The sequence below is a fragment of the Phocoena phocoena genome, chromosome 15 (assembly GCF_963924675.1).
Source record: "Phocoena phocoena chromosome 15, mPhoPho1.1, whole genome shotgun sequence".
In the NCBI taxonomy this organism is placed as follows: domain Eukaryota; kingdom Metazoa; phylum Chordata; class Mammalia; order Artiodactyla; family Phocoenidae; genus Phocoena; species Phocoena phocoena.
In genome coordinates this window covers 86,172,162-86,240,591 of record NC_089233.1, presented here as the reverse complement: position 1 = coordinate 86,240,591, position 68,430 = coordinate 86,172,162, and the positions used below count along the sequence as shown (strand labels likewise).

General features: G+C 57.1%; 4 protein-coding genes across 5 annotated transcripts; 2 read left to right on the top strand and 2 right to left on the bottom strand.

The window, feature by feature from the left end:
* The first annotated feature begins 4,800 nt into the window (after positions 1–4,800).
* On the top strand, positions 4,801–8,230 carry HRH3 (histamine receptor H3). The gene is made up of 3 exons (XM_065892739.1): positions 4,801–5,047; positions 6,082–6,248; positions 7,295–8,230. The coding sequence occupies exons 1-3, from the start codon at positions 4,801–4,803 to the stop codon at positions 8,228–8,230; spliced, it is 1,350 nt and encodes a 449-aa protein (XP_065748811.1).
* Positions 8,231–18,670: 10,440 nt separating this feature from the next.
* On the bottom strand, positions 18,671–24,350 carry MTG2 (mitochondrial ribosome associated GTPase 2). The gene is made up of 6 exons (XM_065892674.1): positions 24,126–24,350; positions 22,136–22,283; positions 20,793–20,908; positions 20,112–20,330; positions 19,796–19,934; positions 18,671–19,065 (listed from the first exon to the last, which is right to left on the bottom strand). Exons 1-6 carry the CDS (start codon positions 24,327–24,329, stop codon positions 18,671–18,673), a joined length of 1,221 nt encoding a protein of 406 aa, XP_065748746.1. The 5' UTR covers positions 24,330–24,350.
* Positions 24,351–34,597: 10,247 nt separating this feature from the next.
* Positions 34,598–61,863, bottom strand: SS18L1 (SS18L1 subunit of BAF chromatin remodeling complex). Its single transcript, XM_065892378.1, has 11 exons — positions 61,795–61,863; positions 48,554–48,630; positions 47,945–48,029; positions 47,211–47,355; positions 46,504–46,701; positions 45,560–45,721; positions 45,295–45,399; positions 44,408–44,500; positions 38,020–38,139; positions 36,422–36,549; positions 34,598–34,624 (listed from the first exon to the last, which is right to left on the bottom strand). Exons 1-11 carry the CDS (start codon positions 61,861–61,863, stop codon positions 34,598–34,600), a joined length of 1,209 nt encoding a protein of 402 aa, XP_065748450.1.
* Positions 61,864–62,227: 364 nt separating this feature from the next.
* PSMA7 (proteasome 20S subunit alpha 7) lies at positions 62,228–68,050 on the top strand. Of its 2 annotated transcripts, none has more exons than XM_065891982.1 (7): positions 62,228–62,461; positions 64,481–64,607; positions 65,267–65,391; positions 66,052–66,174; positions 66,650–66,769; positions 67,419–67,481; positions 67,823–68,050. In XM_065891982.1, exons 1-7 carry the CDS (start codon positions 62,366–62,368, stop codon positions 67,913–67,915), a joined length of 747 nt encoding a protein of 248 aa, XP_065748054.1. In that variant the 5' UTR covers positions 62,228–62,365; the 3' UTR covers positions 67,916–68,050. The 2 variants fall into 2 exon arrangements, with proteins under 2 accessions (XP_065748054.1, XP_065748053.1); XM_065891981.1 differs by having other exon boundaries at positions 62,366–62,461; positions 65,246–65,391.
* The last annotated feature ends 380 nt before the right edge of the window (positions 68,051–68,430 follow it).

Sequence of the window (68,430 nt, the reverse complement as noted above, 5' to 3'; positions counted from 1 at the left end):
CCTTGTCTCTAAAGGCAGGGAAGTCAGACTCAGCTTTTATTCCAAAGCGGTGACCTTGGGAGACATGCTGATCACACCGGGCCCTGAGCTCATCAGGGCGCACCCGGAGCTGGCTCAGAATGTCACCAGGAAAAGAAAAAAAAGAGGACAAGGAACAAAAAAAGAAAAACCTGCATATCCCCATATTCCAGTGAGCTCTTGCAGAAAGGGAGAAGGCAAACAGAGGTTCCTCTAAAGAGGTGTCATGGCACCAGAGCCAGAATGCTGGCAAGCGCTCCAGCAAATGTGCCTTGGCCATAAGAGCAGGAGAGTCGCCGGGCAGAGGGCCACCGCGGCTCCACTCCACTCCCCTCGTTATTTCTCGTTAGGGGGCCGCGTCCTGTGCAGCAGGGTAGGGCTCCGTGGGCGCCGGCGCAGGGCAGGCGCTCCGAGGAAGGAGAGGTTTCCCAGCTCAGTGGGGCAGCTGGAGGCGGAGCCCGCTGCCCCATGACCGTGACCGTGACCACGGACGACCAGGACAGCTTCCTGCTGCTCAGACTCCGGCACGAACAGCTGTGTCTCCCCAGCCCAGGGCTCCTCTGGCCCCAGACCCAGAAGAGGTGAGCGGGCTGCTCCTGGGCCAGGCCTCGGACTCCAGGGCCGGGGCTGGGCCTGGGGGCCTGATGACCTCTCCCCCAGGAGGTCCAGTGGGCCATATCATCTATCTCAACACGCTCAAATCTGAGCACCCCCTTGTCCCCCAACCCGCTCCTCCCACAGACCCCCAGCTCATTCGTGTCAACGCCACCCTCGAGGCATTTGAGCCAAAACCCTGGAGTCAGCCCTGACCCCGTCGTCTTTCTCTCACACAGCTCCTGTCGGCTTCGACCCAGAATCTGCCCGGGTCTCCCCTCCCCCACGGCCACCGTCGTCCTCGCCTGGAGCCTAGCAGCAGCCTCCCCACTGGCCTCTCGGCTCTCCCCTCGCCCTGCTGGAGACTGTTCTGCCCTGAAGCAGGGAGGCCTGTCTCACTGCGTCTCAAAACCCTCCCGGGCCTCCCTCAGCGTCTGCACAGGGCGTGAGGCATCACATCTGCCCTCCCCGCGCCCCGCCCCCACGGCCGCCACAGACGAACGCGCGCCCCCACCCACCTTGTCCTTTGCTCCCGCGGTCCCCTCTGCCTGGAACGCTGCTCCCTCCAGATCTCCACCTGGCTGCCTCCTGGAGGTCTTGGCTCGACTCCCTGGCCATCCTTCCAGAACCGGAACGCAGCCTGTGTCAACTTGGGTCCCCCAGGAAGCAGACGCGGAGACAGGGTCCAAGGTCGAGAGGTTGGTGGGGACATCTGTGAAAGACAAAGGGAGCAGGTGACGAGCGTTCAGCCCGCAGTGTGGGCCTGGCATGTGCGCAGGGAGAAGGTAGGTAGGAAGGGGGAGCCCCCCGGGAAAGTCTCAGCCCCCCATGGGGGCCCCAGAGCAGACACTGCACACAGAGGAGTCCCACACGACAGCTGCCGACCAGATGCCTGGGAAGAGGCTGCTGTCAGCTGGGGCGGTCACCGGCCCTCCCGCCAGCAAGTTCCCTGTGGAGGGGCCTCTGAGCAGCACACGTCTGCTGCAGGTTCTCTGCTCCACACGGCAGGAGGGAGGTGGGTGAGGCGCCGCCGCTGCAGCGGGTCTCGGGGCCCCTCCACTCTCCAGCCTACAGCCCTCCTCAGCTGTCACCCCTGCAGATCTTGGGGGCTGAATGAACGAATCAACTGATCAATCAGTGGATGAGCTATTTCCTGTGTGAGGGGTGTGCAGGGGATCTGATTTCACTAATCTAGGGCTTACGTCATCTGGGACTGGACATTTTGAACCCCAAATGCTGGCTGTTTTGACAAATGGAGAAACTCGGCCCCCAGGCCACGCTCTTTGGGGGTGTCCAGGTGAGCTGAGAATAGGGGCCCATGTACCCCAACGCTCAGCCAGCCTTTCCTAGGGTCTTGGAGCGTTCCCTGCCATCCTGGGGCCTGAATACCCACTCCTTGAGACAGAGACCTCAGGGCAAGATGCCCTGTGGACAGTCACGTGGGGACCTGCCTCATTCACCCCAAACTGCCTTAGCCAAGTTGGGCCCAGCCCAGAGGACTCTAGGCTCCTGTCCCGACAAGGTCAAAGCCCCAAGAGTTAGTATACTATTTGCAAGGTCAGGGGCCTTGATCTCAGGGCTGCGCCAGGGGTGTAACCATCAAGAGAGGGGCCTCTGGCCTTGTGTGACCTTGGGCAGGTAGCTTTCTGGGCTCTGTGCAGGCCGCTGGTCCTACCCACATTGTATGCTGAATTCGGGGTGGGGGTGGCGGCTGATGAGTTCATGCGTGTTAAGTGCCAACAGGGGGCGCTCGCCACCCGTGGCCATGGCCATCCTCAGACCTCTGGGCCAGCTGTGGTTCTCCTCCTGATGGCCTCCATTTCAAGAGGAAGGTCTCCACACTCAGAGAAATTTGGTAACTCTCCCAAGTCACCCAAGTGCCAGGGTCTGAACTGAGTCCATCCCCTGAATCCCCCACTCTAGCTGCTGCGGGCTGATAGACTGCCAAGGAAAGCTCGCGAACACTAAAGGCCACAAGGACAACCGGGCCCCAGCTTGACTGAGACTATAAAGGGGCTGCCCTCTGCTCAGACTTCCCCCCACCCTGGACCGGAACTGAGGATGGGAGGGGGCTCCCAGCCAGTGAGGAGAGAGCCAGGCCCCCTCCCACGCCCCATCCAACTCCATCTCCGGAGGCCTGGGATGGGGCGCGGGTGCGCCCTTGAAGCACTGACTGGCCAGAGCCGGCCTTGGGGTGCCTGTGGAGGAGCAGGCTCTGGCGGGGTCCAGGCGTCAGGGAGCTGCTGGCGAGCGCGATGGGGTCCAGCGGCACCATGCTGGACTCCAGCAGCTCTCCACCTTGGCTCGTCTAACCACCAACTGGTGCCTAGTCCTGGCACAGCCCTGCCCACCATGCAAGTTGGGGAGCTGGGGGAGCCTGCACGAGGAGCAGGGCTTGCTGGTGGAAGGGGTACAGCCAGCTACTCAGAGAGGGCTTCTGGGAGGGGGAGCTGGAGCCCCACACCTCTCCCCCAGCGCAAGCTGCGAGAAGCCATAGAACTGTGGATCCCCTGGGGCTGGGGTGAGGGGCTGGGGTCTCCTCCCTGCAGTCAGCCCTGAGGAGGGGGTAGGGGAACCCAGCACCCCTCCCTCACTCCCCGAAGTTTCTAAAGCACGTCGGGGCTAGGGGGAGCGGTGGGTCCCAGCGTGACCAGGAAGCTGCTGGAAGTACGGGTGCCGGTGTGCCAGCGCCTGGGGTCCCCCTGCAGCCCCCACCCCCGCACGCAGACGCGCACTTTTCTCTCCTCTTTGAGGCTTCGGCAGATGTGCGCTGCTGGCGACAGAGCAGCGCCGCTGCTTCCCTCTCCCTCGGGCGCTGTTCCCTCGCTGTCTGGGTCTGATGCGTGCGCGTCAAACTGCCGTTCGTGGGTCCCCAGCCTGACGCTGGGCGGCTGTTTCCCTGGTCTGTGGGAGTCTGTGTGTCTGCATGTGGGCGTGTCTGTCTGTCTCGCTGCGTGTGTCTCGTCCTTGACCCAGTCTATCTGAGCGCTTGTGCCTGGGCGGAGGAGGCGCTCCCTCCCGCCGCCTCTCCTCCCCCCAAACCCTCCCGCAGGCGCTAACGCAGCGCGCCGCCCCGGCTGCGCCCCAAGCGCAGTGAGCTCGTCGGTCCCTGAAGCACTGACCGCCCCACTGCGTTGTCCACCGGGGGGGACCCGTGGCTGGGTTCCGAGCAGATGGTCGCTCTCCCTTCAAACTAGGGCCGCCTGAGCCCAGGGTGGGCACGCTCCCCTCCCAGCTGGGTCCGCTGGTTCCCCATTTTCCCTTATGTAACTCCACATCTGTCTGCGCCTTGCAGGTCACCCTGGACGCTGCGTTGGGTCCTGCCCACGGGGAGACTCAGATTCAGAGTCGAGTCCCACGCATACGGGGGTGCGGAGCGAACCCCTGGCTCGGGCACGGCTATCGGAGACCTCTCCTATCCTTTCTCCTCGGGAGGTTCCTTTCTCCGAGAACTGCTTGCCCGAAGCGTGAAACGAGGAGGGGTCCCGTGGGGCAAGTTCCCCCGAGCGCGGGCGCAGGTGTTTCCCCTCACCCGCACTCTAGATCCCCGCAGACGCCCCGGCTCCCGACGAGGGCCGGCCAGGGGTCACCGGGGCCGAGGGCACGGGGCAGGCCGCGCGGTCCAGAGGCTGGCTCCTGTGTGCGAGCGCAGGTTGAACGCAGGCGAGCCCCCAGCTCCGGCGCCCGCCGTGCCGGGCTCCCCGCCAGCCGCCGTGCACACTCGGGCCGGGGCTCCAGCTGCCCGGCGGGCACGCGGCGCTGTCCGTGGTGCTGCCGGCGCCGGGCGGGGCGGGGGCGGGGCGAGGGCGGCAGCCAATGGCGGGGGCGCTGAGCGGGGCGCGTAGGGCAGCGGGCTGGGCCCGGGGCTCACTCTGCTGCTCTCGGCACTCGGGGCGCACGGACGCTCCGCCAGCGGCTCGGGCTCCAGCTCCGCTCCGGGTCCGCTCGTGCTGCAGCGGTCGTGCCGCTGGCCCGATTCGACTCAGATTCCGGGCCGGGCCCCCTCGGCGCCGCCCGCCCCGGCTGCGGTCTCGGCGCCGGCGGACCATGCGCCGGGTACCCCCCGGGGAGCCCGGCCGGGCCGAAAGCCCGCGAAGACCAGGCTCCCGGGCCGGGATCCCTCCCGGCTGCCCGGCCGACGATCCGCGCCCTGCCCTGCGCCCCGGCGCCGCGTGAGCCGGCGGGGCCATGGAGCGCTCCCCGCCCGACGGACCGCTGAACGCGTCGGGGGCGCTGGCAGGCGAGGCGGCGGCGGGCGGAGCGCGCGGCTTCTCTGCCGCCTGGACCGCGGTGCTGGCGGCGCTCATGGCGCTGCTCATCGTGGCCACGGTGCTGGGCAACGCGCTGGTCATGCTCGCCTTCGTGGCCGATTCGAGCCTCCGCACGCAGAACAACTTCTTTCTGCTCAACCTCGCCATCTCCGACTTCCTCGTGGGTAAAGCCCCCAGCCCCCGCCCGAGCCCAGGGGCGCCCTGCCGGGTCGGGCCAGCGGGGATTGGAACGCGGACCTAGAGTGCCTTTGCCTCGGGGACACGCCCCGCTAAGGGGTCCGGCCTGGGGCGGGGGCATCCGGGACTCGTGGGGAGGTGGGCGCTGGCGAAGTTCCTTGCTTCCCCGGCCGCGGGACTCGGGCTGGGGAAGGATGTCCCCGGGGAAGGGGTCCTAGCCAGCGGGCGCTCGGCCAGGCGCAAGGCGCTGCGGTCGCGGTGCAGCGGGGGCTCTTGCGCCGTAGCTAAACAAAGGCTGCAGAGGACTCAGGACACGGGGACGGCGCTGGAGGGGAGGTTTGGGGAAGGGGACATGGAGGGGAGATTTTTAGAGCCACGTTGGGGGAGGAGGCCATGGGGAAGGCGGGCGGGGTTGGGGGGAGAGGCTCTGAGGAGTGCGCTCTCACGTGTCTGTGCGCTGCTGCAGGCTGTGGGGCGGGGCGCAAGGAGGGGGCCGGAGCACCAGACACCTGTTGGGGCTGAGACAGGCGTCTGCCAGACGCTCAGAGCGGCGTTGGCGGTGGGAGCCGCCCGCGCCCGCGTGGCAGCAGTCAAGTGCCCTTTGAGTCCGGAGAAAGGCTTTCTCGGTTTCTGAGCTGATGAGGAAGAGCCAGAATGGGAGCTTGGGATCCAGCGGGGCCAGAGAGGGAGGAAATGTTCTTTCTTCCTCTGGGCACTGGGAGGGCTGGGCAGAAGCCCAGGGATGACCAGACCAAGGCTCTGGGGCTCATCGCTCCCATTGGTCCCCACACCTGGATCTTCCTCCCGCCCCCAAGTCCAGGGGACCCAGTGGGACTGGGGGCCGGGCAAGGGTTGAAGGCCAGGTGCAGTGCGAAGAGTGTGCTTACGAATGAGGCAGAGGGAGGATTGCTGGTCCCAGAAGGGCCACCGAGTGACCCTAGGTCCTGCCTGTCTCTCGGCTGGCGGGGGGGGGTCTGACCCCCGCGCAGCCACGGCCCACCACGGCCCTCCTCTCCCACAGGGGCATTCTGCATCCCACTGTACGTGCCCTACGTGCTGACTGGCCGCTGGCCCTTTGGCCGGGGCCTCTGCAAGCTGTGGCTGGTGGTGGACTACCTGCTCTGCACCTCTTCTGTCTTCAATATCGTGCTCATCAGCTATGACCGCTTCCTGTCGGTCACCCGAGCCGTGAGTCTGGGACGTGGGTGCCCATGTTCACTCCTAGGGGGAGGGGTGGTCAGGAGCGGCCAGGAGACGCACCCGGCAGGGGGTATGGCCACTTCGGAGTGGGCAGTGCTGGATGGGCTTGATCCCCACTGGCCTCACACCTGACACATCGGGCACTCTATGGCCAGCCGCCCACTCGGTAGCCATGTGCTGCCAGTAGGACTGGTCCTGGTTCAGGCAGAAGGCACAGTGTGGACCCGAAGGAAGGGGGTCACTTCAGCCTCTGCCCTGGAGCAGGTCCAAAGTCCCTGGAACTAAGGGAGGATCTGGGCCAGGGGCCCTTGGTGGTACCTCCCCACAGGTGTGCGTGCCTCGGGAAGACAGGCTCCACGAGCTTCCCCGGGCGTGGTGGCCACCATGAGTTAGGGGCCCTGGGCTACCTGGACTTCCCATGTCGGTGTCCTGTGGGCACCGGGCTGGCGGCACGGAAGCAGAGGTCACTCCAGTGCAATCTCATTTTCTCCCTGATGGCTCCATCAGGCACCCCGGGGCCCTCCGCTGGGGACCACGTGTGTCCTAGTCCAGGGAGGCAGTGGAACAGAGTGCAGAGAGCATGGGTTTTGAGCCAGCTCTGCCCCTTGAGCCGACCCACCTGTGTTATTTCCTGCCCTGCCTGAGCCATCAAGAAAGTGGGGATCATGCTGGAGCAGTTGTGAAGATTAAATAAGATGGTATCGAAAGGTGCCGAGCAGAGAGCCTGGCACACGGCAGGTACTCAGTAGATCGGACAGTGACGTGGCCCCCCGGGGGAGTGCACAGCTGATGGGGCGACGGCAGACAGGCAGCCCGGCACAAAGTTAGGATTCTGGGGGAGGTTCCGAGGCCATAGGAGAGTGTGACAAGGCCTCAGCCTGCCCGGGATTCATGGGGTGAGGGGAGGAAAAGGGAAAAGCATCACTGCCGGGGAAGGCGTGCACAGAGGCCCAGAGGCTGCTGGGAGCTGCGAGCGGCAGCGGCCGACCTGGGCTCAGTCCCCTTGCCTCCTGACCCAGCGTGTCCCACCACAGGTCTCCTACCGGGCCCAGCAGGGCGACACGCGGCGGGCAGTGAGGAAGATGGTGCTGGTGTGGGTGCTGGCCTTCCTGCTCTACGGACCCGCCATCCTCAGCTGGGAGTACCTGTCGGGGGGCAGCTCCATCCCCGAGGGCCACTGCTACGCCGAGTTCTTCTACAACTGGTACTTCCTCATCACGGCCTCCACCCTCGAGTTCTTCACGCCCTTCCTCAGCGTCACCTTCTTCAACCTCAGCATCTACCTGAACATTCAGAGACGCACCCGTGTCCGGCTGGACGGGGCACGCGAGGCGGCAGCCTCGGAGCTTCCCTCCGAGGCCCAGCCCTCCCCGTCGCCGGCCGCGCCCAGCTGCTGGGATTGCTGGCAAAAGGGGTGTGGGGAGGCCGTGCGGCTGCACAGGCGCGGGGTGGGGGGCGGCGAGGCAGCCCCAGGCACCGGGGCCGAGGCTGGGGATGCGGCCCTCGGGGGCGGCAGCGGGGGAGGTGCCGCGGCCTCGCCCACCTCCAGTTCTGGCAGCTCCTCGAGGGGCGCCGAGCGGCCACGCTCACTCAAGCGGGGCTCCAAGCCATCCGTGTCCTCGGCATCCTTGGAGAAACGCACGAAGATGGTGTCCCAGAGCATCGCCCAGCGCTTCCGGCTCTCGCGGGACAAGAAGGTGGCCAAGTCGCTGGCCGTCATCGTGAGCACCTTTGGGCTCTGCTGGGCCCCGTACACGCTCCTCATGATCACCCGGGCCGCCTGCCATGGCCCCTGCATCCCCGACTACTGGTACGAGATGTCCTTCTGGCTGCTGTGGGCCAACTCGGCCGTCAACCCTGTCCTCTACCCGCTGTGCCACTACAGCTTCCGCCGGGCCTTTATCAAGCTGCTCTGCCCACAGAAGCTCAAGGTGCAGCCCCCCAGCTCCCTGGAGCACTGCTGGAAGTGAGCCGGCCTCCACAGGCACCTGGGATGCAGGGGCAGAGCCCTCCACTGCCACCAACCTCGAGGCCCTGGGTTCGAGGACAGCCAGGCCTCGCCACCCTCCACCCGGCCGCCCCACAGGCACGAGCCCTGGCTTGTCTTCGGCCCACCTCCACCCGGCCGCCCCGCAGGCACGAGCCCTGGCTTGTCTTCGGCCCACCCTAAACGCCACGGCAGCCTCTCAGAGCGTCCGCTGGCAGTTGATGCAGCCTGGTGGGCGGCTGGACAGGCCCCTGCTGCCCGAACCGGAATGTGGCCACCCAAATCTTGCTCTAGCCCGGGAGGGACAACCCAGGGGTCCCAGCCAGTCTGCCACCCCCAAGGACAGTGGGATGGCCGGTCGTGTCCACGCTTCACACAATTACTGCTTGGTGTCTTCCCAAAGCAAGTGCCTGGCGTGCGCTCCAGGCCTCCAGAGCCAGCGCGCTGCCCCTGCACGTGCACGCGTCTGCACACCCCTGCACACCCGCCCCGTCCCAGACAAGCCCCGGCCACTGGCTTTGCTGCTGTCTGTCCCCTGCTCTAGCCTGGGACCTGGCTCCTTCATCCCTCTTCCCTCCAACTTTCTCTGCTCCCCAAGTGCCGGGTACTCCCCAGAAACCTCGCGGCAGGTCTCCGCTTCTCCATTCTGGGTGTTTCAGGAAGGCGGAGAAGAAGAAAACACATCCGTGAACTCGCTGTTCCTTGGATGTTTAATGAAGCGAGACAAAACTGCCGAGGAGCTCGGGGCTGGATTGGCAGGTGTGGGCTCCCACTCCCTCCTGGCTCGTGCTGCCGTTTCCGGCTGAGCCGCGCCAGCGGCTTCTGCCCATCCCGCCCCCCAGCTCGCGGTGTTGGGCCCCCGACTGGCGGCTCTGCGAGCGGCCAGAGCCCCGGACGCCTGCTCGTCCAGCGGGCTGCCCTTCCTTCTCCATCTACTCAACCAGAGTTTTCTGGGATTGACGGGGACCCAGCAGCGCCCTGAGCGTCCTGGGGCTCCCAGGGGCAGTCGGAGGAGACCAGGGGCTGGGTGCCCGGCAGAGCGGCCGCTTCGCCATATCCCATGCACCTGGTTGGCACTCTGCATGCTTCGTTCCCCGCGCACCTGCTGCCCTGCCCCTGCAGACCCCAAAGTCCACAGTAAAGTGTATTTTTTTCATTGGTGCTGATTCCTGAGGACTTTGTGGGGGGTGGCTGAGCCCCTGTACTCCAGTCGGGTACCCAGGGGGGCATGAGGCACAGGCCTGCCCCTCCCCCTGGCCTCAGTGTCCTTTTCAAGCGGACGAGCCCGGCGGTCATACCAGGCTTTGATCCTAACAAGCGACGTGTGCCCCGGCAGTGCCCCGCCCGCTCCCCACTCCAGTCTTGAAAACACGCGGCACAGCCCTCACCTGCTGCAGCCTGCCTGACCCCAGGACAGGAGTTCTCACCGCTCTCAGCCATGATCTCTGGGGAGCTTCCAGGGGTGTGGGGACTGGAGCTGAGCTTGAGGGGCTGGGCCAAGGGAGGGGAGGGGCTTCCTGGGCAAAGGCCTGGAGGCAGGACTGAGGGTGATGGATGGGTACGGGGAGAAGGACCTGACAGGATGATGCTGGGTGATCCTGGGCCCAGTGGGCTCCCCGGAGGGGGCAGACACTGGCCCTCACCCCAGGTGCCAGAGTCCACTCAGAAAGGGGGCAAGACCAGCCCAACTTGGGGGCAATAGACACTTGGGTGGGTCGGATGTCACCTCCTCCAGGAAGCCTCCCCTTCTTTCCAGCCATGAGGCCCCTCCCTCCCCTGACCTCACAGACACAGCCTCTCGTCCCCTCCCCACCGTGCTGGCCCAGCACAGTCCTTTCTTCCCAAGGCAGAGAGACCTTTGGCTGCCTCACGTCCCTCCCTTACAGCTGGGTGCCATGGGTCCCATCTCCAGCAGTGAGGTGCCTGCCAGCTCTGAGTCTCACCACTGCAGGGGGCGAAGCTCTTCACAGCAACATTTGAAACCCACAAACCTTCCTCTCCCAGACATTTTCTCACCCCTCAGCTGTACCTGCACTTTGCTTTCCCAAGCACCTGGAAGTCCTCCTCCAGAATCCCAGCTGGGACTCCTTCCCCTCTGCACTTCCCCTCCACCGGAAGGGCCCCCTCTGGTCAAGGCAGGACGTTCTTCTTGGACCCCCTCTTTAGTGGCCCAAGGGAGGGGCGAGCCTTAGGTCCCCTCAGGGCGCTGGGAGCAGCCGGGGAAGGCGGTGACAGGGAGGTCGCCCACTGTTTGTGGGCCCAGAGCTTGGGGAAGCCCTCGCAGCTCTGGGGCCCGTGGTGAGGCTGGCGGGCTAGCCATTGGCCTTCCCTCCGGCCCTGCAGACTTGCCTGGCCCCCAGAGGGTGGGCGTCCGTCCCGCAGCCCAGAGCTGTCTGGGGAAGGACAAAGAACCCGTTCTCTGCAGCGGTGGGCACCTCCGTGCGGTCTGCACAGCCAGAGCCCTCGCTGCCCCTCGGCCCGGCCCTGCTAAATGGCTACAAATTGGAAGATAAAAGTGCAGCCTTTCAAGAAATTTTGCCTTCAATCTCTGCAAACTGCCGCTTCCCGAGCTACTGCGCAGGGATGGAGGAGGAGAGAAGAAAGGCACGGAGTCTATTGGGCCCGTGTCCGGCAGCAAACAAACACACCAAGGGGGTCTTTCTCCTCGGATCCAACCGCTGGGAGCAGAGACCAGCTGAGCCCCAAGGCAGGAGCAGCCACCTCTGCAGGCGCCGCCCGCGTCGGCAGCTGCTGTTTATTGAGCACCTACTGTGTGCTGGGCTCTCTGCTGGACAACGGGCTGGCGCATCAGCAGGGCCATTCCCACGGGGGCTGAGGACTGTGGGGGGACCAGGAGGTGGCTGGCCTGGCTCGTCAGCTGGGGGGACAGGGAGCCTATCTGTGGAGGTGACACTTCACTCATTCATTCCACAAACTTCCACTGAGCCCAGTGGTGGGAGCCCCGAGAGGTGGCAGAGGCCGAGCCTGAGGCTGAAGGAAGGGCCCGCAGGTGAGGGGGGCAGAGGGGCAGTGATGTTTCAGGGCCTGGAGGCTAAGGTAAGGAGCGTGGCCTTGCTTCTGAGGACAATAAGGCATCCAGAGAGTGAGCCTTAGGCCCTAGGATGGAGCACAGTCTGGGTGGCCCGCCTGTAAGTGTCAGCACAGTCCTAGCAGTGGGTGCAGAGACTGGCAGGGGCATGAGGCTGGGAGGCAGTGGCACTGAGGAACTGGGCAATGGCCCGACGCAGGGTTCTGCCCTGGGTGCCCGTGGATGACCTGGCTCCTCCCATCGGGGCCAGCTGTCAGCCCTCAGGGGCCAGCACATCTACAGGGCTCCTTGGTCTGGCACTGGCTACGTATGTCCAGCTACCGCTCCCGCCCCGGTGCTTGCTCTGGGGCACCCCCTGAGAACAGCTTCTGTGCACATGCTGGGTGAGGGTCCTTGCCAGCCTGGGGTGAAGACCCTACATTCTCAGGAGCCCAGCAGGCAGTCCCCATCCTTCTACAAAAGGACAAATTATTCAACGCTCTTTTTGGGGCATTAGGGCCATGAAAACGGAGGCCTGGGGTCAGCCGGCAGGGCTGCTGGAAGCCTGAGATGTGGGGAGCCACACGCTGTCTGGCCTCTGCCTCCCCACCCCCCATCCTGACACTCGTGGCTGGACTCGGGGCTGCAAAGAACATTTCCACCAACATTTACTGCAGCCCTGCATCCTCGTGGCCACCCCACGGGGGGTTGCTCAACTCTCCATTCTGCAGACTCCCCAGAGCCAGGACCCTGGAGGCTGGGCGACTCGCCCCATATCCTGCACTCAGCAGTTGGTGGGGGCCAGGACCCCATCCTCACTCTTCCCTGGGTTCTCCCCAGGCACCGCAGGGGATGGTGGTGTGTGAGCGGGTCCCTGCCATGCTGCACCTTCCTGGGGGCCCAACTGCATCCCTGGGATGGCGAGCACACCGGGGAGACCTGCCTGATGGCGCATCTGGGGAGGGATGCTGGCTCCAGCAGGTCAGGGCTGGGGGTCCTGGAGCATGCAGGGCCTGAGGCTGGGGGTCCCTGGTGCTGCCCAGGAAGGATGGCCATGGTGCCTGGCACAGGGAATGTGCTTAGGCTACAATTATAATGAACAGACCTACTATGTTCCGGGCACCATTCTGAGCCCTCTTCTTATGTAAACTCATCTAGTTCCCAAACAGAGTAGGTACTATTATTCCCACTTTACAGATGAGGAAACAAAGGCACAGAAAGGTTAAATGACCTGCTCAAGGTCACACAGCTAATGACTTTCCTTCCATGACCATTTTCCCAAGGCCCTCGGCTCTCAGGGCCACCTTCTCTTTCCTCTCCCGAGCCTGACCCCCAGGCACCCGGAGCAGGCTCAGGGGACACACACGTGCTCCTGAGTGTGCCCAAGGCCTCTTGCTGCACCCATTCTTCTGGTGACAGCAGCCCGTTTCTCCTTTGGGAACCATTCCCCGTTTACTTCAGTGGCTCCAGGATGGGCGTGGATCCCAGGCGTGGCTGGTCAGAATCACCGGGAAAGGTTGGGGTGGTGCACGTCTCCAGTGAGGCCAGAGAGCAGCAGTCCTGGGACCTTGTCTGGTGCCCTGGGAGGCCTGTGTTCCCCTTCAGCTGGGGCTGCCGGCCTGGCGGCCTCCAACATTATCCTCATAGAGGCCACCCCATGGAGGGGGCACACCTGGTACAGCCAAGGCGGAGGAAAGCCACACCGAGTTGGACGGAGACGGCTTCCACGTGCTGTTGTCTGAGCGCCTGGATCCAGCCTGGCCTGAAGCTAGAACCTGGACCTTTTGGTTTCATGAGTCACCAAATGCCCCTTCATTCCTAAAGCCGGCAATGAAATGACGTTTTGTAATGTGATGGCCCAAGCTGGCATCCCTCTGTCTTGGGGTAGGGGAGGGGAACAGAACACTTCTGCCCATGGGAGGTCTGTGACTTTAATAAAAAATAGGGAAGTGAGCCAATTATTTAGTAATGATCGTTGGCAGGAAAATAATGATTTTTGGTATATTAGGAGTAACATACTGGCTCTAAGGGTGAAAGGTCAGGATGCCAGGCCATTTGTCTGTGACATTCTTCCTGTCCACAGGGGGACCTCGGCCAGGCGAGTGCCTTGGCCTTAGATTCCCTGTCCATTAAGGAGAGTGTCCCAGACAGCACGCGGCATCCTGCTCCAAGGTGGCAGGCGCTGTGTCCAGAGGAGGCACCTTGCTCTGGAGTCTGTCAGACACAAGTCTCAGAGGGGCGCAAAAATATCCTTCAAAAGAGAAAGAAGAAAGGGGAGAAGGGAGAGAGGAGAGGAGGGTTTTGGATGTAAGGGGGTAGGGGGTGGTAGCGCTGTGGGAACTGCGCTAAAAATGCATCCGTGACACTCCGAAGTCACCAGTTTCCAAATTCAAACATGACAAATTTGATGATCTTTAAATGCTTCCACTTTAAATGCTGGACGATCTTTAAAGAGTCCAGCAAAGCCTGGTTCTGAGCAGAGGTGTAGGAGTCGGGGCAGCTCAGTGGACGGGGAACGGCCTGCCTTCTGCCCTCCTTCCTGGGCCCCAGCTAGGCAGGACCACATTCCTGAGAAGCCAGGAGGGGGCAGGGGGTAGACCATTCCTTGCCGGCCCCTCCCGGGTGCCCCTCAGGGCCTGGGGCTTCCTTTGACAGCCCAGGCTCGGCTCTGTCCCAGCCCCTCCAACCCATTAACTCATACTGAAGTGTGCGGGACTGACCCCTCCAGGGACGGGGGTGGGGGGGGTGGGGAGGTGGGGGGAGATGTGCACGGTAACAGAGGACGATCTCGATCTTTAAATCAAAGGAGGCAAATTCTAATGCAGGTATTTCAGACCGTAAGACACACCAAGTGGGTGAAGGGCTGGGGGTGGATGGTGTCTGCACTTTCTTGAGCTCCTGCTACCTGCTGGGCCCTGAGCCAGACGCTGACTTCACCAAGGATTCCAGATCCGTGCAGCTGGGACGTCAGGGTCCCTTGCTCGGAGATCCTGGACGGAACCCCCGTGGCGGGCCAGCAGCTCTGTGGGCCACACGGATATTTCATGGGACCAGTGCCGGGTGCTTCAAGTTGCCCCCTTTAATCAGCCATGGACCCCAGACGTTCCTCCGTGGTCCCTGTGAGCCAGCTGGGACCCCCTTGTCACGGGGAAGGCAGACAGGTGGATAGGTGCCCACCATCTTAGGCAGGGGTGGCTGCTGCTGGGTCCACCCCAAGGACAGCGGGGGCAGCTGGCTGGAAGTGACCAGCTGGGCCTGCCCTGGCACAGGCCAGCAGGGTGAGGCCTCTGTCCCCCAAGGCCCCCTCCAGGTATGGGAGAAAGGCAGGGCCCCTCGCAGAGGTACAGCCTCGCCCAAGTTGGCCCAGCCCCCCAGCCCTCCCTGCAGGCCCAGCATCAATGAGGGCTGTTTCCACGACCTCCCCCGAACCCCACCCCTTCACTTCCGCCATCAGGTAAAACACAGGAGCTCAGCGCAATCTGGATTTCAGAGTCACAACAAATAATCTGTTAGCTAAGTACTGCATTCTTTGTTGTGAATCTGAAATTCAATCCTAACAGAGCCGGTGACCCTCCCCGTGTTCACAGACACTGCAGGGGCCGGGCTGGGCTCTAGGGATCCATCCAGGTCTCTGGAAGCCACAGGAAGGGACCAGGGCTGGGCTGGTGGGAGGGTGGGTGGGTGGCTGCCTGTGGCCTGGAGTCCTGGGCCTAGCCAGGGGCAGCGTGCTGGCATCCTGGGGGCACGGCCCTCTCAACCCTGAGCCTTGCTCTGTCCTTACCTGTGGCTCCCACAAGACCCCTCACAGGGAAGGGGCTGCGTACCCTGGGTGGGGCTGAAGTGAGCAGGCTTGACCCAGGCCAGGCCGTGGTCTTAAGCTACTCTGCTGGGCTTTAGTGTCCCCGCTGTACAGACGATGAAAATCAGGCAGCTGGGGTGGGGTGACAATCGTGGGCGTCCCCGCGATACCCCCAGTGCCGAGCGTAACAGGTTCAGTGGGCTGGGCTGGGCAACCTGCCCACCCCAAGGCCACAGCAGAAACTGGAAGGATTTCCTGGCTCTGGGAAAATATTAACCCACTGGTGCCCACTGATTCCTTGCAAGGAAAGATATTTTCCTCTAAAGAATCAAAGGATTGCAAGACAGAACGAGACCGCCCAGGGGCCCCATCTCGGGCACGCACGGCCCCGCCCCAGAGGCCTGTGGGTCCCCTCTACTCCGTTTGGCCTTTTGCCCTTTCCGGAGAGGCGACACTCTGGCCTTGGTGGGTCCAAGCATTAGAGCCGCCCTGGCAACGAGAAGATGAACATCAACGGCAGACAGCGCCCAGCACATGCTCACCTGCACGCATGTGCCTGCGTAACTACATGTGCGTGTGTGAGCGTGTGCGCTTAGTTCTACGTGTGTTTTCACTGTGGTCAAATACATCTAAAATTTGCCCTTTCCGCCATTTCAGTGCACAGCTCAGAGGCGTGCGGCCGTCCCCACCACCCACCTCCAGAACGTCCCAGTCTTCCCAAACTGGAAGTCTGCCCCTCAAACGCTCAGTGCGACTTCATCATGACACACGACACCGCCAGGCCCCTCGCGCTGCCCTTTCAGGGCCGCAGCCACCTCTCCGCCCAGGCCGGCCCCCTCCCACCGTCTGAACGGAATCCGCAGGCAGCTCCGTGGGCCTGCTGCCCTGTCGCCGGGCGGTGCTCTCCACTCTATGGTCTTGGAACGTGTGCCCTGTCCATAAACATGCTGGCATGTATCCCCACACACGTGCATGCATTCACCTGAACTACGACCTGCCCAGCATGTCTGTTATGCCTCCGGTGCCAGCACTGTCCCGGCCCTGCGACGCAGCCCAGACCAGGAGCCTCGTGGCGGTAGGGGCTGATGCGGAAGGCCAGGCCAGGGGGCCATACGCCTGACAGCGGCTGGCAGGGCGCAGGGCAGGGCCCTTGTGGGTGGCGCTGCTTGATCAGGTGGTCAGAGGCCTCCAGCTGGGGGGCATCCATAGGGTGTCTGAGGAAGGGCACTGGCATCACAGGGATTGGCAGCACGAAAGCCTGCTGTCCTGGAGGGTCCTTAGTGTAGCCAAGCAGCAGCTGGAGCAGAGGACAGAGGGAGGGGATGGGCAGCAGGGGAGGGCAGGCCAGGTCAGGGCTGGGGCTTTGCTGGAGGGAGAGGGTGGCCCAGATGGGGTGGAGGAAGGACCCGTGCATACAGGGATTATGGCACCTGGGCTGCCGTGCGGGGAGACGAAGGGGCCTGAGCAGGGTATTAAAATAGAGTGCTGACTGGGTTGAGGGGCACCCTCAAATTCACAAGCACTGGAAACTTGCAATGTGACCTTATCTGGAAATAGGGTCTTTGCCAATGAATTAGAGAGTAAAGCGGGAGGGAGAGGAGACCAGGGAGGAGACGGCCACCCCGCCCCGGGAGGCCCCGCCAGGCGCTGAGCCCACTGCCTGCATGGGAACAGAGGACCAAGGGCACAGAGAAGAAGTCTCAGGGAAAGGTTGGCGGCTGGAGCTTCTGGGAGATGAAACCAGCAGGGGAGGGACGACGCTGGGACAGAAACACCACGCAGAGGTAAAGCCAGGCAAGGAAACAATGCGGGGCTGTGCTGGCCCCCAGGGAACGAGGGCCCCACAGAGATGGCCAAGCGCCTAGCCCCACAGCCCACGCCCCGCTGGCCTGACGCAGACCCAGGCCACCCGGTGTGGCTGTGGGGAGGGCACAGGGAGGGGGACATGAGAAAGCGAAGTCCCCGTCCAGGGGCCAGAGGTCAACAGGTGGCGCCCCTGGCTGATCAAGGAAGCAAGAGTTGCTGAGACTTTGGAGCAATCACTGAGCGGAACGGCCAGAAGAGGTGGGCCCGGCTGAGGCGGGGCCCGGGGAGCGGACACGGCTCTTGCTCGGCATCCACCCACCCGTCAAATAGTCTTCAAACTAAAAGAAACCTAAACGCACCTGACATCAGCCACCACACACTCGCTCATTCCACAAATACGTACTGGTGCCCCCTTGGGGTCAGGTCCTGAGGCTGCTGGGGGCACAGTCGAGAACAGGACAGAGCCCCTGCCCTCTGGGGCACCGCTTCTGGGTTAGCCACGGGAGGCATCTTGAGCGTCTCCCCTCTGAAGAGCACACGTGGTGGGCGCCCAGCAAGCAAGATGAAAGGCCATGGATAATTAATGCTGCTCTTCGCGGTGGCCTGAGAGAGAGCAAATACATGTAAAACCCATCTCTGGCTTCCAGAACACAAGGACCTCTGAAATTACAAGGCATTAAAATAAAGCTTCAGGTAAAGGACTCTTGTTCTAGTTGCAGATTTGATGTCAGATCAAAACGGAATTGCTCCTGAAAGCTCAGGCGCTGGCTTATTATTCGAGGTTTGCCCAACCCCCACGTGTGGAAAAGACACTGGCCTAAGTGCACCCAGCGGCCCAGCTGCCTCCGGACCCTGAGGCCGATCCCCAAAGGGCCCCGGGTCCCTTCTCCACTCGTCCCTTAGGCCCTCAGGGACACATCAGATGCATCAGACTTTATTTGGGGGGAACAAAAGTTCCAGGCCATTTTGCCGGATGAGAAGGCTAGGAGCAGCTGCGCCGTCCTCACGGGGCACCTGCAGTCAGGGGACGCTGGGGGCGCGGGCACGGCTTCCGTCGACACCTAGAAGCACAAACCTGAGACACTGGCTACCCTGGGGGACGGCGCTGCCATGCCCCACCCGCAGTCCGCAGTTAATAACCCGTTCGCGTGTACTAAGCGGGTCAGAAGCCACACGTCCCTGGGTCGGATACTGGGAGCAGTCGTGAAGCTCGGCTCCCAAAGAGCACGGCACCGTCTGGGACGACAGGGCGGGTGTCACCCTCACTGCTTCCCTTAGACGGCGGCGCCTGCTCCTTCACCACTGGGCGCCTGCAAATGCTTTCCCTCCCCCGGCCCTCGCGCAGCAAAGCATCCCCGCCAAACTGCGCTCACGGGGCGCGTTGACAGCCGTGGAATCAGGGGCCCACCTCTGCGACCGCTGCCGCCACCCAAGGGTCAGCAGGGAACACCGGCTCCCATCCACCGTGTACACTTGGCAGCATCTGGCGACGTGAGGCAGAGTGTGGTCCCTGCTCATCAGGGGCCAATTAACACAGACGAGCCCATCGTAGCACGTCAGTCGCATGCAGGCGGGCGCGGGAAGCACCGGGAACAGATGGGCGGGTGTGTGAGCGTCCGCCGCCCCAAGGTCCCAGGCCCAGGGCAGGGGGGCGCATTGGTGAGGAGCCCTGAGCTGGTGGGAAGGCCGCTGCACCAAGGCCTCTGATTCTTTGGGGCTCCTTCCTCATCTCCGGTCACAGTCAGCCTGCCCGGGCACTGCCCATGCCACCTCCCAGCCTACCACCTCCGCTACCACCGGAGAGGCTGGCGGCCCCGCTCCAGCTCCGCGGCCACGTGGTCATCGTGCAGCTCCTTCAGATGCAGCAGCAGCCCCTCCAGGTTCTCCCCAGTGGCCGCTGACAGGGCGATGGCCTCTCGGCCTAGGCGGGCCTGCAGCTGGGGCAGCTGGGCTCTGGCCTGAGGGAGGTCGACCTTGTTCGCCACGACGGCATGGGGTCTCTCGGACAGGCCTTCCTTGTACTGTTCTAGCTCGTACTTCAGGTCATCCAGCTGCGTCCACGGCTCTGGCACCGAGAGGTCCAGCACGAACAGGAGGAAGGGACAGCGCTCGATGTGCCTCAGGAAGGCCAAGCCCAGGCCCCGGTTCTGGTGGGCTCCGCGGACAATGCCCGGGATGTCGGCCACTGCGGAGGAGAAGAGCAGACGGTCCAGGAGGGGAACCTGAGACCTCTGAGTTCTGATCCTCTCCTTCCAAGGAACACCTTGCAAGTGAAGTCGTTCAATTTACTGCCTCGGTGATGCATCAGGCCAATTGCCATCTGAGGCATTTCAGCTTCAGCTTTGCTAAGGCTTTGAAATACCTGGTTGGCAGGCATGGTGACAGATCGGTCTAATAAGAACTACTTAACACACTGCAGTCTTTCTGGCTTCAAAAATGATTCAAAAAAGGGGAAAACGGCTTCCTGTACTCTATTAATAATTTGATTACCGATAGAAACGATAGAGTCTTCTGCAAGTATAAAGTGCTACACAAATCACGTCGCCAGCAGGCTGACTATTTTTAATAGGTACATTATCTTCTGGAAAGTTTTCTTCTCTCAAAATGGTACAGGGAAAGCTTTTAAAATCACACGTTGTCCACATGACTGACGGTGCCGAGTTCCCCGTAGATGAAAGAGAAGAATAGAGGCGGTGAAAAGGAATAATTTCCTCAGGTTTGAAATTTAAACTCCAATTCCTGCACTGCCACTAACAGACTCCTGGCGGAGAGGGTGGGAAGCAAACCTAAAGCCTGATTCTGATAAAGAACTACAGTGTTTAAATGAAGAAAACAACGCTACACGCAAGAGTTACATAAGCATTGCTCTGAACCCCATCGTCGCCCTGACTCTCTGAGAGGCCCTGGCGTCCTACCTGCTATTTGCTGGTGGTCCTCGCAGTGAACAACCCCCACATGCGGGTTCAGGGTGGTGAATGGGTAGGAGGCCACAGTGGGCCTTGCGTTGGAAATGGCCCGGAGAAGCGAGGATTTCCCTGCGTTGGGGAATCCGACCTGGAAGAGAGTGGGGACGGCCAAGGTCGGGGGTCTTGGGTCGGGAACAGGGGACGACGGACAGCAGGGCTCCTGACGAAGCCAACAGGCTCTGATGGGAGAAAGTGGGCTGCCCGGCCGCCGCCCTCCCGGCATGTCCCCCACCATCCTCCCGCCGGGGCTTCAGGTGACACCCACCAGCCCGGCGTGTGCCACCGTTTTGAGCTCCAGGAAGAGGACCCGCTCCTGACCCGGCTGTCCGGGGGTACAAGTCGTGGGCGCCCGGTTGCTGTTGGCCAGGAAAAAGCGGTTGCCCTTCCCGCCTGCCCCGCCCAGTGCCGCGATGAACTCATCACCCGGGTGTGAGAGGTCAGCCAGGACTTTGTTTCCCTCCTTCACCAAAGTGCCCACAGGGACCTGAAAAATCACAAGTGCTTATAGGGGCAGCATGAGAAGGGGGGCACAACTAAGCTCTACAAAGGGACAAAGGACCTGGGAAAGGGCCCAGCCCTAAAGGGCTTGAGAGGCTGACTGCACTGCAGGCAAACTGCATAAATGGCTTTTCCCAACAGTGCGTCTAAAGCATCAGTGTGAACAAAAGCATCTGGAAAACGAGAGTGATGCTGAAAGCACAAACTCTCCACTCATAGGGAGGTGCCCGAGAGGGTACGTGGGGGCAGATCACGGGGCTGGAGACAGCGGGGGAGACCTGCGGGCCCCTTGCTGTAAATATAATCGTCTCATGACTTTCTGAACAGGTGACACATTCACACGGTATGAAATCAGCACAGAGTCCCCGTCCAGGGTTGCTTCGTGGAGGATGGGGCCCCTCTGGACCACTCGGCAGGACCTGGGAGCTTGATGGTTCAGATGGCCTACCTGGATGTAGAGGATGGCGCCGCTTCGCCCAAAGCAGTTCTTCCTGCCGCCGGCTCCTCCGTCAAAGCCCTGGTACTGAGACAGGACTGAGGACAGGGACTTGACTTGCCGGTCAACTGGAAGTCAGAGCGAGAAGCGTCATCTCCCTCTGTGTCAAAGGCAGACCCATCTCATGTTGTTAAGTTTCTTTTGTTCAGATTCAGAACGTTAAGAATGCACCTGGGACGGGACTTCCCTGGTGGCACAGTGGTTAAGAATCCACCTGCCAATGCAGGGGACACGGGTTCGAGCCCTGGTCCGGGAAGATCCCACATGTCATGGAGCCACTAAGCCCGTGTGCCACAACTACTGAGCCTGCGCTCTAGAGCCCCTAAGCCACAACTACTGAACCCACGCGCCACAACTACTGAAGCCCAGGTACCTAGAGCCCATGCTCCGCAACAAGAGAAGCCACTGCAATGAGAAGCCTGCGCACCACAACAAAGAGTAGCCCCTGCACGCCGCAACTAGAGAAAGCCCACGTGCAACCACAAAGACCCAACACAGCCAAAAATAAATAAATAAATAATAAAATAAAAATGAAAAAAAATCTAAAGAATGTACCTGGGACCATGGAATAAAGTTGTAGCAAAAGTCGCTAAACTAGCAATGTGATTTTTTTTTTTGCGGTATGCGGGCCTCTCACTGTTGTGGCCTCTCCCGCTGCGGAGCACAGGCTCTGGATGCGCAGGCTCAGCGGCCATGGCTCACGGGCCCAGCGGCTCCGCGGCATGTGGGATCTTCCTGGACCGGGGCACGAACCCGTGTCCCCTGCATCAGCAGGCAGACTCTCAACCACTGCGCCACCAGGGAAGCCTGCAATGTGATTTTTTGAAAAATTTAATTCCCTATTTTCTTTCAAAAATGACTACAATTTTCAAACAATTCAAAAATTACCCATAATGTCATCATCATCTTGAAAACAGCTGTACTTACTATGCTGTGAATGGTTACCGAGGGGACTAGTTTGCTAATATTTGTGCTCCATGTGTGTCAGGGCAATCAGTACCCTTTCAGCACTTGACTGAGATAGTAACAGATTAACCCTTTGACAGACTGTACCAGAATGTTAGATTCCCTGACAGTAAACTGTCTTTGTGTTCCTGAAATAAAAAAAACCAAAACCATCAAAGTTGGTTTTGGGTGGATTATCTAAATGTGAACATCCACATAACTTAATAAAATGATGTCCACAGGTCAATTTTTGCATCCAACTTCCTGTTAGGATAAGAAGGTGAAAACTCCCCACCCCGGAGGCGCGCAGACACAGCGCGTTTCCCCGGGCTGCCCCTCGGGACACCTGCCTCTCAGGATGACATGGCCGCCGTAGCCTCCGTCGCCACCATCGGGGCCTCCAAACTCCTTCCGGGGCTCACTGTGGAAGCAACTCACCCCGTCACCTCCGCGTCCCCCTCGGACAAGCACTCGGCGATGGTCCACAAAATGCCTTTTCTGTAGAGAGCACACAGAGGCCTGTCGTTATTAACTCTGCAGTCCTCCCAAGGACCGAGCAGTCATTTGTAATGTATCTTTTCTACCCATGACAGGTTTTAAAATTAGAAGCTAATGATATTAATATTGCTAATCATGCCGAAGATGCAAATATAAGAAAGAGCTCCCACAAGTCACTGCCATTCGTAGGCAAATGTAAATCAACAACGCAGATGTTAAAAGTGCTCAGCGTGCAGTACACACCCCAGTCACGAACTCCACGCTAAAAACCTAAATAAAATGCAGTTTAGGAGGTACTCCTTAAATAAAGCGTCTTCCCAGCTTTTTCAAATAGAAACACGTTATTGAAATAACAGGTCTTTAAAAAAAAAAAAAAAGAAAGAAATAACAGGTCTTTACTAATGGAGAGTTCTCCTCAGGACGAGAGAATGAGAGTGACAGTCCCTGGGCCATTATCAGGCTTCCAACTAAGAACAGAAGTCTTCTGTGGCTGACTGAACAGGGCTCCTTTTTTAAATGTGGTGATGCAGACAGAGCCTTTATCTGAGAGCAAGTTTTTCTCTAGGTCCCTAAGAGAGATACAACCTACCTAAAGAATCAGAACTAACTAACCAGGTTAATATATATATATATATATACACACACACACACACATATATATATATATATTTTTTAACATTTATTTATTCGGCTGGGCCGGGTCTTAGCTGTGACACACTGGATCTTTGTTGTGGTGTACGGGATCTTCGTTGCAGCGTGTGGGATCTAGTTTCCTGACCAGGGATCAAACCTGAGCCCCTGCATTGGGAGCGCAGAGCTTTAACCACCTGGGAAGTCCCCTAACCAGGTTAATATTTAATAAACGTTTGCTCACAGGACAAGATGTCCAGCTGCCCGAGGTGCCAGGGTGCAGTGTTGAGGACGCCACTCCCAGCCCAGCCGTCCTGTCCCGAGGAGCCCACCTGCTCCCCGCACATGTGCACAGGCTGACGTGGCCGCCCACACGGCCCCTCCATGGGGACCAGGGCATCTGCATTTCCATCCACTACTCCATAAGCAGATCTTTTTTAAAGGAAAATACAGAAATACTTGATGATGCTCTGGCACCACCACATGGAAAAACCATGAATTACTGTTTCAAAAATGCAATGTACAATTTTGAACATAATGGGAATCAACCCCAATGGGAAAAAAGCACAACTAAGGAGCATCGTACAGAAGATAAAACTTAAGAGTCAATGTTTACATTCTGGGGAGGAGACAAAACCACGTGAAAACTTGATATATCTGAGTGCACACGCTGACTGCCAAAGTAATTTTCCACATGAAGTACTGTTTGCCCTATGAGCCTTAATTGGAACCCGCACTTGGGAGGAAACAAGGTGGATTATAAACATGTGTATTCTTGAATTTAATTAAAGATCATTCATGTTTTAAACAGGTTTTGATAAACAGAATAAAAAAACATGTAAGCCTTGGAGAACTATAAAACTTAAGGTGTATGTCCCCGGTCCCCACACCCCCATGCCATAAATTAAGAACTCTTCACATGTACCTAAGAATATATATAGTACATATCTCAGACACACAGGTTAATGATACATAAGCCCCAGGCACCCTCCTGGCGAAGGGAGCGAACACGGTCATCACTTCTGGCATGCTGGGCACTGCCCTGGGTCCGTTGCAGTTTTAGGCCAGCCCAGTATTTGGTACCCGCAGGCCTTCATCTCACGTCCTCATTTCCAAGGATAAACAAAGACAAGACAACAAGAGCTCAAAACAACGCCCTGTGCCTTCAGAGGGGAAACGGCTGTCAAATTCCTTCAAGGTTAGAAGCCTCACCAGTTTTTTCTCTGAGAGCAGCTTCTTCCTGGGGGGTTCCTGGTGCTTCGTGCAGTCCACACAGCTGACCGAGAGCAGCCTGGGAGAAGCGTGCTGGGGAAGGAGCCGCCCGGGCCTGGGAGACACTCGTGCCAATGGTGTCCAGCACCCCACGCCCTCCAACACCGGCCAGGATCTCGCTGAGAAAAGCCTCGAACGTATCATGGCTCCTTAACAAAAGGCAAACTGGCAAAATAAGACATCTGGTTTAAACCTGAACATGAAACCGAAACTAAAGAGGTGTGAGCATCCGGTACAGGAGAATGCGGGTGAGTGTTTCTGAAACAAATAAATGAGCCAATGAATGCCTTTCTTACCTCACTCACCGCTTTCCACCCCGAGTCATGCCCTATTAGCCTATATGCTACTTGGAGGGAGTTCCCTGGCGGCCTAGCAGTTGGGACTCTGGGCTTTCACTGCCGGAGGTCCGGGTTCGATCCCTGGTCAGGGAACTGAGATCCCGCAAGCTGCACAGCGCGGCGAAAACAAGTCTCCTTAGCCTGTGTGCTACTTGGGGGAAAGATCTGTGTACAAAGGATTAAATCATTACATGTCTTGCAACTCTGGAATATACTCCCTACAGAATAGCAGATACCTGCTAAATGAAAATATTAAAAAGGAAATCTCAGCCTCAAATCCAAATTTCTTAAAAATAAAAACACCCATTTACTCAGACGCTATGGTGTTACCCTGCAGTTTAAAATGGTCCAACTGGAACGCAGTGGGATGTTTCCTATGGGTGCGGTGGGTAAGCCGCCAGACTCTGCACAAGGACCTCTGCCCCTTTCCCCCAGGGTGACCTAGGACAGTTCACTCATCTGACGACGGACCAGGCCGGGAGGGACAGGAGGCACGACAGCAGTACCTGGCCCATGTGAAAACTCAGTGAGCGTGAGCTACTTTTCATTAACTAAGGGCTGTTTACACCACTGCTCGTTCATTAAACAGCTCGTGATAATTATGTATCTTGTAGGTGCTGAGGGTCAACGCGAGGAATCTCAGGCCCAGCCCTCCAGGAGACGACAGCCCCTCCCCGTCCACTGTTCTGAACATCACCCACTTCCAATGTCCCCGCTTCACAGGCACACGTGTGCCACATAAAAGGAAACCACTGAGGCTTTCCTCCCGTTGTTAAGTACGAACTGCACATACAGAGGGGATATAAGTGTACACGCATCATTTTAAAAATAATCATAAAGCCACCACGTGCGCAACACAGCAGGCGAGGACACAGGGCTCGGCTTTTCCACTGAAGCGCCTCCTGTACCTCCTGCTCCACACCTCCTGACCCTTCTGAAAAGGAAATACTTCCTTGGTGGGAGCTATTCCCTCCGCATGGCACTGAAAAGCTTTGCTTTTTGTTCGGAAACAATCAGGTATAGAAAAGTTCAAAGGAGAGTCCGTGAATCATTTGAGGGTGAGCGGCCGACCTGACACCCAACCCCCAACCCCCGGGACACGGCAGTGTGGCTCCCTGTGGACAGAGGCACCCCCTACGGAACCGGGGGGATGGCCTTTGAAACCGGGCCACCAGCCACGCCCAGACCCCCAGCTTTGGCTAACCGTCCCTAGAGCGGCTCCCACAGCAAAGGGTCCAGCTCAGAACCACGAGCTGCGTTTTGCTGCCACGTCTCTGCAGCCCCTCCCTGACTCTCGTGCCCCTGACACCTGGAAGGTCACAGGCCAGCTGTTCTGCAGCGTGTCCTCGTTTTCCCCGACGGACGTCCCTTTGTGACGAGCCGCGGGCAATGCACCTTTGGCAGGAATTTCACGAGTCAGGGGCCTTGCTCACCCTGCACACGGAGCTCCAGTGCAGGGGCGCCCTGCCCGCTTCCCTGTGTCGGGGCGCCCCTCCCTCCCTGTGTAGTTACAAGGACCTCGGGGGAGGTGGTCTGAGACTGTGCAAATCCCCTTCCTCATAAACTGTCCATTACTCATTTTTATGGGCTCAGTTTCCTATTTTATTCAGTTAGCTACACTGTTACTATCATCTACTTCAATGCTCAAATTGTCTCTGGTTTGGGCAGTGGCAGCCCATCCCTTGGCTTTGGTGTCCTTCTGACACGTGCCCCTCAACCTGTGAGCGCTCCCTGCTTCCTGCCACAAAATGTTCCACGCTCACCGGGTACTTTCCCTGGTTGACCCTGAAATCAGCCTTTACTCCAAGGAGCCCTGGTTCTTTTAGTGGAGAATGGTATTTAGAAGGCCACCTGTATGCTGGGGGTGCTCAGGGGTCCTGGGGTGGTGCTGCTCGTGGGTCCCCTCCGTGGACAGAGCAGACGAAGGTAAACGTACCCACACACAACACTCACATCTGTAGTCACTGCTACACCGATCCACCCACAGTTTTAGAGCAGCATCTTTTGAAAACCATGGGTTCACACCTATAATCCCAATTCCAGTTCAACACCACAAGGTTCTAATTTTCTCCTTCTGTCTTTGCAAGTCCATCCTCTGACTGTCAAGAGTCCCGGCACCATAACCCACAGTATGTTTACTCACCCAACCTCGACAGTAACCAAACCTTCACCTCCTGACGTAGGTGCTCTCCCCTTCCACTGGGCCGCCCCTCCATGGGGACACCCTCCTCCTGTTATCTTCCTGTTAATGTATTGTCCTAAATACACCTTTATTTCAGAATGATTTTAGATTTACAGAAAAGGTGATATTCCCATATACATCTTATCCAGTTTCCCCTAATATTAGCATCTTACATGACCAGGGTACACTTGTCAAAACTAAGAAACCAACCCTGCTATGTTATTAATTAAACTCAGGATGGCATTTGGATTTCACGTTTCCCCATGAATACCCTTTTCCTGTTCCAAGATCCCACACTGCATTAAGCCCTCTTAAAAGATATTTTTAAAGTGCTAAAAGAAAAAAAGCCCCACCCAGCATTATTACACAGCCTGTGAAAATATCCTTCAGGGAGGGAAGTGAAGTAAGACATGCTGGGTGGTGGGAGACACTGTCTCCACAAGCAGTACCCCAGAAAGAAAATGACACCACAGGGAAACCCCAACCTTTAGGAATGAGGAGACAGCAACAGAGATGGTAAGTATAAAAGACTATTTTGGGGGACTTTCCTGGTGGCGCAGTGGTTAAGAATCCACCTGCCAGTGCAGGGGACATGGGTTCAAGCCCTGGTCTAGGACAATCCCACATGCCGCAGAGCAACTAAGCCCGTGTGCCACAACTACTGAGCCCACGCACCACAACTACTGAAGCCCGCGCGCCTAGAGCCCGTGCTCCACAACCAGAGAAGCCACGGCAATGAGAAGTCCACGCACCACAACAATGAGTAGCCCCCGCTCGCCACAACTAGAGAAAAGCCCGCGTGCAGCAACGAAGACCCAATGCAGCCAATAAATAAGTAAATGAATAAAAGTACCTATCCTTCAAAAAACAAAAAAAAAGACTATTTTTTTCCTTGTAAGAGTTTTAAAATATGTATGACTGTAGAAGGAAAATTATAACACCGTCCAGTGGGTTTCCCATGCATGCAGAGGTGACTGCAAGGTTTCCACATTTCTGTGAAGTGGCACAAGTCTTAAGTCTAAGTGGACCATGAAAGGTTAGGTATGTTCATTGTAATCTCCAGAGCAACCACTAAAATGTATTTCAGAGATATATCCAAAGGCCAATAAGTAGATGAAATGGAATGCTAAAAGCCTTTCCGATAACTCAAAAGAAAGGGGACAGCAGAACAAAGAAGAGGGACAAAGGGAAAACAAATAATAAAATGGTACCCTAAACCTAACCATACACGTAACTCAGACAAAACAGACTTGCAGAAAAAGAGCATTTCCTAAGATGAACAAAGGCATCTGATAATGACAAATGGAATTAGTCATCAGGAAGGCCTAACAATTAAAAATGTGTGTGATAGGGCTTCCCTGGTGGCGCAGTGGTTGGGAGTCCGCCTGCCGATGCAGGGGACGCGGGTTCGTGTCCCGGTCTGGGAAGATCCCACATGGCCGCTGAGCCTGCACGTCCGGAGCCTGTGCTCCGCAACGGGAGAGGCCACAGCAGTGAGAGGCCCATGTACTGCAAAAAATAAAATAAAATAAAATAAAAAAGAAGAGGTAAAACTGCAGAAAATATGACTGTCTCCATAGCAAATTCCAGTGAAATCTATAAAACAAAGATTAGAATTAATATACAAAGAAGCAAGGTTTTTGTTTTTGTTTTGTTTTTTTATAAATTTATTTATTTAATTAATTTATTTTTGGCTGCGTTGGGTCTTCGTTGCTGCGCACAGGCTTTCTCTAGCTGCGGCGAGCGGGGGTCACTCCTCGTTGCGGTGCGCCGGAAGAAGCAAGGTTATTGGTTACAAGGTTAATTCGCAAAAGTCAACTGTGTTCTTCTATACTAGCAGCAAACTATAAAATGAAATTAAGACAACAATCCCATTTACAGTGACACCAATTACAAAAGCATCTAGCTTAACAATAAGCTTAACAATAAACATTTAAGACCTCTACCTCACTACTGGCAAGATACTGTTCTAAGTGTTTTCCAGGGATTAATGCATTTAGCTCTCATAACAGCCCTGTAAAGAAAGTACAGATGAGGACACAGAGGCAGAGAGGTGAAGTGACTTACCCAAGGTCACAGATCTCTCAGATGGGAGGAGTGGAGTGTGAAAGCAGGGTGTCAAGGGGCAAAACCAACCACCTGATCATCAAAGAAGCACACCCACAGCTCAGTCTGTTGGAGAGCTACGCCATCCGTCCCGGCCGGGTTGAAAACCAAGTTTCTGGGCACTGGTAACACGAAACCTGAAAGCGATCAATCAGAGGTGACGATCAGAAAGCCAACCAGAGACCTGAACTCTGAATCTTGCCTAATGTGGAGTACTCCTCCTTTTTACCCCTTCAGTGTGTTTGGAAAAATCTGCTGAACGTGTGCCGTGGCTCTCCCTTGCCACGAGAACAAGTTCACTTTGGTTTCACATGACTATTTGGTCTTTGTTTTCCTTCTAATGCTTTACCTGCTCTGGCCAATAGCCCCATGTGGCTATTAAGTTTAAATTAACTAAAAAAAATTTAAACGTAAAAATTCAGTCCCTCAGTCACACAAGCCACATTTCAAGTGCTCACAGCCACATGTGGCCAGTGGGTACCACAATGGCCAGCACCCATTAGCACATTTCCACCATTACAGAAAGTTCTACTGGACAGCGCCGGTCTTTACTGTGCAGTGGGAACTCAGATTCCTCCTAGGAGCATCCCTCTTCCTGGGCCCAGCAGAGCAGAGTACAAAAGGTGGGACGGTGGTGAAAGCTGAGGGCCTAGAGTCAATCAGACTTCATGATTACAGGATGGGGGCTTTTAAAAATGCTGGGAAGGTGCTTAATACACGGCTCCACTTTGTTCTGTAAAGTGTTAAGATCAGTTCTACTGGTCCATACACATTATTATCTGCCAGGAGCCTCTAAGATCCTCCTATGGAAATTTTTATTTTTATTTTTATTTTTTGTGGTACGCGGGCCTCTCACTGTTGTGGCTTCTCCCGTCACGGAGCACAGGCTCCGGACGCAAAGGCTCAGCGGCCACGGCTCACGGGCCCAGCCGCTCCGCGGCACGCGGGATCCTCCCAGACCGGGGCACGAACCCGTGTCCCTTGCATCGGCAGGTGGACTCTCAACCACTGCCCCACCAGGGAAGCCCGGAAATTTTAAATTTTATTCCATGGGAATTCCCCGGCGGTCCAGTGGTCAGGACTCTGTGCTCTCACTGCCAAGGGCCCAGGTTCAATCCCTGGTCAGGGAACTAAGACCCCCCAAGCTGCTCGGCCAAAAACAAACAAACGAACAAAAATCCCTTACAACCACCCTGTGAGGGGTAACAGTGCATGCTGGCTTTTTTCCACCTGCTTTTCTAGACCCCTTTTCCACCTGCTCCGTTTCAGAAGCCTACCCTGCATGACCACTCTCAGCTACCTTGCCGTGGGGCGGAGACTGCAGGGAGGCGCAGGAGGGCTGGATCCCGACTGAAGGTCGACCTCCAGCTAAGGAAGCCCCGTCTATGCTGCTCTCTGCTGGTCCTGGTAACTGGGGTGTCCCCTTATCCTGGGGTGTCCAGGAGCAGAAGCAACTCCACTGTTACTACCGCGTGATAAAAACACTAACTCTGCTGTTTCCCTGCACACTCCGCTTTAAACTGGGCCTTTACAAACCCTCCTTAAAGTATCCTAAAGTGATGGTGCCATAACTTCTGACCCTTACATTTTTTATGCCGTTTTGTTGTTTACCACGCTGCCTGGCATGCGGGGTCTCAGTTCCCCGACCGGGGATCGAACGGTGACCCTGCAGTGGAAGCGCGGAGTCTTAACGGCTGGACCGCCAGGGAAGAAGCCCCTTTACGCCCACTCTTAAAGCAGTGGAGGCTGAGACTCAGAGTCTCTCGCGTGCCCAACAGTGTCCTCGCTGCCTGTATTTGACAGCAGGGTTCTTCAAATCAGGGATGTGTACGCGACCACCATCCAAGGGAACCGAGGCAAGGGTCATTTTAAAAGAATCAGTTTTGTGCTCCTTAACTGTGGACACGTTTTCTCTGCTAAAGCATATCTGCCTGGGAACTGACTTGCGTTGAAAAGCGTGATCTCCTGTCCGCTCGTGTCGTGAGAAGGGCCCTCTACAGAAGGAAGCCCCCTCCAGGGAGCTGGCCCGAAGGACACACCTCCCTCCTCCCGACAGGCCCGCGAGCAGGACAGACCCCGGTGTCCACAGCGGCGCGGACGGCGTACCCGGTGCCGGCCCAGCCCGCCCAGAGCGCCCTCGCAGGAGGACGCCGCTCCTGTGCGAACGCTCACGCTGTTCGGTGCAACCGCGCGCCACAGCAGGTACAGAGCAACATCCGGAAGGAACCGTTTCACACTCAGGACCTCGACCCAAGGGAGTCTCCGGGCCACCCGAGCACGCCCAGGCGCGCTGAGGGGAAGCCGGAAGCCCGGGCCCTGGACGCGAGGGCGCCCCCGGCCGCTATTCGAACTCACCACTCCAGACGGCACGCCACTTCCGGGGTCGGCTCCAGGGGTCACTTCCGGGGCGGGTCCCGCCTGCGCAGGGCTCCCCAGCGCGCATGTGCGGCGCGGGAGGGGGAGGGGCTGGACGGCGAAAAAAAAAAAACGGAGCTGCTCGCGTCTGCGCAGAGGTGAGCGTGGTCTCCGGCGTGTGGAGCGGGGGCGCCTCGGGACCCGGGGACCCGGGGACCCGGGGACGCAGGGATCCCGGGCCCGGCAGCCGTCTGCCCGCCGGGGCTTCCGGTTCCCCATCACCTCACGGAAACTCAGTCTCCAGGACGGTTCTCGGAGAGCCCGTTTATTAATTACAACAAAGGCATAAACAACTTAGACGCCAAAGTCCGGCTGAGGAGAGAAACGGACGGGTGAGGATGGTTGTCCGGGAACGGGCTGTGCTCACGGACGAGACGGCGTGACCTGGTCCGTCAGGGCTGGGAAGTCACACGGAAACGCCCTCCTCTCGGTCCGAGTGTGAGCGGCCGCCCCGCACGGACCGCCGAGGCCCGGCTGCGGCTGCGGGCGCGCGAGGGATGCTCGGGCCGGAGGCGGCGGGGCCAGCCGGCGGCCTGGGCGCTGTCGGCACCTCCGCGGGCCGCGCCGGTCACCGCTCGAGGCCCGCCCCGCCCGGGGCTCGGCCGTGGCAACTCGGCGGCACTGACCGCACCGCGCGAGCGACTCTCGGGCCTAAGCGTCTGCAGACATTCGTGTTGCGGAAGAGGAGACACAAAACAGTGAACGAAAACGAGCTGCTGGCGTCACTTTCCCCACAGTATTACATAAAAACGGACAGCACGTTAAATAAACATTTTGTTATTAATCATTAAATATATGAACACCGACAATCATGTATAAATTAGGAAATAGATGTACAAACTATTTCACAAAGTGCTTTTAAAAATATATACACAACATTCAAGAAATTCTTAATGTAAGACATTTCAGATTGAAGTTTCGGGATAAGTTTTTTTAAGTGTCCTTTTCCTTCAAAAAGTATTAATACAGCACTTAAAAAAAACAAACACACACACACACACATAAAAGGCATATTCCCAGATTGGCAAGGAATAAAAATAAACTATTTCGGGCTTCCCTGGTGGCGCAGTGGTTGAGAGTCCGCCTGCCGATGCAGGGGACACGGGCTCGTGCCCCGGTCCGGGAAGATCCCACATGCCGCGGAGCGGCTGGGCCCGTGAGCCATGGCCGCTGAGCCTGCGCGTCCGGAGTCTGTGCTCCGCAACGGGAGAGGCCACAACAGTGAGAGGCCCGCGTACCGCAAAAAAAAAAAATAAATAAATAAACTATTTTCACAGTTCTCTGAAATTCTTAACATTTTCAACGGGAAAATTTAATCCCCGACTGAGTTTGCAAATTCTATGAAAATTGTCAGGAAAGAACAGGACAAAATCAAGGGAAATGACTCCCTAAATGAAATCACTAATGTCTGTGTCATTTAGCGGTTAAGGACTCTCATTTCAATAATTTAATACAGAGATGTGTTTTTAAGCCCTTACCAGCGTTAAGGGTTTCTAAAAACCCGTATGTCTACAAAATAAACACTTCTATCCCAACGCATGTGTGATTCTGTCTCCACAGAGGAGGGGAGAAGGTCCTAGAACGGGACTTCTACTCGACCCGCCCCTTCTTTCCTCTGAGCCTTAGTGCTGCATCTGCAAAACAGCAACTAGTAGTCGCCACCATATTCCCAGTGTGGACTGGGAATTATTCATTCCAGTAAAAACACGTCGAAGATGTCTTCTACACTGAAAAGTATTCAATTCTGGATAAAGAACTACTTTCAATTTAAGACTTAATAAAACATCACCTTCAGTAGACCTGATATATGAAGAACTGGATATATTTTTATTTTCTTGGTTGTCTTGGAAATATGTCAGCATTTATCCAAAGATGTTTTTAAAGCGGTCATAATAAATATGGATATTGTTATCCAGGTAAGAGTTGATCAAATGTCCTTATGACTTATTAGTGAAATGTAGAATTTTTCCTTTGCCCTGACTTTTCCACATGAGCTGTCTTTAATGTCTGCACAGAATTTAAATGGCATTTAATGTCCTAGGAATGTAAAAATTACTCAAATTTCTCTCCATAAGAGCTTTCCTTCTCACTAGGAAGAACACAGTAGAATCAGTGGTGTTCTTTTTAAAAATAAGATGTGAGGGCTTCCCTGGTGGCGCAGTGGTTGAGAGTCCGCCTGCCGATGCAGGGGACACGGGTTCGTGCCCTGGTCCGGGAGGATCCCACATGCCGCGGAGCGGCTGGGCCCGTGAGCCATGGCCGCTGAGCCTGCGCGTCCGGAGCCTGTGCTCCGCAGCGGGAGAGGCCACAGCAGTGAGAGGCCCGCGAACCGCAAAAAAAAAAAAAATAAAAAATAAGATGTGAATTTCAGATATCCCTAAAAGAAAAGGAACGCTTGCTTGGAGATGTGAATAAGTAGGTCCTGGAAGAAGTGGTATAAAATAAACAACTTGCCAACAGTTTGGAAAATTTGGTGTCAATATTTTAAATTATAACTTTGGAATTGGGCATATTAAATATTAAAATTCCAGAAATGACCATCGGATAAACAAGGGCCAAAGCCAAAGTAATTCCAGAGACTACCTTCTCTTTCTTTCAGCAATACCACTCTCCCTGGGTAAGGCTAATCATTCATTGCCTTCATGGATTCCTGTTTATTTAGAACATAGTCATTGATCCCTCTTTACTTTTTAATACAAAAACGTATAACTTTTTGGATAAACACAATTGGTGAGAGACACAGGTAACGAGTGAGCTCTGAAAATAACGGTTCACAGCATCTCCAAATGAGTCTTAGTCATCCTTCCCATCGTGTAACAGAAACTGACGCAAATCACAGAAGATGCCTCCCCCCCCCCCCACATCGAGGCACAGGAAGAGGCTGCCGTCCAGGGGCTGTGCACACGTGTCCAGCTGCGGTGCAGACAGTGAAAGACAAGTTTACAACCCACGGTACGACAGTGCATGAGGAGTGTCAGACCTAAGGTCTGTTTATACAAGTACGTGGACTATGGCCTCTTGTAGGTATGTCCCATCGCTGGGCACAGAACACTCTGATGACAAAAGGACCCCTAAAGCTAGCTAGAAACACTGCGGGGGGGGGGGGGGAGGCAGACAAAAAGGGACAACCTCTCCGTTGTATGGACATACAATACTATACACAGCACCAAATATGTCACACCATCAAAGCGCTGTCTTGCACCAGCGGTGCACGCTCGGCGTCCTACCCCACGTGAAATGTGCACGCTTCACATGCAGACGCTGCGTGGGGTGAAGGGGCAGCCCGCAGGTCACAGCTCATCAGAACTGTCACTGGCCTGTCCATCCCAGACAGACGTGCCGCTGCAAGCCTCCATAAGAATGTTTGTCCTTTACTGCTGGTAATTTCCGTACTGGCCCTGCAAGAGACCAAGACACAGATTACACCCCAACAGTCCTGCATAAGAGGGTCCAGGCCCAAGGGTAAGACAGACTCCCACCCCCCCCCCCCACCCCCCCGCCAACACCCAGGACGAGAGGTGGAGGGAACATAAAAGGCAAGCGACCAAACAGCCTCTGCCTGCTTCCACAAGGCAGGCAGATAAGCGGCCTTCCAGAAGCCACTCTCCAGGCTGCAGCTACTGATTTAGGTCAGAGGGTGGAAGAGGCTCGTTCACCCAGTCACACAGCAGCTCACTGTGCTGGGCCTGGTCCAGGTGCCTCAAGTCACGTCCCCACCCTGAGCCTGCCGTGAACAGGTCTGTGACGGGCTCCCCCAGCCACAAACGACATTGGCACCACTTCCGGCACGCTCAGGGGAACATTCCACACTGCTCTCTTCAAGGTCAAAAAGGTTTTCTCCTTAATTACCCTGCCCTGGGCTTGTTTACTCGTGTTGAAAACTCATCCTCTAAGTATGACTGGTTCACGATCTCTCTTTAGAGAGCAGGGTGAGAAGCATTTAAAAGAATAAAATACAGGACCTTACCTATTCAGGTACCTGAGAAAAACACCCATCATCCATGTGGTGCCTTGAGATTTCATTAGCCGTGTAAACAGTCATTAGTGCCTGTGACCCAGCACAAAAGGCCACCGATGGACAATCAGCCCTTACAAGGGGCTCTCTTCAAAGGAGGTTCCAAAGATGCCCAGGAGAAGTCTCCTCCCGCCCCACTGCCCTGCTCCTGCCCCGAGCTGCAGATGCCAAGGCTCCTCCTGGCCGACTCGCATGAGACACACCTGGCCGTCTCAGGACCTCTGCAAGGCTGCGTCCCGTGGCTGGCTCACCCTCATCCTCACGTCCCGGCCCCGTGGCACCTCCGCTGAGAGGCCCCCGGACACTTACATTCACCCCTCATGGGTTTCTCTCCCACCAGGAGGGGCCAACATCCATCATCTACCGGCCTTCTCCTCCACGCCTCCAGGTGGAAGTCAGAGGCATCTGAAGTTAAGCTTGATTTTCTCTCCACAGCCCTCTGCACCCCGAGAAATGGCAACTGCCTCAAGCAGCCCAGGCTGAAATCCCTGGGGCCGCCCCGACCCGCCTCTCCTACACGCCCCATGTCCAGTCCACCAGCAAATCCCGCTGGCACCACCTCTGAGAGCACCTAGAGTCCCGGAGCCTCTCACCTCTCTCCAGCAGCCACCGTGCTGTCACCAAAGGCTCTGATGGCCTCCAGGGCCCCACCCCACGCAGAGCAGATCCTCGTCAGGTGGGCGAGGCCTCCCTGCCGTCCTGGGAGCCTGAGCGGCTCTGCTCAGGTCTGATGGCCTCGCTGTCGCCTGAGAGAGGGCCTCCCCGACCTGGTCTACGCCAGCCCTGCCACCCGTCGTTCTGTCCCTTTGCCCTCTGGGTCCTCTTCCCAGAACTATCTGCCGCTGCTCCATCCCGGTGCCAACAGCGCCCAGCTGTGTCAGGCGAGATACAAGCTCTAGAATCTGCCTAGTCGCCGGGGCCCGCAAGCACGCACCAGACACCCGACGCTGCTAGGTGCGCGGGAAACACCCGAGGTGTGAAAGGACAAGGACACAGAGCCAGCTGTGTCTGACCGAAGAGGTAATTTTTAAAAACCTTACAGGCTCAGAGAATTAACGTTCTGGAGGGACCTTGGGTGCCAGTTCACCCTGTGTTATTGTTTCTCTTGACGACCGGGGAAACCTTTGTCACGTCTGACGCACGCGGGGGCTGCGAGTCTGGAAACGGGCAGAAGGCTTGCCTGCTCGTAGCCGTAAGGCCGCTGCTGCTGGGCGGACGGGCCCGTCTGAGACGCTCGGTAGCTTCCGTACTGCTGGCCTTGTCCCTGCTGGTAGCTGGAGTACTGCGAGGGGGCGCCCTGGGCAGGCCCTAGAACACACGCGGGAGCCGTGAGACCACCCCATGCCCCCGTCCACCCGAGCCCCTGACTCTGGCACCCGTTCTCCCTCCACATTAAGCCCGTGCAGTGAAAGCGCCACAGCTGGAGGCCACGCGGAGTCCCGCGTGGTTCGCAGCTGTGCTCCCACCGCCACCCGGACGGAGCCTGGGGGCCACTCTCAGTGCCCCGGACCCGCTTCCTGGGACCAGCTTACACTGGTCACGGTGGTCACCGTAAACACGGGAGTCAAACACACAGCAGATGGTGAAAACGTGCGAGAGACGGTAATTGTGCCTCCGGAGCCTAAGTAGATGGTTTAGGAGAAACTGACAAAGGCCGAGTGTTCTTTCCAAAATTGGCTGTTTCTAGGGCTGGGGCAGGGGAAACACTGTGGTCCCAGAAAGAAGAAAGTGCTCTAAACCAAAAGGATGGGGCACGTCCAAGGGCCACAGGCGCCAACCTGAGCTCCCAAGAGGCAGGGCTGAGACGGTTGGAACAATAAAATAAAGAAGTTTGGATCGTAACTCAGTGTGTAAAATCAATACCCGTGAGCACCTACCAATATAAATAAACGATCGATAACTAAGTGAATGGAGAAGAGACCCATCTTCCCTACAGAAGAATTCCAAATAATCTATGGAGACCAGCGGTCCCCGATCTTTTTGGCACCAGGGACTGGTTTCATGGAAGACAATTTTTTCACGGACAGGGGACGGGGGGATGGCTCAGGCGGTGATGTGAGCGCTGGGGAGTGGCAGATGAAGCCTCGCTCACTCGCCCACCGCTCACCTCCTGCTGTGCGGCCTGGTTCCTCACCGGCGCGGACCGGTACTGGTCCGAGGCCCGGGAGTTGGGGACCCCTGATGTACACAGTGCCCCCTCGAGTGGGGCTGGACCCAGTGACGTCAGAGTCTGGAGGAGGAGAGGGAAGGAAGCCCGACACCGGGGAGGCCAGGCAGACGCCCTTGACCATGTGACCAAGGCCAGACTCAACGGAGGAAAGTCATGCCCACAGGAGGGGACGCAAAGGCACTTCGCCGTGGTCTTCTTTCCAGAACCCAGGCCAGACAAACCCAACCTGAGGGGGCGTCTAGGCAGTGCCCGCCCAGCCCTCCTCAAAAGTGCCAAGGTCAAGAGGGATGAGGAAAGTCTGAGGAACTTTCGCAGCCCAAGGAGCTGTGGGGCTGACGTCATGTGGGATCCTGGCCTGGTCCCGGACAGAGAAGGACATGCAGGAGAGCCAGTGAGATCCGAAGAAACTGGCTCAGTCCACGTCCATGCACCAACCTTGGTTTCTTAGCTGTGACCACAGGGCCCCGGTAATGGACGAGGTTAACCATGGGGGGACTCTCAGCTTTCCTCACAACTTTTCCAGAAATCTACAACTGTTCCAAAATAAGAAGCCTGCTGGGCGCCCACCGAATGACCGCGTTCCTGTGATGGCCCCCCCCACCGCTTACCATAGCCTTGCTGCTGCCCGGGGTAGCTCTGCTGGTTGGGGTACTGCTGCTGGGAGTACGTCTGCTGCTGGGCTGTGCCCTGCTGGTACCCCGCCTGCTGCTGGCTGTACTGTGAGTTTCCTGCAGAGGGAAGGAGACATGAGCTCATTTCCAGAGAGCAATGGCAGCTCCGCTGTCCCTTGAGGCACGGGCAGCTTTGGGTTCCCTAGACCGAGTCCACTGCTCCAGTACCTCTTCTTTTCCACAACAATTCAAATTATTTTATTTTATTGGGTTGGCCAAAAAGCTCCTTCAGTTTTTAAGTAAAAATAAAACACAGTTTTCATTTTCACCAAGAACTTTATAGAACAACGTATTCACCATTTTGTTCCACTACCTTCCGCCATTTTCCAGGTAACTCCATAATTCCATCTTCCCAAAACTTTTCATCCTTTTGAGCAAAGAACTGTTCGAGGTGCCTTTTACCGTCTTCCAGGGAATTGACATTTTTTCCATTAAGGGAATTCTGTAAAGACCGAAAAAAATGGAAATCCAAAGGTGCAATGTCTGGTGAATACGGCGGATGAATCAGAACTTCCCAGCCAAGCTGTAAGAGTTTTTGCCCGGTCATCAAAGAAACATGGGGTCTTGCCTTATCCTGATGGAAGATTATGCGTTTTCTGCTGACTAATTCTGGACGCTTTTGGTCGAGTGTCGCTTTCACTTGGTCTAATTGGGAGCAGTACTTGTTGGAATTAATCATTTGGTTTTCTGGAAGGAGCTCATAATAGAGGACTCCCTTCCAGTCCCACCATATACACAACTTCACCTTCTTTGGATGAAGACCATCCTTTGGTGTGGTTGGTGGTGGTTTATTTCGCTTGCCCCCTTATCTTCTTCTGTTCCACATTATTGTACAGTATCCGCTTTCCATGGCCCGTCACAATTTGTTTTAAAAACGGAACATTTTGGTTGCGTTTAAGTAGAGAATCACAAGAGGAAATACAGTCAAGAAGGTTTTTTTTGCTTAAGTCATGTGTGGAACACAAACATCAAAGCGGTGAATGTAACCAAGCTGGTGCAAATGATCTACAGAGCTTGATTTGTATATTTTGAGTATGTCAGCTGTCTCCCGCGTGGTACAACGTTGATTGCTCTCAATCAATGTCTTGATTTGATCGCTATCAACTTCAACTGGTCTACCTGACCATGGGGCATCATCCAGCGAGAAATCTCCACATGAAACTTCGCAAAGCACTTTTGACACGTTGGATCAGTCACAGCGCCTTCTCCATACAATGCACAAATCTTTTTTTGCATTCTGGTTGCGATTTTACCTTTCTTGAAATAATAAAGCATAATAGGCCAAAAATGTTGCTTTTTTTCCTTCCATCTTCAATATTAAAATGGCTACACAAAAATTCACCAGTTTTGATTTTTTTTTAATTTTGTTTTGTTTTGTTTTGCGGTACGCGGGCCTCTCACTGCCGCGGCCTCTCCCGTTGCGGAGCACAGGCTCCGGACGCGCAGGCTCAGCGGCCATGGCTCACAGGCCCAGCCTCTCCGCAGCACGTGGGATCTTCCCGGACCAGGGCACGAACCCGCGTCCCCTGCATCGGCAGGCGGACTCTCAACCACTGCGCCACCAGGGAAGCCCTGATTTTTTTTTTTTAAATGCACAGGTATGACAGTTGTCACGTACAATCTAACAAAATTGTTTCAAATGAAGTTAAAGACAGCTAAGCGCTACTAGAGCCATCTTACAGGGAAACCGAATGAACTTTTTGGCCAATACAATACTTTCTCTTACTGTCTTATAGAAATACAAATATATCGCCAAAGTGAAGAGGTTAATGCAACTAAGACAAAGGCCAATACCAGTGTTGTAGGTAAACTGTGTCCCCGAAAAGAGCTGTTGAGGTCCTGACCCCAGGAACCTGTGGCCTTATTTGGAAACAGGGTCTTTGCAGATGTAATTAGTTAAAGGGAGGTCATACAAGGTTAGGGTGGGCCCTAATCCAGTGGATGATGTACTTCTAAGAAGAAGGAGATCTGGACACAGACACAGGGAAAAGCTGTATGATCCCCACAGTTCAAAGGGACCCCAGAAGTTTTGGGACACCCTCGTCTTATTGGCAAACATGCAAGCCAGGGTTCCAGCTCAGACCTGTAATGTGTTTTCCTGTGACTTTATGAACGAAAAGAGGCAGACGTTTGCCCTTGTGTTCTGCATCTATATGTGGGTACAGTCCCAGAGATGTTTTAGGTTCACTTACTTTTTCTTTTCCCAGAGAAAATGGCTTAATTCTCACTTTCAAAACTCTAGCCAGCCAGCACCCGTGCTAAAAGCCTCATTTTGGAAGAAAGCTCATGGTAAGAAAATAACTTGGGAGAGCAGTAAACGTATTACCAAATAATTACCAACAGTTAAGAGGGAGTATTGGGGACTTCCCTGGTGGCGCAGGGGTTAAGAATCCACCTGCCAATGCAGGGGACACGGGTTCGAGCCCTGGTCCAGGAAGATCCCACATACCGCGGAGCAACTAAGCCCGTGTGCCACAACTACTGAGCCTGCGCTCTAGAGCCGGCGAGCCACAACTGCTGAGCCCACGTGCCGCAACTACTGAAGCCTGCGTGCCTAGAGCCCGTGCTCTGCAACAGGAGAGGCAACCGCAGTGAGAAGCCCGCGCACCGCAACGAAGAGTAGCCCCCACTCACCCCAACTAGAGAAAGCCCACGCACAGCAAAGACCCAATGCAGCCAAAAATAAATACGTTAAATAAGTAAATTTTTAAAAAAAGAGGGAGTATTAACAACCATTTAAAAATCTTTCTACATGTGTAATGGAAAAGAACCTAAAAAAAGAATATATATATAGTCTGTGTGTGTGTGTGTGTGTGTATAACTGAATCACTTTGCTGTACAGCTGAAACACAACATTGTAAATCAACTATATTTAAATAAAACTTTAAAAATAAACAAATAAAAATCTTGCTACGAAGTCTTCCTAATGCAGGTCTTAAGAGTTTTAGATTGGTGTAGAGACTAAATTCCATTCTGTTTTCAAAACACCTTTATAAGAAGAACAATTTAAGTTTAGTTTCATCATTTTTTTCAAAACCACAGTGTCTGGCCTTTAACCGCAGAGTGTGGGTCTTTCTCTGCATGAGACCCTGTCCTCTAGCAGGAGCAGGCGGGGCGAGCGGACCCGGGGTGTTTACCCCCTGTGGCGCCAGACAGCCTGGAAAGGAGGGCTGCTTGTGGTTTTCTTGTTCTTGTCTTTGTTTTTAGTTAATTAAGTTTTTAATAGATTTTTTTTCATTTTTAAAATTTTTATTGTTTATTTATTTATTTTTGGCTGCGTTGGGTCCTCGTTGCTGCGCGCGGGCTTTCTCTAGTGGCAGCAAGCAGGGGCTACTCTTCGTTGTGGTGCACGGGCTTCTCACTGCAGTGGTTTCTCTTGTTGCGAAGCACGGGCTCTAGGCACATGGGCTTCAGTAGTTGTGGCTCACGGGCTCTAGAGCGCAGGCTCAGTAGTTGTGGCACGTGGGCTCAGTAGTTGTGGCGCGTGGGCTCTAGATCGCAGGCTTAGTAGTTGTGGTGCACGGGCTTAGTTGCTCCGCAGCATGTGGGATCTTCCCGGACCAGGGCTCGAACCCGGGTCTCCTGCATTGGCAGACGGATTCCTAACCAGTGCACCAACCAGGGAAGTCCAGTAAAATGTAAGTATTTTAAAACTGGGATTCTGATAACGTACATTTTAAAATAACAGCTTTATTGAGAGCGAATTCATGTAGAAAGGCTTAAAACCCCATAAGGAAGTTCCATTTCCAGCTGCGCAGAACAGTGAAGGAACACACACTCTACAGCGCAGGAGCTCTTCTCCAAGGTGGGCTCTGAGGAATCTGCTGGGTTTTCTGATTGGTCATCATCTAAGGAAACACCTTGACAGCTGCTCCCTCCTCACAACCATGACCGGTCCCAGCAACAATGGCCGATGGGATGGCCGATGGCCGAGGAGGCGTCAGTGACCAGTGGAGACCCAGGTTCACTGTCTTTGTGAGGAATGCATCGGAGAAATTCATCAGACTTGGCAGGTTTTCTCCAGGGTTTCAGAGTTTTGGGGTCAGTCTGCATATTCTCGTGTCTTACAGCCCCTTTTCTCCTTCTAGGATAACGGGTAAAGGAGTTAATTCACAACAGCAGCAGCCGTGGCCTAGACACAGCAGGTGTGCAGGGGGTGAGAACCCGACGCAACTCTCACGCACCCAGAAAAACCTTCTCTTGACCTGGAGCCAAATCCCAGTAGAAGATGGACCTGTATGGACAACTCTGAAAGGAGAGAGGCAGGACTTCTTTGAACAAGCCTGAGCGATTCTCAGGAGGGTTTCGTGGGAGCAGCAGAGCTGGGGAGCCCAGACTGCTCTTCCTAGAACAGCCTGGGACAGCGACAGCGGCTCCAGGGCCTTCCCTCCACCACTGGCCGATACAACGACTTCTCTTGTTTTTCCTCTCCTTTTCATTTGTTTCTATCTTTAAGAATCTTGCAACATTCTGTGACATGGCCGTAAAAAAAGGAACCACTAATTTGTGAAAGAAGAGGCTGATGTTGTCATTAAACGTGGCAGGAACGTGGCCGTAGAACAGCCAGAGGCGCTAATGCACAAGGGTGACCGACCCATCTACACAACCTTGTCGCCAAGCAAGGATGAGCCTCAGGGACCCACGTGGCAGCCATTTGGGGCGGAGTCATCCCCACCATCTCCAACGCCCGATCACAGTCACCGTCGCCATCGGGGGAAACGCCCCAAACAGCGGTGCTGCAACCCCAGGACTGGGGGGTGTGGGCGGGTCTGGGGGGCCACAGGGTTAGTGCTTTGATTTTCAGTAAGTTTGACTTCTAAATGGGCGATTCAGAAATAAAAAAACAAACCAAGTCCGTCTTCAACAGGTCCGGGGAGGAAGGCCCCCTCCCCCGCCCAGCCTCATCATCTCCATCGCTGTCCCAGGTATTTCTCCAGAGGCTGTCTGTGGTGTGTGTGCTCTTAGCGCCCTTTGTTTTACACAGCAGGTGGCACCCGGACACCCTGGTCCTGTACACCTGGCATGACCCGGGGGAACATGCCACAGAAGCGCCCTGGACGTGTCACAGCGGACACTGGCTCTGTCCAGCCCTTGCTCCTGCAAACCTCACGGACAGGAAATGCCATCGGGACTTCCAGGTTTCCTCTGCAGTGGCCCCGACAGCAACAGTGTCCTGCTCGGCTGGGTCGGCCATGCCCTGGCCCCTTCCTGACACTGGTCCTCTCATTCCGGGGACCCCACAGGGCTCCTGCCAGATACCACCTCCTGTGCACAACCCCAGGACCAGCCACCCGTGCCCCTCAAGGTTCCCCATCCCGCTGGGGGACAAATCTAATTACTAGAAAGTTCTTTCTGTTGGCTTCAGGCGACCCCCTTATTGCTCCCACCCAACATCCTGCCCTTCTCAGGGCCGCAGGCCACTTATGCGCCCAGCCCTCTCAAAGCAAACTCCCCTCCCCGCACCTCTCACCCTAAACAAGACCCGGCAGGCCACCGGCTGCGGTATGGCCGGTACCGTGTTAACACGTGCAGGGGTCATTAACAAGGCGGAACAAAATGCTTCCACATCCAGGAGGAAACTGTGTCATGTGCCACACTTGCCTTGAAAGAAGTCCCTGAATGTTTTAGCAAACTCATCAATTATGAAAGACGATCGCACGCAACCCAAAGTGAGGGTACAGAACTGTGCCCTTCAGGCTTCAACGAGCTCGTCCTGGGGAGCAGCACGCGAGGCAGGCGCGGGGGCCCTCCTGCGGAGGAGGCTGAGCCCCGCTTCCCTGGAGGGGGAGGGGAGCAGGGTCGAGGAGGGGAAGTGGGGAGTTAGTGTTTATTGGGGACAGCGTGTCAGGGTGGGGAGGCGAGAAGGCTCTGAGATGACGTGGTGATGACGGCGGTCGCACAACAGCATGAATGTGCTTAGTGCCGCTGACCCGTGCACTTAAAAGTGGTTAAAACGGTAAACTTTACGTTTTTTACAACTTAAAAAGTCACCCCAAAAGTCACATTTTCGAGTCACCTGTTCTGTACATTTCATCTGCCTTTTCCTCTCCGGGCCCCTGGCAGCCTTGCCATTGTCCCCAATCCTGACGTCCAGACCAAGGCCCAGGACCACGCCACGCTGTGAGCTCAATGGCTCCTCTCCTCTCGGGGCCCCTGGGGCGGCGGGAAGTCCCCGCACCCGAGAACCGTGTGAGAACCGACTATGCCTGTTTCTTCCCAAATCCGTGTTTGGTGACGTCACCTCGGCGGCTTTATCGGCGCCTGGCCCCCATCTCCATACGCCCCACGCCCGTCGGGCCCGGAGCCTGAGGCCCGGCCACCTTACCGCCCTCGTAGTAGTGCTGCGTGGACTCCTCAAACGACCGGTCATAGCTCTGCTCCGTGTAGGACGCCGGCTGGTAGGCATAATCGCCATGTCCTGCAAGCAAACGGGCTGCCCTGCGGTCAGCGGAGGCCCCGGCTGCCCAGACCCAGGAGAGACCGCGTGAACTCGGCCGTCGGGTCAGGAGACCCCGGCGCTGGGTGCGGTCCGGTTTCCCTAGACGGAACCCACGGGGGCACTTCCGGCCGTCAGGCAGCTGCGGTTCCCTTACTTTAAAGTGCAGACGGCCACCTGCTCCTCGGGGCAGCGTGAGATCAACAAGCCACGGTTTACAGAGTGTACTCGGTGCCCAATGCGTGACACGCACGTGGACGTCAGCTCTTAATGTCGCTACATGGTCACCATCCCCCCGCCGGCTCCCTTCGGAGCGCGTGACACCTCGTGAGGCCCGGCCACCATTCCACAGAGGGGTCACGGCTCGCCCTTCCCCGGTCTTGGCCACCTCCCCAGCACCAGACCTGCTCACGCACCCTGCCTGGGGGGTCCTCCCCAGATCCCTCCCGTCCTCTGCGGCCATGTTAAGCGCCACCTCCACAAACCCCGGGGCCATGTGAAGATGCCTGAACGGTGACACGGAAGAGGAAAATAAGCCGCAGCAGCTGTAACTGAGCAGCTGGGAGGGGAGCGCTACGAGACAGTCGGCTCACGCTCGCCACCTTCCTGAGCATCTCACGATGAACTCGCGTCCATCCTCAGGACTGCGCACCCCGCCCCAGGGGGCCAGTGCCGGAAGCTTCTCTCAGCAGAGGCCAGCCACCCGCCCCAAAGGGGACTCGGGTCTGAACTGGGAACGACCAGTGAGCAGCGGATGGAAGCCACTGCAGCCTCACCGTCAGGGTAGTACTGCTGGCTCATGGGCTCCGAGGCGGCCTGGCCGTGGCCGTACTGCTCGCTGCCGTAGTACTCCTCCTGGCCCAGGTACTGCTGGGACGAGCCTAGGGGACAGCGCCGGACGTCACCTCCCCGAGCCCCAGAACCTCCCCAACGGGCCCCCAGTCAGAGGACACTCCACCAGGCCCACCCAGGGGACACGGGAGGCCTGCCCCACGCGCTGCCCCTCCCCCACCGGTTCCCTGCACCGGGGCGGGGCCTCACCTTGCTGGGAGGGCCGGTAGGGCGCCATGGGCCGCTGCCCCATCATGCTGCCCGCCTGCCCGCTCTGGCCCATCATGGCCATGGACTGGCCCTGGTAGTGCTGGCTCCCGCCCTGTGCCGTGCCGTAGTGGGACGAGGCTGCCTGCTGGTGCAGCATGGACACTGGGGGACACGACAGACCCCATGTAACCCGAGAAGCTCCTGGGCGGCACCCCGCAGACCCGCCTGAGCCCTCCTCCCGGGCTGGGCCTCTGCAGCTCTGCCCCGCGAGGCCACGCCACCCTTCCTGCCAACGCGCCTTTGGGCAACTCATAAAATGTGAAATGCCGGCCCCCACGCCCCGAAGTCCCCAAGGCTGGTCCCAGAGGAGCCTATCGCCTCGCCCTCCCCCAAGACTCGGGTCTCGAAGGCTCCAGTCTCGAAGGCTCCAGTGGGGGCCCCGCCTGCCTGTCCTTTCCTGCCACCCCTGCTCGGGACCCTCCAGGGCAGCACCATCCAGCACAGGGGACGTGAGCCACGTCAGAGAATGAGAAGAAACAGGGGAAGTCTATTTCAGTGACATTTTATTTGACTCAATATATCCAAACTAGATTGCCTTCAATATGTAATTAACGTAGCGAGAGCTAAGGAGATACTTCACATCCTCTTTTTCTGTTCTAAGCCTTTGAACCCCGGCGTGTCTGACTCTCGTGGGACACCCTGGTTGGGACCTGATGCTTCCCAAGTGCTCAAGGCCCCGCAGCCCTACCTGCTGCTCAGCCTCCCACTTCTGTGCACTGGCTGCCACCCAGTCCTCCCAGCGGGGCGGCTGCTGCCCCTCCTCAGAGCCTCCCCTGAAGCCGCCCAGCCCCCGGCCCTCGCCCCTTGGGGGCTTCCGGAGGAGGGTGGCCCTGGGGACCACGTTGGCCTGCGCTGGAAGGGAGCGGGGTCTCTGGGGACGGTACCTGGGTTGGACTGCATGTTGATGTTGGCCCGGGACACGTAGCTGCTGATGGCGCCCTGGCCCTGCAGGGGGATGCTCTGCGAGGCCGGTCCCGAGTGGCTGTAGCCGGGCCCCGAGCCGTGGCCGCTGCCGGACATGCTCATGGAGGTGGTGGGCAGCGTGCTCTGCGACGTCTGCTGCAGGGTCACGTGGTTCGGACCTGCCAGGGCGGGGGGGCGGGCGCGCTGAAACCCACCAAAGACCACCTCTGGCGGCAGCCCTGGCCTCGCGCTCGGGGCCCCCCCCCCCGCCCCCCGGGCCAGCTTCCTTCACGCGGCTGTTGGGGGGAGGCTGACCATGGTCAAGGGCGCAACGAGCGAGGGACACGGGCGCGTGACCAGGAAACGAACACACGTGCTGAGCGCGCAGAGGGGCCGCCTGCTCCCTGTTACCTTTATCAATGGTTCCCGACGGCTAGTGGCGGTTCTCAACCCAAGGACAGGAGCCCCACACGGAAGCCCGCGCTCTGAGGTGACGCAGCCCCAGTTCGCAGGGGACCTGGAATAAGGGCCTTATCCCTCCGCGTGTCACCCCGAGCACGTGCGCCTGCAGCAGGGCCTCCGGTAGGAGAGGGTCCCCACCGCGGCGGCCGGCCACCCGGGAGCCCAGTCGGTGACCCCGTTGTTCCCCGGAACCAACCCAGAGCCCAGCGCGCCCAGGGCCGCTCACCGTTGCCGATCTGGGCCTGCATGAGGGAGGATGGTGGCAGGCCCGCGCCGATGGCGTCGCTGAGGCTGCCCTGCGAGTGCAGGCCCTGGCCCGAGCCGCTCTGGGACAGCCCTCCGGGGCCCAGCGCCAGGCTCTGGGTTGGCGGCTGTGGCAGCAGGAAGGGCACCGAGAGGGTTAGCGAGGAGAAGGGCCACCAGGAGCCGCTCCGGGGGCTCAGCCGCCCTGAGACCCACAGCCACACTCCATGGCTGCCTGCCAGCACCTCCAGGGTGGGACACTGCCCTCACGCAGCTGGACGCCGCTGACTGCCGGCCCGGACACCTCAGGCCAGACGGAAATGCTATGCCAAGCGTTCCCCGGGCTATCAACACACACTTGGAGGTTCAAAGCCGGGCCCCCCTTTCCTGGGACTCAGGGAGCTGCGTCCACCTCACCTTGCCCACAACCCCCCCCACCCCTCTTGGTCTCAGCTGGCCAGCCGGCTCTGGCCCTCACACCCCCTGTGCCCCAGGGCCCTTGCACAGCCTGTCCTGTGCCTCAGCACCAGGTTCCCAGGGTGCTCTCCCCCACCCCCCCCGCCCAAGCCCACCTCTGATCGCAGGAGGCAGGCGGGAGATGGGGCTTACCAGTGACCCCTGGCAACCTCATCTCCCAGATCTGGACCAAAGAGCAGCCCCGAAGGTTTGGACAACGCTGTCTACACCTGGGCCCCCCACCCCATGGCAGGCACTCACGGCGGGCAGCAGGGACTGCATGTTCTGGTTAGAATCCGCGATCGTGGCCAGGTAGACCAGGTTCCGGTGCAGGATCTGCTGGTACCTGCAGCGGAGGGCGCGGTTGAGGGGGAGGAGGCTGCCCTGCCCTGCAGCGAAGCCCCTCCCCCGGAGGGTGTGCACGGGCAGGCCGCACAGTGCTCTGCGGTCCAGGGTGAGGGGGGAGGCCCCCGACCTGGTGGCCAAGGGGGAGTGGCTACTGGTCTGTTCAGAGAATGGAGGGGGGGCCCGGGGGACATAGGAGGGGCTGCCAGGGCACGAGCCTCCTCGGGCGGACCCGGCACTGAGCTAACTGGATACCCCATCCCCTGCAGAGGCACTCAGTGCCCGGCCCTGGGGTCACACGAGGTCCCACCTGGAGGAGCTTGCTGTCCCCTGGTGCGGCTGGCCTGGGCCCCCCAGTGGTCCCCTCTCCCCCATACTCGCACTTCCCTCCAAACCTGCCCACCTCTCCCTGGGGAGCCACCCAGGGGCGCTGACCCAGCAGCTTAGCTGACCCTGAGGCCCCACTCGCTCAGGCCACCAAGCCCCAGAGGCAGCCGGGAGGGGCACGGCAGCCACGCCACTCACTGGGTGCACTCGGCCGTCTTGCCCTTGCTCTGATAGTCCAGGATGCACTGGATCAGGTGGTGGTTCTCGTCCAGCATCTGAAGGAGAAGCAGATGTGAGCGGGGGAACACGGTGCGTCCGCGGGCGGCCCGCTGCGGGGCTCGCGAGCCCCGGCTCACGGCTCACGCGGCCCAGCAGTGCCCGTCAGCAGAACTGCCCCCTCACAGCCCCAGCCAGCAGGGCCGAGCACTTTCCACATCCCTGTGCCAAGCACGCAGCCCTGCAGGCGCCAGGGCCCATCCCTCCCCCCCACCCGCCCTGCGCCCCCAGTCCAGGTTCTCACTCCGCACAGGATACCCACAGCCTGCAGGACCCGTTTTCTAGGGCCCTTGGCCCCGGTGCTTCTGTCCAGCAAGGGTGGACCCGGAGTCTGGAGTGTGAGGCCCACAAATTACGGCCACACGGTGGGGACTCCGGGGGTGGGGGCAGCCTGCACCCCTGCGAGTATCTCCTAGACCCATGAAGCTGCTGCTCCAGGACGGCCACTCGGCGACAGCACCTGGGTGGCCCGCGGAGACAGGAGGGGACAGAGGCCGCAGAAGAGGGAGGAAGGTCACATGGGAGCGTGGGAGGGGCGCACATGGCCGGCCAGGAGGCCTGGCGTGGACACTCCCCACCTGGACGTGGGGCGGGGGTAGGGGGACCCGAGCGCCGAGGGCCAGCCCTGCCGCGGCCTTGCTCGCCTCTCCCTCCCCGCTCAGCCCCTGAGCCTTCAGGGTTGATTTCCCTTGTTCGGGTGTTTTTAGTTATAACCTCCTCCTCTATGCTTGAGTGTTTTCTCCCCGCTGTGGAGATGATGCCCCAATTCAGCCATTCCCACCCTGGCCAAGGAGCCGGCCCGAGACAGGGAACCACCAGAGGGCGCTCTGGGCTGGCCCACCCATAGGCAGGCGATCAAACCCAGGGGGACTGGGCATCCCGGCCGTTTGCCCAGGAAGACCTCCCCAGATGAATTAAGAAAGGAAAACAACCACCACAGGCCATGTCCTCTCCCTCTCAGAGCCACCCTTAAAAGGCTCCACGGGCTCTACCTCCTGGCCTCACGATCCCAGGCAGGAATCCTCTCCCAAGGCCACACACTCCGCACGCACGGATGTCCATTTCAGCGTCATTTGTGTCAGCTCGAAAAAGGGGGGACGCCAAATGCTCAATGACGGGAGGACTTAAGCAATGACAGGAAACCACAGGATGAGTCGTTAACCGGACATTACAAACGTCTTTGTAGTTTTTACAAGCCGGAGAAAAATGTTACACTGTTAGGATGTTTTTTTTTAAGCAAGGTACTAACTTCACTGAGATGAAGTTTTCCATAACTTCACCTCAGTTAAGTTATGGAAAAAAGACCAGGACACATTGCGGGGAGGATGGCGGGCTGGGTGTGCGCTGAGGTCCAAACCCTCCCAGACCTGGCTGGTGGGAAAGGGGTGAAGACAGTAACCCTTCACCAGGACAAAGTGAACACAGCTGAAACAGCAGCGCAGGCAGCAGGATTCTAGAAGCGGAAGCAACTGGAAGAGCAAGAACTGAATCAGCAGAACCCAGGTGCCGGATGTGACGCAGACCCACACTGGGGACCCACCAGGCTTGGGAGGGTTGAGGCTCTGGGACCTCCCCACAGCTACCTGGCAGGAGTCCCCAAGGGGGGATTCAGGGAAAATGACCAGCCCGGGAGGAAAGAGCCAGACATCGACAGCAGGGGCACACCTCTAGCCAAGACCTCAGATGGGTGACCCGCACCAGCGTTTCCCGGAAGCCTGTAAATTAGATCCAACAAAACCAGCGACAGAGGCCAAAAGCTGGAGGAGACGAAGATTATGCAAGAAGGAAACTTAAAATACAAAAAGAAAGAAAACCCAACTATTATTAATATCCTCAAAGATAAAAGAAGTTATTGGATCTATTTTTTTTAAATAACACACTATTAAACAGAACAGAGAACAAAAAGAGCTCTGGGGTATTTAAAATACATTGACCACAGCAAAAAAAAATCGACAGAAGAGTTGGAACATGAAGTAGTAGAAAACTCCTAGACAGCGAAGCAAATGACCGATGTAGAAAACAGAAAGAGTAATGAAATTGAAGGACAATCCAAATGGCCAAAAACAATTCTTCTAGGACTTTCAGAAAGACAGGAAGGAAGAAATGCATCCAAAAATAATTGTTCAAGGGACTTCCCTGGCGGTCCAGTGGTAAAGGATCCGCCTTTTAATGCAGGGGACGTGGGCTCGACCCCTGGTCTGGGAACTAAGATCCCACATGCCATGGGGCTACTAAGCCCACGTGCCTCAACTAGAGAGCCCGCGTGCCGCAAACTACAGAGTCCATGCCCTCTGGAGCCTGTGCACCATAACCCGAGAAGAGAAAACCCACATGCTACAACTAGAGAGAGAAAAAATCTGCACACCACAACTAGAGAGCAGCCCGTGCGCCACAACGAAGAACCCGCGCCACGATGAAAGGTCCCGCATGCCACAACTAAGACCCAACGCAGCCAAAAAAATTAATTAAATAAATAAAATTTATAAAAAACAAAAATAATTGTTCAAGACTTTTCCTCAGAACTTGAAGGATGTTAATGTCCAGATGGAAAGGTTCTCAAAGGACCCAGCTTGACAAACACACTGGGGCACAGCAAGGTCCTAAAAATGAATGGAGTGAAAAGCACAGTACTGAGCACCTCCACACAGGATAGAAGTTTCGGGCAGCAAAGGAGCAATGGCCCAATTGCGAGGGAGACTCTATAGAAGCGACGACAGGATCAAAAGCAGGAACCCCTGAGTGACGACCAAATCCTCGAGGGACTTCTAGAGGAGGGATGACAGGAGCCTAAGGGAGACACTGAGGAGGGATAACAGGACCTGAGAGAGACTTCATGAGGGGAGATACCCTGATCCTGAGGGAGACTTTCGAAGGAGTGATGAGCTGATCCTGAGAGAGATTCCTGAGGAGGGATGGTGCAAATCTGAGGGGACTTTCTGAGGAGGGGTGAACCGATCTCGAAGGAGACTTCTGCAGGGGGGTGACCTGACCCTGAGGGAGACTTTCTGGGGGAAAATGACCTGATTCTGAGGAGACTTCCTGAGGAAGAATGACCTGATCCTGAGGGAGACTTCCTGAGGAAGAATGACCCGACCCTGAGGGAGACTTTCCGGGGGGAAATGACCTGATTCTGAGGGAGACTTCCTGAGGAAGAATGACCTGATCCTGAGGGAGACTTTCTGAGGAAGAATGACCCGACCCCGAGGGAGACTTTCCGGGGGGAAATGACCTGATTCTGAGGGAGACTTCCCGAGGAAGAATGACCTGATCCTGAGGGAGACTTTCTGAGGAAGAATGACCCGACCCTGAGGGAGACTTTCCGGGGGGAAATGACCTGATTCTGAGGGAGACTTCCCGAGGAAGAATGACCTGATCCTGAGGGAGACTTTCTGAGGAAGAATGACCTGATCCTGAGGGAGACTTTCTGAGGAAGAATGACCCGACCCCGAGGGAGACTTTCCGGGGGGAAATGACCTGATTCTGAGGGAGACTTCCCGAGGAAGAATGACCTGATCCTGAGGGAGACTTTCTGAGGAAGAATGACCCGACCCTGAGGGAGACTTTCCGGGGGGAAATGACCTGATTCTGAGGGAGACTTCCCGAGGAAGAATGACCTGATCCTGAGGGAGACTTTCTGAGGAAGAATGACCTGATCCTGAGGGAGACTTTCTGAGGAAGAATGACCCGACCCCGAGGGAGACTTTCCGGGGGGAAATGACCTGATTCTGAGGGAGACTTCCTGAGGAAGAATGACCTGATCCTGAGGGAGACTTTCTGAGGAAGAATGACCTGATCCTGAGGGAGACTTTCTGAGGAAGAATGACCCGATCCTGAGGGAGACTTCCTGAAGATGGATGGCCCAGATCAGTCAGAGGCTTCCTAAGGAGGGACAACCCTATCCTTGCAAAGACTTTCTGAGAGGGATTACCCAATCCCCAGGGAGACTTCCTGAAGAGAATGACCTGACACTGAGGGAGACTTTCAGAAAAGTCCTGACCCGATCCTGTGGGGGAGATTCTGAGGAGTGATGACCTGATCCTGAGAGGCAGTTTCTGAGGAGGGATGACCCCATCCTGAGAGAGATTTCCTGAGGAAGGATTAGCCAATTCTGACAGGGACTTTCTGAAAAGAATAACCTGACTAAAGCTGTCTTTCAGAGGAGAAAGACTGACAGACTACCTGAGCTGAGGAGGCTTCCATGGCTGGAAGAAAGTCTGGGATAAACTAGTGAGAAGTGATTAAAAATAAAGTGAGGGGTCTTCCCTGGTGGCGGAGTGGTTAAGAATCCACCTGCCAATGCAGGGGACACGGGTTCGATCCCTGGTCCGGGAAGATCCCACATGCCGCGGAGCAACTAAGCCCGTGCGCCGCAACTACTGAGCCTGCGCTCTAGAGCCCGCGAGCCACAACTACTGAGCCCGCGTGCCACAACTACCGAAGCCCGCGCGCCTAAAGACCCTGCTCCGCAACAAGAGAAGCCACCGCAATGAGAAGCCCGCGCACCGCAATGAAGAGTAGTCCCCGCTCGCCGCAACTAGAGAAAGCCCGTGCGCAGCAACGAAGACCCAACGCAGCCAAAGATAAATAAATAAAAATAAAAAAGTGAGATTGCCAACTGCAGGGAAAAGAAAAGACTGGGCAGGAAAAATGATCATGTGATCCTGCATGGAACAACAGTTTTCTCATCACAGCCAGAGGTGAATCTAATCCCAACCACCAGGAAGCCATACTGGGGCAACGGGAGCACAGGTGTGTGGTGGGGGAGGGGCATGCAAATGAGCCAAGTCCCCCTTTGCCATCATCAGCAGGTGAGGCCAACAAATGTTATGGACTGAGTATTTGCTGTCCCACCAAAACGCCTATGCTGAAGCCCTAACTCCCAATGTGATGGCACCCGGACGTGGGGCCTTTGGGAGGTAATTCGGTTTAGATGAGGTCGTGGGGGTAGAGCCCCCATCAGGAGATCACTGCCCCTGTGATTAGGAGACAACACCAGAGCATCCTCTGTCTGCTGTGTGAAGACAGCGAGAAGATGACGGTCTGCAAGCCAGGGAGCAGGTCCTCGCTGGGAATCCACTCTGCCACCACCTTGGTCTCGGACTTCCAGCCGCCTGGCTGTGACTAATGAACGTCTGTGGTATTCTGTTATCATAGCCTGAGCGGATTAAGTCAACAGACAATGCTTAAAGCTAAAAGCATTCCAGAAGCAGCCACTTGGTTTAGCAATGATGAGAGCCAGGGGGTGCTGCGGGGAGGTGGGAAACAGCACAGGGGTGGAAGAATGACCCCTAATTTTTAATGCCAGCTCCACAGCACTATTTGATTCTATATGTGCAGGCAGGGTCTTGCTGAGTAACCTAATCTAACCTAGAAACAAGAAATAAGCGACAGGAGGGAAACCCTGGCTCTCTCCAGATTGGAGATTACAAATATAGATCTTATTTCTTACATGCCTTTGTGTTCACTGAAATTTCTAAGAGAGGCATTTGTTACTGTTATCATTTAAAAGGTGATTTTATTATTTTTTTAAAGTTTCTTTTTTTGATCTTTTTAAAAATCTTTTCCTTTTTTCTATTTCTTTAATATTGGAGTACAGCCGATTTACAACATTGTGTAAAAGATGATTTTCAAGTGCCTGGGATTGCCGGGGCTGGGTGTGTCCAGGGGCTGACCTACTCTTCTCTCTCCCTGGTGTGTGTCTAAAAACGTGTATCCCTAGTACACAGCTGAAAAATAAAGTCACCACTTAACTGACGGGAAGATTAGCGATCTGCTTCTTCATGTACTTATCGCTGTGTCTCCTGAGCTTCCTCACATGTGATTCTGTGTATTCCTGGACAGAAGGCACGTCCCTCACTCTCTGCCCTCTTGGGAAGCCTGATTTTCTATAGATTCAGGGGTGACGGGGCAGGTGATGTCGCAGAGAAAGGCTCTGAAGCCTGAGGGCTGAAACCCAAGTGCCAGGCGTGGCCCAGGGCCTCCGGAGGCGAGGATGCTGGGGGCAGAGAGTAGAGACGGTGGCCACAGCATCTGGAGGAGCTGGAGCTCAGCATCGAGGGCCACAGCCGCCGAGTGGCGGTGAGATCCCCATCTCTGAAGGCCTGTCCTAGGCCCAGGCGAGCACGACGGAGAGGCGGCCAGACCCCACTCATGCTCACGGCGGAGCGGGCAGCAGGCGGCCGGAGCTGGGGAGAGATGGTCGTGGGCACACGTCTGCTTGGTGCCACAAGGCGGCAGCGTGTCGATCGTGATTTTAGCAGCGGACACCCCGGTGGGCACCCAGGGATGGCATCTGGGCCGTGGCTGGAAAGCTGACCGGGAACGCGCCGGTGGAGGTGAGAGGAAGGGCAGCCCAGGTGGAGGGGACAGCACAGGGAAAAGGCCTGGTGGAGCAGGGCACGTCCAAAAACGGAGACAAAGTTCCAGGAACCTGGAGAAGAGGGTGTGGCACGTCGGAGACGGGGAACGGTGGGGCAGGGGGCGGACAGGGAGTCCTGTGCCCAGCAAAGAGGGTGACTTTCTGAACCTCAGCCTGGGATGACTCCAGAGGCTGATGGGACCAAGGTCACGACACACACGGGCGCCTCCGTTACCCGCTGCTGCATCACAAACGTTCCCACGTGCCGTGGTGAAAGCGACAGTTCCTTAGTTCTCGTGATTCTGGGCTGTCAGGGCGGGTCTGCTGCGGGTCTCACGTGGGCTCAGCACTGGGGTCAGTTCGGGGCCTTCTGCATGTGGTCACCCTGGTGGTCTCAGGGCTCCGAGAGGGCACCTGAAAGCACAGGCCTCACACCAAGCCTCCCCGTGGGGGCAGGAACACGGGTGCAGACCCGGGGGGTGTCCTTCCTTGGCTGCTGTTTCTGTGACAATCAACCACAGGTTTTACGAGGGACTGGACTCAGCTGTGAAGGAACTGATGACTGACATGGGAGCTCCGCTGCCCGTGGGCCTGCCTGGCCGTGAGGACACAGGCGAGGACGCAGGGCCCGGCTCAGGGGACATGTCTGGGGCTGCGGGTGCCACACGTGGGGTCCGGACTGGGTGGGTGAGGGAGCGAGGATGACAGGGAACTGGGAGGGCGAGGGACTGGGGGTCCTAGAGACCACCAAGAGCTGGGCTGGGGCCACCGGGGGAACCTGTGTGAGGATCTCTGAAGGGGGAGTGGCCCCTCACGACAACCCTGGAATAGGGGCCACAGAGGGGCCTGGAAGCCCTGAGGCTTGCTGCTGAGGGGGGCTCAGGTCACCCCACAGTGGGCAGAAAGACCCTTCACAACCTCCCTGTGGCTGTTTTTGTAATTAACAAAGGTTGCTGCCCTTTAAGTGGGAAGAGGTTCACGGATGGGCTGAAGTCCAGGCAGCCCCAAGGGAAGGGTGGGCCTTGCACCTCCCACCCTCGGCTGCCATTCCAGCCAACCTCGGATCGCTCTGGAAGCATCCCCTGCCCCCTGCCCCCCCGCCCCCGCTGTGTGCACACAGGGAACATTCCCGTCCCGCTGGTCTCCCATCCTCCCTGATATCTTGGAGACTGTCCCGTTTCAGCCACAAAGATGCCCCCCTCATTGTTTCCTAGGCTCCAGAGAATTCCACGGAACAAACAAACACGTGGTACTCAGTCAGCCTCTGGCTTCTGTAGCTACAAACAAGGCCACAGTGCATGCCCCCCGCACATGGGGTGGACTCCACGAGAGATCATTCCTGGGAACCACCCGAGGCATGAGAGGGACAAGCCCAGGGCCAGCTGGAGAGCTGGGTGAGCATCACCAGGTGGCTGAACCCTTCTTCCCACCGCAGCTCTCAGGGCTGACGCTGCTAACTGATCAGGGCTTCTTCTCCCCAGCACACGGGCAGCCACCACTGCAGGGGACGCACGAGCTGCGCCGCAGACTCTGCTGATGGACGCTGACAGGACCCCTTCGAACATATTTACCTGATTGGAGAATCCATGAATCAGGGGTGTGGGTTTCAAAAAACCCCAAACGTTACTCCCATGGTATCCCTGGGAGGGGCTGGCCCCCGCCTCGTGGTCCTACCTGTGTGACACACGTGTTCAACTTCCAAAGACTCTAAGGACGCGATAAGACACATTAACGTGGACACAACTGCAAACACATGTCCACCTTCTTCAAGCGACTTGGGGCCACCTCCTGTCTCAGTCACCACCACTCCGCCCCCGTGAGCGCAGCTCCCTCTGCCTCTTCACACGACCCTGGACTCCAGGTGGTTTCCTGTGGTTTGGAATCTCCTCCCCTTCAGAATCCACTCATCACTTCCACTCAAGGGTCCAGTCAAAAGGCTGAGACCGTCACTTGCAAGGTCACGTGCCTTCCTGTGCCAGGTGATCACGTCTAACCACAAGCGCAGCGACGACGAGGATGACGACGACGACGTCATCTTCCTTAAAACGAGGAACCTGAGGCCCAGCAGGGGCTGGGCTGTGCACTGTTACAGCTGAATCAGAGTCTGAACCCAGGAAACCACACCCGCCCCCAGCTCCACGGGACTCCACCCTCACCCCATCCCAGGGCCCACTGCCCATCCTCCACCCCTGCAACAGAAAGAACCCCGAGCAGCCCCGGTGCAATCGCCCATCTGCTCGGGACCGGGACCACGTTTCAGGAGCCTTCGCGGCACAAACATCTCGCACCTTCTCCCTGGAGCCTTTTGACTCCTGTCACGTTCACGTGGCAGGGTGCACAGTCGTGGTGCCTGCCACAGATCAGGAGGTCCAGGCTGGCCCGACTCAGCCCAGGTCCTGCGACTTGGGCATGTCAGCACCAGGCCCCCCTCACTCCGGGGGTGGGACTCCCGGGGATCACAGGTGACTCCCAGCACAGAGGCCGGTGCCCAGGCCCTGACCACTGGCCCAGGGAACAGGCTAGGGGCAGAGGGCCGGGCAGTGGGGACACCTTGAGTGAGTGTCACAGGGCCCCTGACTGTGGCCCCTCCCTCTGCCTCCAGACTCTGGAAGACAGATACAGCCCTGGAAGAGGCAGGCGACTGCTTTAGGAAGGGATGGGTGGACGTTACCCAGGTGCTTCCATCGTCCACCAGAGGGCACCCAGGGCAACACCTGCGTTGGAGCAGCGCCTGCAGGAGGGCTCTGTGCCCAGTTTCACTGGGCAGAGGGGACAGAGGCCTGGCGGAAGTGTATTCCCGGAGAATACACTTCCCCACCCACAGGGACTGCACTCAGAGCCTCCATGGGGCAGGTTCAAGTGTGCTCAGGGGCAGCACCCTGGCCCGGGTCCCATCCCCGCCCCTCCCCAGAGCTGGCCCCAAGGACCAGAGTGAAGGGACACCATCACTGCCATCCCCGGAGACCCTTCCCAGGTTCTGCCCACTGGGGAGAAAGCGCTTTCAGAAATGATTAATTAGCCAAGTTCGTGGGATTCTCAGAGTCCCCAGGCCATCCTCAACTGTGAAGACAGCTCTAATATTTTAAATGGTCAATTTACCTCCCTTACAAATTAGCCTACACATTCTTTTTTTTTTTTAATATCTATTTGGTCGCTCCGGGTCTTAGTTGCGGCAGGCAGGCTCCTCAGTCTCAGCACGTGGGCTCCTTAGTTGCAGCATGCATGCAGGGTCTAGTTCCCTGACCAGGGCTCGAAGCCGGGCCCCCTGCACTGGGAGCGAGGAGTCTTAACCACTGCGCCACCAGGGAAGCCCCTGTCCCACATTCTATAAGAGAAGTTTCAGGTCTGAGAGAGCACAGGGCATCCCCCTGCAACCCAGACGGCCATCCCTTACCCCTGTGCGCCCACTCCTGCCCCTGGGCACAGAGGACACGGGGACCAGGCCGCCGCCCTGTTGGTCTCACTGTCCCGTGCCAGACCCATACCAGCTGCCCACCTGTCCCACAGCTCCCGTGGGGCCTGTCTCCCCCGTACGAGGTGCTGGGGGTACAGAGGCACAAGCCACCATTCCCGCTCTCCAGCCAAGGAAACAAATTAAGGAAACCAATATAAACAGTAATGATAAAACTTACATTTATTAAGCAACTACTATGTGCTACGCGGCAACAAAGCCCCCACGCAGCAGCCGAGGCCCGCTCCCGGGGGCCCCTCCAACGTGCCCCAGCCCAGCTGTGCGGCCCGCGGAGACGGTGGCAGCCCCACCCCCACCGGTGGCGTCTGGAGCACGGCCTCTGGTCCCAAACCAGGGAGAGCAGCGCGGGGCAGGTTCCGGCCTGCAGGCCAGCTGGCCAGCTACAGGGCCACTGGAGTTTGCTGAGACACGGCTCACCTCCACCTCAGGACCTCTGGCAAAGTCACGTCCCCTGTGGTTCTCACCTGCGTCGCACCTGCACTAATGCTACGCTTGGTCGCCACAAGGAGAACCACCTGAGCACGCAGCCCAGGCGCCCCAGATCAGGCTCTCCCAGCCCCGCCGCTTTTGGCGCCTGTACCTGCTCCCTGCAGACCAAAGGCAGGACCACCCAAGACTTCCTCAGTCGTTGAGACCCTTCCTACCCCTGCTCCTTGGTTCTCCTTGTCTGGACACCCCTCCCCCATGCATCCTCTTTTACGAGTTGAAATGTGTCCCTCAAAACGATACGTTCAAGTCCTAACTCCCAGTGTCTGTGATCAGGGCCTTATTTGGAAATAGGGTCTTTGCAAATGTAATCAACTTACATTTGAGGTCACACGGATTCGGGTGGGCCCTAAATCTTGTGACTGGTGTCCTTATGAGAAAAGGGAAATTGGACACAGAGACACACACAGGAAGAGGGGCCACACGAAGATGGAGGCAGAGGTGGGGGGGGGATGCGTCTGCAAGACGAGGAGCTCCAAGGGCTGCCAGCAAACCCCAGAAGCTCAGAGGAAAGCCTGGAACAGATCCTCCCTCGGAACCCCAGGAAGGAACCAACCCTGCCAACACCGTGACTTCGGACTTCTGCCCACTGGAACTGTAAGAAAATTAATTTCTGCTGTTTTAAACTACCCCGTTTGTGGTAATCTGTTATGGCAGCCACAGGAAGCGAATACAACTGCCTATCCCAAACACTTGCACTGATGGAACCAGTGTCACAGATGCTCCAGCATGTACCAGACACTGACTATGCCGGACACTGTGCCAACCTGGGAAGACAACAAGAACAGGTCAGCGACACGAAAACCTGGGAGCCCAAGTGATGTGTCAAAGTGCTATACTCACCACATGACTCTCAATGGGGCATGAGGAGGGGACATTTCAGTGGGGCCTTGAAGGCAGAGTAGGAGTTTGCCGGGCAGGCTCCTATCCAAACATACTCTAAGGACAAGAGTATACTTCTTGCTCTCTGACTACCTTGCACGTTTCCAAGGAACCCCTGGCTTTTCTCCATGCTCTGCGCATAAGCACGTGCTGTGGACACAGAGTGCAGAACACGGACCGCTCATGCCCTCTCAGGACGCCAGTAAAAGAGCCCCGGGTGTGTATATTTACGGACAAAACAGCAAGGTGAGTACACAGACTGCGAGCCCTACCAGCTCAAATCAGGTGACAGCCTAAGGTGAAGACCCATCTCCAAAGGTCAGCAGGCAGATTTTCTGCCCCGGGATGCAGTCTTTCTGATCTGAGGTTTGGAAGCAGTGCTCCAACGCACACTTTTGCCTGGAGACTTTGGGGAGCTTTAATAGGGGGTGGGTGCAAAGTGCAAATAACTGGATGAATGTTGACGCCAAGGCACCTTCAGGAACAGTGACTACACTCATCACACTTAAGCTCCATAAAGCCAGGGTCCGCAGAGGCCCTTGGGCTGCCAGCATCCAGCATGTGCATCTGAGCCAGAACCCTTGACTCCGCCCAGCCCACTGTCCCACCCAGAAGTCACTGTGGGGCAGAGCCGCTGTCTGGGCTCTACCTTAGCAGTGGGCACTCGGCCTCCCTATACCTGTCCCCTGATTGATAAAATGTGGATGACAATAACCACCACGAGAAAGTAAATGAACTAAGACCTGCAAAGCCCTCAGAATAAGGCCTGGTATACAGTAAGCACCCCATAAGTGTTGACTAAACAAATAAAAATACCCCACTTTTAAACCTGTATTTCTCCTGCTCCTCAAGTCATCTCTCCTATTTAGCGTTTACTGAGGCTTCTCATTTGTCAAAACCAGTCACAGCAAAAGTAGTCTCAAAATAGCCAAGAGGCTGAGGACAAGTCCCCCAGGTCCTGTCACGTCATCAAGGAAGAAGGGCTATGACCATCAGGGTGAGTCCCTTGGGGAAAAAGGAGGCTCATGGAAACCAAGGGATACTGACGAGGACCCCAGATTAGAAAAGAAAACAACGTAGCTACCAAAGACACTGAGAAAATTCAAACGGGAACGACTAACACCCCCTTTCTTCTGAGCTTATCTTCTAAACACAAAAGCAGGAAAATTTAAATCTCAATTTCAAAACTTAAGGCTTTGTTAAAGGTGCCCCCAAGCCCAGGAGAAGGTTATCTCTAGAAAACCACGAGGCCAAACTTACAGAACGCGGGCAAGGCTGTAAAGCGAATCTGTAAAGTTTCTGTTAGGTGAGAAGGTTGGCCAGGTGTCACGCTGAAAAACAATTTGACACTCGGATAAGGGCGGCGAAGCTTGACCAGCAGGTCAGCCCCGAGGTGTCGCGCGCTCCTTAAAGGGTTGCGGGGCTGCTGGAACGTCGTCCCACACTCTGGATGCGCCCCTTTGTGCCTCGGACTGCCAACACCTAAGGCGGCGGGCGTGGCCGGGTCCCCGTCGCCCCATGCGCCCCGTGGCGCCTCCATCAGTCAAGCCGCGCGCAGGGACCGGGGACGCCCACCTCGCAGAGCCACGGCTTTCACCAGCCAGGCGGGTCCCCTCAGCGCGCCGAGCGGCCAGCGGACACCACCCCGCGGGCACCCGGTCCCGCCGCCTTGCGCCCCTGCCCGCAGACCCTGGTCCCGAAAGCGGCGGGTCCCCACTGTGCCTGGCGCGGCCCGGGGTCGTTCACGGCTTGGCTCCGCCGACACCACCCCGCAGGCCGCCCCGCGCCCCCGCCCAGGCTGGCGCACGCCGGCCGCGAAGCGCGCGCCGGGCCACGGCGGGGTCGCGGCGGTCGGCTGCGCCCCGGCTTTGTTCGAGCCCCGCGCCCGCCGGCTGCCCTCGACCCGGCCCGGCACCCGCCCGCACCCCGCGACCCCGCAGCCCCGGCCCGCGGCCCCCAGCCCACCTTCTGGATGGTTTGCTGCGTGACCTCCCCTTTGCCTCTCGGCCGGGCGGACGCGAAGGCCACCGACATGGTCGTGGGTGCGGGATCAGCCCGAGATCATCGGGGTTTATTCTCCGGCTGCTCTCGGCGGCCAGAGGCGCTCATTCTCCGCAGTCGCTGGGGGGCGGGGGGCGTGGGGGGCGCCGCGCCGTGGGCTCGCCCGCCCCTGCGCCGCCGCGTTGCCCTCGGGCCCGCCGCGCCGCCGCCCCGCCGCCCCGCCCACCGCCTCAGCCCGAGGACGAGCCCCACACGGCGCCCCCGGGCGGCCGTTCTGCGCCCCGCTCCCGGCCCGCCGCCACCCCGCTGCCCCCCGCGCCCGGCCGCCAGTGGTTCCGCCCGGCCCCGCCCCGGCGCGCGCGCACGTCCGCCCGACGCCGCCTGACGCCTCCGGACACCGCCTTACGCTGGCAGCGCAGTCCCCGGCGCTGGGGGCGGGCGGGCGCGCGGGGTGGGCGCAGCGGCGTCGTGAATCGCGGCCTGCGCGGCCGTGAGTGTGCGCTTTTCCCGGTCCTGATAGCGTCTCCCCGCCGGCATGAGCTACGACCGCGCCATCACCGTCTTCTCGCCCGACGGCCACCTCTTCCAAGTGGAGTACGCGCAGGAGGCCGTGAAGAAGGGCTCGACCGCGGTGAGCGGGGAGGCCGGGCGCCGGGGCAGGCGGAGGCCCGGGCGGCTGGGTGGGGCCCGGGCGCGTCTTGCCGACCAGCTTCCCTGGGGTCCGCGCTGACGGGCGCGCGGTTGTGCGGGGTTTGGGGCGGCACGATGGTGTGGGGCGCACTCGGAAGCCGCGACGTGGGCGTCGCTGCGGGAAAGGGGCGCTGCGAGCCGCGGGCGGGAGACGTGAGGACAGGCGGGGCGGCTCTCTGGGCGCCGGCTTCCGCGTCCGGGCGAGCGGGGCGGCTAGTGGCTCGGCAGGCGCTCTGCAGGCCGCTGGCTTCGGTGCCCCGCGTCCGTGTCCGGAGCCGTGCGCGCGCCTGGCGCCGACGCCATCTTGGCGGGGGCCCTCGCGTGGACCTGGGGGGCTGGGGGCCGGGCGGGGCCGGGGCGCGCGACTCCGAGAGGCAGGGCCCGCCCGTTGCCCGCTCAGGAACGCTCCTTAAGGGAGTAAGTGACTCCGCGAACTGTGTCTGGACAGCTCCCAGGTAGCCAACTACCCCCCAACCCCCGCGGAAAGCAGTTGCCCTCAAAGTCCGGGTCGGCCTCGAGAACAAAGAGCGGCCGGTGTCGGCATCAACCCTGCGGTTCCCGGGCCGCCGGCGCGGCGGGCAGGCTCCGTCTTGGGTCCAACTGCTGAGTCCTCCGTCCCTTTGGTCACTGCGCCAGACCCCTGTCCCGTCGCACCCGAGCGCGCCTCTCATTTAGACCAATGCTTCAGATAAAATAAATACATGCTGTCCTCAAGACACATGTCAGTTTGCTGATCGGTCAGAATGGATGATGGTTTATTTTTTATCTGGTGTTTCAGAGGTTTGAGTGGGCAGAGAGAGAACACACACGATTCTGTAAACTGGGAAGTGTTTTTCGTTTCTTGAGTCTTTTTTGAAATTAAGGCCCCAAATCCATCTTGTGACCTGCCTCAGCTTAAAGACTATTGGGGTCAGCTGACACCCCCATCCCCATACTATTGTGGGTCAGCCAGGGTGGCTACCTTTGCTTAACCTGTCTCTGGGCCTGGCCTTCTTTCCCTTGGGAACTTTGAAGACCATGGAAGACAGTTCACGAGAAAGCTCCTTGAAATCTGAAGCACTGCCAATCAGTGCTTCTCTGCACCCCACGTGGAGACTTACAGAGGTGGAGGCTGGGACGATGCTAAACATCGCACAGTGCGCAGGGACAGCCCCTCACATTGACGAATTAGCTGGTCCAGGTGCCTGTAGGGCAGAGGCTGAGAGATCCCCGCTCTAAACTAAGAGAAGAGGTTGCTCTTCCAAGTGATTGTCTCATTTGGGTCTGCTGCTGCTTCGATTGAGGGGTTTAACTGGCAGTCAGTGACTTTTTTCCCCCCATGTTTTTAATACATTTTTCTCCGCGCTACAGTGTCAGCCGTAAACAGAGAGCCATGGGCCTCCCTGTAATACTTGATACGTTGTCCGCCTGACGCCGTGTCAGGCACTTCCCCGCCGCTGTGCACATTGTTTTCAGAAGTGCAGGAGGGGGGAGTTCCCTGGCGGTCCAGTGGCCTGGATTCAGTCCCTCATTGGGGAACTAGGATCCCATGAGCCTCGTGGCCAAAAAGAAAAAAAGTGCACGAGAGAGGGGAATGTTTTGGTATAGTTTTACAACCACATCAACACTGCTTTCAGGACACCTGACTTCATTGTTAGGGACTCACACTCAAGCCTTCCAGAGACTCTTTGATTCACTGGGTTGAAATGACACGTGTACACATACACTCTGATAATAGTTATTCCTTAGTTGTGCTGTAACTGAAACTACGTATCAGTATTTTAAGGCACGAGACTAGGCACCTAGATTGTGATACCTGGACTAGCTCTGCCAAAAGTGGATCGAGACCCACGGTTTGCAGGGTGTGTGTGCCACCCCCAGGGTGTTCACAGGACCACGTTGGCACGCGCTGTTAGTGCTCTGTGCCTGCTGGCAGAACCTCGTGTCAGCTCCTTAAGTGCAGCGTTGCCTTTTCTTGAAGGTTGGTGTCCGAGGAAAAGACATTGTTGTTCTTGGTGTGGAGAAGAAGTCAGTGGCCAAACTGCAGGATGAAAGAACAGTGCGGAAGATCTGTGCTCTGGACGACAATGTCTGCATGGCATTCGCGGGTAAGTCTGGGGCCCGTGCTGTATTTTTCAGTCTCCTTGAACAGCGCTCTGGAGGTTAACCTGGTGGAAGGGCTGTTGAGGGACGTGAAAATTGGGTAACCTGAAATCATTCAAAAGAAAGGGCTGGCCTTCAAGAAGAGGGCTGGCCACAGTTGCAGGGGGAGGTCCTCCCCAGGAGGCCGAAGCATAGGGGCCAAATGATTAAACACCCCGGGATGAGGTGCTGTGCTGTCGCCTCTATTGCTGCTGGCAGGAGAAAGGTCAGCTGTCACAGCTAACTGTGCGCCCGTGAAGTGGGGAGAGCTGGACAGCACCCTGCTCTCGGGATGTGCCGTGTGTTCTTGCACTTCTGGGTTTTCATTTGTTTCCTTCCTCAGCGGGGAGGTCAGTTTACCTAAACTAGAGATTGACTTGCTTTGTCAAAAAACTAGCGTGTTTACAGCCTGTGTAAATACACACAGCTCCTCGTACACACAGCTTTCTCAGAGAAGCTCACAGAGGCTGCTGGTTCCGCTGTTGGTTACTCAGAATGATCTCGGTGCTGGGTACCAGAGGACCGGCCAAGGGTAACTGCTGTCCACTCATGTGATCTGCGCTGGCCTCGACGATTGGCCGGACGAGCGGTGGCTCAGGGGGAGCTCTCTTTGTGTTCGTTGCAGGCCTCACTGCTGACGCAAGGATAGTCATCAACAGGGCGCGGGTGGAATGCCAGAGCCACCGGCTGACCGTGGAGGACCCGGTCACCGTGGAGTACATCACACGGTACATCGCCAGTCTGAAGCAGGTGGGTGTGTCTGCCTGCCGTGGCTCGGCTCGTTACGAGCGGTCACTGCTTTGTCGTGGAGTGTCCTGCCGCATTACTTCACGTGGCCGCACACGTCACTGTGGGGAGATTAGACCGTGCTTGTTCCACGCAAGGGTCCTAGCCTGGATTTCTCTATATCTGTAATTTCACCATCATTTATCCTTTTAAGTGGCATTTGTTGTGTTCTTATTTAGTAGCATGGGGCAGTCCAGATTCATATTTCCAGAGGGAAGTGATGTAGTTCTTGTCTTGTCATTTTGAATGACCAGTCACCAAGCAGTTGGGAGGGGGCTGAAAGCCACACCCACTCTGGCGCAATCTTAGTCACCTGTGAAGCAAAATGTGTGGCCAGATTGTGTCTGCTGTCAAAATAATTCCAAGCAGCCCCAGCTGTGCTTCATGATGCAGTTCTGGTCTTTCGGAGAATGAAAATGCAGCCACAGAAGGAGGAGTGCTCAAAACCACGGGCTCCTTTCATTTCTCACCTGAATTGCAAATAACCTGAACGTGGGCTTAACTTATTTTCATCCCTTCGTTAAAAGCTGTGTTTTTAGAACACCATGTGTATTTTACTTACGGCAGGTTCTGGGGGGCCTTCGTGCCAAGGCAGCAGTGTCACTGTGTCTCTTTTTCCACTAGCGCTACACACAGAGCAACGGGCGCAGGCCGTTTGGCATCTCTGCCCTTATTGTGGGTTTTGACTTTGATGGTACCCCCCGACTCTATCAGACTGATCCCTCGGGCACGTACCATGCCTGGAAGGTGAGTCCCTGACAAAACAGAGGGGCTTTGTTTTGGGCCATCTTGCCAGTAGAAGCAGCTTTGGAGGCCATTGGGACCTTGAGCTGGCCTAATCGTATGCATAGGTGTGTACGCATACATAAGTGTTCACGACACACTTGTGACACGGGAGCTGAGAAGCCGTTAAGCGTTGCTTTTTGGGAGGAAAGGACAGCGAGGTGTAAGGATACGTGGTGTAGTCAAGTTGCCCACGTGTCTTTCAGTAGAATCCCTTTCTCGGTAGGAATCAGCACCAACTCCAAATAGCCCTTTGCAAAAAGAAGCCATGGGGCAGGGCCTGGAGTACAGGCCCACCTCCCACCAGGCTGCCCCTCACCGTAGCACATGGGAGCAGGGTGGCACTGGCGGGACCACGGGGCTGGTGGTGGGGGTCGTTTTCTTGGGCTGGCTCTGGATTGTCGCACTCTGTGCCGTGTAACACCCGTCCCTGTTTCAGGCCAACGCTATAGGCAGGGGTGCCAAGTCAGTGCGTGAATTTCTAGAGAAGAATTATACTGACGAAGCCATTGAAACAGACGACCTGACTATTAAGCTGGTTATCAAGGCCCTCCTGGAAGTAAGTCTGTGTTTGAAATCTGGGCGATATGTTGAAGATGCGCACGCCGTGGTGCTGGTACTTGGGCTGGGCAGAACGGACAGCGCAGAACGGAGCAGCTGACGTGTACGCAACAAGGAGGTGGTGAGGGTGCCAGCCATAGCACCAGGCACTGCTCTGGGGCTGTATCAGCTCCTTATACGTCTGGGCAGTCCAGGCACCGAGAGGCTAGGTGGCTTGCCCAAGTGCTCAGCCTTTCTGAGGCTCAAGCTACTGCTATAGAGTCAGGGACTTAAGAAGTGCTGGGAATAATGGGTGGAAGCCGTCCTTAGAGGTGCTAGGGGGTGAAGCCAGAGGCAGAGGGGGTCCAGACGTCCGGGCTTAGTGGTGGGAAAGGCTGTGAACAGATGGGAGGGCTGTAAGCACACCTGCTGTGCAGGAGGAGGGACCAGCAACCCCGCCCAAATCCAGCTGCCTCGAGACAGGAGGGTATCGCGAAGGACTGGCCACATCAGTGTGAAGCTAGGACACACGCTTTGGGTATTGGGACCCCGGTGTCCCACCCTCTCCCCTTGTGTGGCAGTGCTGGGTTCAGGCTCACAGGGCACATAAGGGCGCTGTTTGGTCTTGAGGTGGGTGAGGCATCTAACGCTCTTCTCTCCCCTCCAAGGTGGTTCAGTCAGGCGGCAAAAACATAGAACTTGCTGTCATGAGACGAGATCAACCCCTCAAGGTAATCACCAAGTTGGTTTGCTGTCCTTACCTACGGAGTGTTCCCAGTGGTCAGGGCAGGGGTAGTGCACATTCAGGGCCATTCTGCTGTGGCTTTAGCCCCGAGAAAGGTTCTTTCCAAGGATCCCCACAAATGAGTCGAAAAGAAAGCATTTGCGTGGTGAAAACCTCCGCTGTGCACGTTTGCTTCTGCTTTATAATTATTACCTACACATCACTTCCAGCTTGTTCCCTGGGTCAGGCACATGTGGCCTTGCTTTCCTGTAGAAGCAGCTGGAAGGGGCATCTGGGGCCTATGTTGGGGGTCCTTGTGTGGCTAACCGTACACTGTTCCTTTGATAGATTTTAAATCCTGAAGAAATTGAGAAATATGTTGCTGAGATTGAGAAAGAAAAAGAAGAAAATGAGAAGAAGAAACAAAAGAAAGCATCATGATGAATGAAATTTTGCCTGTAGCGATTTTTAAATTCAAATCATGGCTGATTTTCCAAATGACACGTAGGCATTTCTGTCCCATTTACCCATACTGTCCAAGTGTCCTACAATAAACATCCTTGTTTTTTAACCTTTCTTTTAGGGGTTAATGTATCCTTTAGGTGTACTGATAGCTCTTTAGAAAGCTTGCTCGCCTTGGGTCTCTGGAGCAATTCCTCCCAGCTCCTCGCCAGGCTCTAAGACAAGGCAACGGCCGAGTGGGGCTCCTCCCTTGGGGTTTGTGGGAAGGCTTTACGGGGTCCACACTGCTGTAGACAGGTGCTGCGGTTGCAGAAACTCAGGGTTTCTCCCATTCAGGAGTTCTGAACAGAATGACTTTCTTTTTACACCTTTGTTCGAGTCCTTAACGAACATGACGTCAGGACGCGAGGACACACGGTGCTCAGTTTACATCTCGAGCTCATCTTGCAGAGCAGTAGCTGTGGAACTTGTCTTAAATTTCTGGTTCTAGTAGA

Bases quoted from the DNA above. Each gene is read 5' to 3' on its own strand.
- HRH3 (XM_065892739.1), top strand. From the start codon at position 4,801: ATGGAGCGCTCCCCGCCCGACGGACCGCTGAACGCGTCGGGGGCGCTG. The intron at 5,048-6,081 runs GTAAAGCCCCCA...CCTCTCCCACAG, and splicing joins CATCTCCGACTTCCTCGTGG to GGGCATTCTGCATCCCACTG. The intron at 6,249-7,294 runs GTGAGTCTGGGA...GTCCCACCACAG, and splicing joins TCCTGTCGGTCACCCGAGCC to GTCTCCTACCGGGCCCAGCA.
- MTG2 (XM_065892674.1), bottom strand. From the start codon at position 24,329: ATGATACGTTCGAGGCTTTTCTCAGCGAGATCCTGGCCGGTGTTGGAG. The intron at 20,909-22,135 runs GCAGGTGTCCCG...TCTGACTTCCAG, and splicing joins CGGCCATGTCATCCTGAGAG to TTGACCGGCAAGTCAAGTCC. The intron at 20,331-20,792 runs GTAGGCCATCTG...GTGATTTTTCAG, and splicing joins GCGCCATCCTCTACATCCAG to GTCCCTGTGGGCACTTTGGT.
- SS18L1 (XM_065892378.1), bottom strand. From the start codon at position 61,863: ATGTCGGTGGCCTTCGCGTCCGCCCGGCCGAGAGGCAAAGGGGAGGTC. The intron at 48,631-61,794 runs GTGGGCTGGGGG...CTTCTCCTTCAG, and splicing joins CGCAGCAAACCATCCAGAAG to ATGCTGGACGAGAACCACCA. The intron at 36,550-38,019 runs GTAAGCGGTGGG...CGTGTGTTCTAG, and splicing joins CGGGCAGCAGCAAGGCTATG to GGCCTGCCCAGGGCGCCCCC.
- PSMA7 (XM_065891981.1), top strand. From the start codon at position 62,366: ATGAGCTACGACCGCGCCATCACCGTCTTCTCGCCCGACGGCCACCTC. The intron at 66,175-66,649 runs GTGAGTCCCTGA...TCCCTGTTTCAG, and splicing joins GCACGTACCATGCCTGGAAG to GCCAACGCTATAGGCAGGGG. The intron at 66,770-67,418 runs GTAAGTCTGTGT...CTCCCCTCCAAG, and splicing joins TTATCAAGGCCCTCCTGGAA to GTGGTTCAGTCAGGCGGCAA.